Source organism: Silene latifolia, chromosome X (assembly GCF_048544455.1).
Source record: "Silene latifolia isolate original U9 population chromosome X, ASM4854445v1, whole genome shotgun sequence".
NCBI classification, from domain to species: Eukaryota; Viridiplantae; Streptophyta; class Magnoliopsida; order Caryophyllales; family Caryophyllaceae; genus Silene; species Silene latifolia.
Genome location: NC_133537.1, coordinates 2,568,916 through 2,641,004, shown reverse-complemented (window position 1 = coordinate 2,641,004; position 72,089 = coordinate 2,568,916).

Here is a 72,089-nt window from a genome sequence, read left to right as displayed (position 1 = left end):
GTGATTGAAAAACAGGGTGATCCAGTACGACCTTCCGAACGGCTGAAATTGAAGTGTATAATACACGGTTTTTCGGGATTTCGGAGTCCCAGAACAAAATTCTCCGGAAATCACATAAAAAGTTCCTCGGGTCAGATAAAGCGGCCACGCAAAGTTTGAGCACTAACGGAAGACATTTGGGGGTGCCGGTGTGCAACAAACCAGCATTCGCCGAAACTCGGATTATCGTGAAAAATGTGTTGAAGCTCGTTATTTGAGGCTGAAATCGAACAGGTTGATTCCTGAAATGAGCTCGGAAGCGTGATTGATAAACAGAGAGAAAAAGAAACAGGGTCCAGTACGACCTTCCGAACAGTTGAAATTGAAGTGTATAATACACGGTTTTTCGGAATTCCGGAGTCCCGGAAAAAAAATCTCCGAAAATTTTATAGAAAGTTCCTCGGGTCAAATAAAGCGGCCACACAAAGTTTGAGCACCAACGGAAGATATTTAAAGTGCCGTGTGCCACAAACCAAAGATTCGCCGAAACCCTCGGATTATCGTGAAAAGTGTGTTAAAGCTCGTTATTTGAGGTCAAATCGAACAAAGGTTGATTCCTGAAATGAGCTCGACGCGTGATTGAAAAAGAGGGAGAAAAATAAACGGGTCCTGATTTACCCTTCAAACGGGTTGAAATTGAAGTGTATAATACACGGTTTTTCGGGATTTCGGGGTCCCTGAACAAAATTCTCCGGAAATCACAAAGAAAGTTTCTCGGGTCAGATAAAGCGGCCACGCAAAGTTTTAGCACTAACGGAAGATATTTGGGGGTGCCGGTGTGCCACAAACCAGCATTCGCCGAAACTCGGATTATCGTGAAAAATGTGTTAAAGCTCGTTATTTAAGGCTGAAATCGAACGGGTTGATTCCTGAAATCGAACGGGTTGATTCCGAAATGAGCTCGGGCGTGATTGAAAAACGGGAGAAAAAGAAAGCAGGTCCGGCACGACCTTCCGAACTACTGAAATTAAAGTGATTAATACACGGTTTTTCGGGATTTCGGTGACCGGAACAAAAATCTTCGAAATCACATAAAAAGTTCTTCCGGTCGATAAAGCGGCCATGCGAGTTTGAGCACCAACGGAAGACATTTGGGGTGCCGGTGTGTGGCAAACGCATTCGCCAAACTCGGATTATCGTGAAAAATGTGTTAAAGATCGTTATTTGTGGCTGAAATCGAACAGTTGATTCCCGAAATCGAACGGGTTGATTCCTAAAATGAGCTCGACGATGATTGAAAAACAGGAGAAAAAGAAACAGAGGTACGACCTTCGAACTATCAAATTGAAGTGTATAATACACGGTTTTTCGGGATTCCGGGGTCCCGGAACAAAATTCTCCGAAATCACATAGAAAGTTCCTCGGGTCAGATAAAGCGGCCACGCAAAGTTTGAGCACTAACGGAAGACATTTGGGGTGCTTGGTGTGCCAAAACCAAAGATTCGCCAAACTCGGATTATCGTGAAAAATGTGTTAAAGCTCGTTATTTGAGGCTGAAATCGAACGTGTTGATTCCTGAAATGAGCTCGAGACGCGTGATTGAAAAACAGGAGAAAAATAATCGTGGTCCTGTTTACCTTCCGAACGGGAAATTGAAGTGTATAATACACGGTTTTTGGGATTTGAGTCCCTAACAAAATTCTCCGGAAATCACATAGAAAGTTCCTCGGGTCAGATAAAGCGCCACGCAAAGTTTGAGCACTAACGGAAGACATTTGGGGGTGCCGTGTGCCTGACAAAACCAAAGATTCGCCGAAACTCGGATTATCGTGAAAAGTGTGTTAAAGCTCGTTATTTGAGGCTGAAATCGAACAGTTGATTCTGAAATGAGCTCGGTACGCGTGATTGAAAAATAAGGAGAAAAATAAACGGTCCTAGACGACCTTCCGAACGGCCGAAATTGAAGTTTATAATACACGGTTTTTCTAGGGATTTGAGTCCCTAACAAAATTCTCCGGAAATCACATAGAAAGTTCCTCGGTCAGATAAAGCGGCCACGCAAAGTTTGAGCACTAACGGAAGACATTTGGGGTGCGGTGTGCAACAAACCAAGAATCGCCGAAACTCGATTATCGTGAAAAATGTGTTAAAGCTCGTTATTTGAGGTCAAAATCGAACAGGTTGATTCCTGAAATCGAACGGGTTGAATCCTGAAATGAGCTCGGAAGCGTGATTGAAAAACAGGAGAAAAAGAAACAGGGTCCTGACGACCTTCCGAACTACAAATTGAAGTGTATAATACACGGTTTTTCGGATTTCGAGGTCCCTAACAAAATTCTCCGAAATCACATAGAAAGTTCATTGGGTCGGAGTAAAGCGGCCACGCAAAGTTTGAGAACTAACGGAGGACATTTGGGGGTGCCGGTGTGCCACAAACCAAAGATTCGCCGAAACTCTGATTATCGTGAAAAGTGTGTTAAAGCTCGTTATTTGAGGTCAAATCGAACAGTTGATTCCCGAAATGAGCTCGGACGCGTGATTGAAAAACAAGGAGAAAAATAAACAGGGTCCGATACGACCTTCCGAACGGGCCGAAATTGAAGTTTATAATACACGGTTTTTCGGATTTGAGTCCCTAACAAAATTCTCCTGGAAATCACATAAAAAGTTCCTCGGGTCGAGATAAGCGGCCACGCAAAGTTTGAGCACTAACGGAAGACATTTGGGGGTGCCGGTGTGCAACAAACCAAAGATTCGCCAAACTCGGATTATCGTGAAAAATGTGTTAAAGCTCGTTATTTGATACTGAAATCGAACAGGTTGATTCCTGAAATCGAACAGTTGATTCCTGAAATGAGCTCAAACGGATGATTGAAAAACAGGAGAAAAAGAAACAGGTCCGTATTTACCTTCCGAACTACAAATTGAAGTGTATATAATACACGGTTTTTCTGATTTCGGGGTCTCGAACAAAATTCTTCGAAATCACATAGAAAGTTTCTCGGTCGATAAAGCGGCCACGCAAAGTTTGAGCACCAACGGAAGACATTTGGGGGTCTTTGGTGTGCCACAAACCAAAGATTCGCCGAAACTCGGATTATCGTGAAAAATGTGTTAAAGCTCGTTATTTGAGGCTGAAATCGAATGGGTTGACTCCTGAAATGAGCTCGAAAGCGTGATTGATAAACAGGGAGAAAAAGAAACAGGGTCCGGTACGACCTTCCGAACGGCTGAAATTGAAGTGTATAATACACGGTTTTTCGGGATTCCGAGGTGCCGGAAAAAAATTCTCCGGAAATTTCATAGAAAGTTCCTCGGGTCAAATAAAGCGGCCACACAAAGTTTGAGCACCAACGGAAGACATTTGGGGGTGCCGGTATGCCTAAACCAAAGATTCGCCAAAACTCGGATTATCGTGAAAAGTGTGTTAAAGCTCGTTATTTGAGGTCGAAATCGAACAAGTTGATTCCTGAAATGAGCTCGGACGCGTGATCGAAAAACAGGAGAAAAATAAACAGGGTCCGGTCACGACATTCCGAACGGGCAAATTGAATTGTATAATACACGGTTTTTCGGGATTTCGGGTCCCTAACAAAATTCTCCGTAAATCACATTGAAAGTTCCTCGGTCGAGATAAAGCGGCCACGCAAAGTTTGAGCACTAACGGAAGACATTTGGGGTTCCGTGTGCCACAAACCAAAGATTCGCCAAACTCGATTATCGTGAAAATGTGTTAAAGCTCGTTATTTAAGGCTGAAATCGAACGAGTTGATTCCTAAAATCGAACGGGTTGATTCGTGAAATGAGCTCGGAGCGTGATTGAAAAACAGGAGAAAAATAAACAGGTCCTGATTTACCTTCCGAACGGCAATAAATTAAAGTGTATAATACACGGTTTTTCGGGATTCCGGTCCCTAAACAAATTCTCCGAAATTACAAAGAAAGTTCCTCGGTCAGATAAAGCGGCGACGCAAAGTTTGAGCACCAACGGAAGACATTTGGGGTGCTTGTGTACTAAAACCAAAGATTCACTAAACTCGGATTATCGTGAAAAATGTGTTAAAGCTCGTTATTTAAGGCTGAAATCGAACAGGTTGATTCCTGAAATGAGCTCGGAAGCGTGATTGATAAACAGGGAGAAAAAGAAACAGGGTCCGGTACGACCTTCCGAACGGCTGAAATTGAAGTGTATAATACACGGTTTTTCGGGATTCCGGAGTCCCGGAAAAAAAATCTCCGAAAATTTCATAGAAAGTTCCTCGGGTCAAATAAAGCGGCCACACAAAGTTTGAGCACCAACGGAAGACATTTGGAAGTGCCGGTGTGCCACAAACAAGCATTCGCCGAAACTCGGATTATCGTGAAAAATGTGTTAAAGCTCGTTATTTGAGGCTGAAATCGAACAGGTTGACTCCTGAAATCGAACGGGTTGATTCCTGAAATGAGCTCGGATGCGTGATTGAGAAACAGGGAGTAAAAGAAACAGGGTCCGGTACAACCTTCCGAACGGCTGAAATTGAAGTGTATAATACACGGTTTTTCGGGATTCCGGTCCCTAACAAAATTCTCCTAAAATCATATAGAAAGTTCCTCGGGTCGATAAAGCGGCCACGCAAAGTTTGAGCACCAACGGAAGACATTTGGGGGTGCCGGTGTGCCACAAACCAAAGATTCGCCTAAACTCGATTATCGTGAAAAATGTGTTAAAGCTCGTTATTTGAGGCTGAAATCGAACAGGTTGATTCCTGAAATAAAACGGGTTGATTCCTGAAATGAGCTCGGATGCATGATTGAAAAACAGGGAGAAAAAGAAACAGGGTCCGGTACGACCTTCCTAACGGCTGAAATTGAAGTGTATAATACACGGTTTTTCAGGATTCCGGAGTCCCGGAAAAATTTTTTCCGGAAATTACAAAGAAAGTTCCTCGGGTCAGATAAAGCGGCCATGCAAAGTGTGAGCACCAACGGAAGACATTTGGGGGTGCCAGTGTGCAACAAAAACCAAAGATTCGCCGAAACTCGGATTATCGTGAAAATGTCTTAAAGCTCGTTATTTGAGGTCAAATCGAACGAAAGTTGATTCCTGAAATCGAACAGGTTGATTCCTGAAATGAGCTGAGACGGATGATTGAAAAACAGGGAGAAAAAGAAACAGGGGCCGGTACGACCTTCCGAACGGCTGAAATTGAAGTGTATATAATACACGGTTTTTCGGATTTCGGGTCCCTTTAACAAAATTCTTCGAAATCACATAGAAAGTTCCTCGGTCGAGATAAAGCGGCCAAGCAAAGTTTGAGCACTAACGGAAGACATTTGGGGGTGCGGTGTGCCACAATTACAAACCAAAGATTCGCCGAAACTCGGATTATCGTGAAAATGTGTTAAACCTCGTTATTTAAAAATAAATCGAACAGTTGAATCCTGAAATCGAACGGGTTGATTCCTGAAATGAGCTCGAAAGCGTGATTGAAAAACAGGGTGATCCAAAGATTTACCTTCCGAACGGCCAAATTGAAGTGTATAATACACGGTTTTTCGGATTTCGAGTCCCAACAAAATTCTCCTAAATCACATAAAAGTTCCTCGGGTCGATAAAGCGCCACGCAAAGTTTGAGCACTAACGGAAGACATTTGGGGGTGCCGGTGTGCAACAAACCAGCATTCGCCGAAACTCGGATTATCGTGAAAAATGTGTTGAAGCTCGTTATTTGAGGTCAAATCGAACAAAGTTGATTCCTGAAATGAGCTCGGAAGCGTGATTGATAAACAGAGAGAAAAAGAAACAGGTCCAAAGATTTACCTTCCGAATGGTTGAAATTGAAGTGTATAATACACGGTTTTTTCGAATTCCGAGTCCCGAAAAAAATCTCAAAAATTTTATAGAAAGTTCCTCGGGTCAAATAAAGCGGCCACACAAAGTTTGAGCACCAACGGAAGACATTTGGGGGTGCCGGTGTGCCACAAACCAGCATTCGCCGAAATTCGGATTATCGTGAAAAGTGTGTTAAAGCTCGTTATTTGAGGCTGAAATCGAACAGGTTGATTCCTGAAATGAGCTCAGACGCGTGATTGAAAAAGAGGAGAAAATAAACAGGTCCTAAGTTTACCTTCAAACGGCTGAAATTGCAGTGTATAATACACGGTTTTTCGGGATTTCGGGGTCCCTGAACAAAATTCTCCGGAAATCACAAAGAAAGTTTCTCGGGTCAGATAAAGCGGCCACGCAAAGTTTTAGCACTAACGGAAGATATTTGGGGGTGCCGGTGTGCCACAAACCAGCATTCGCCGAAACTCGGATTATCGTGAAAAATGTGTTAAAGCTCGTTATTTAAGGCTGAAATCGAACGGGTTGATTCCTGAAATCGAACGGGTTGATTCCTGAAATGAGCTCGGAAGCGTGATTGAAAAACGGGAGAAAAAGAAACAGGTCCTAAGACGACCTTCCGAACGGGCAAATTAAAGTGATTAATACACGGTTTTTCGGATTTCGGTGACCCGGAACAAAAATCTTCGAAATCACATAAAAAGTTCTTCCGGTCGATAAAGCGGCCATGCAAAGTTTGAGCACCAACGGAAGACATTTGGGGTGCCGGTGTGCAAAAACGATTCGCCGAAACTCGATTATCGTGAAAATGTGTTAAAGATCGTTATTTGAGGCTGAAATCGAACAGGTTGATTCCTGAAATCGAACAGGTTGATTCCTAAAATGAGCTCAGACGGATGATTGAAAAACAAGGAAAAAAAGAAACAGAGGTACGACCTTTCGAACTACTTGAAATTGAAGTGTATAATACACGGTTTTTCGGGATTCCGTGGTCCCTAACAAAATTCTCCGAAAATCACATAGAAAGTTCCTCGGGTCGATAAAGCGGCCACGCAAAGTTTGAGCACCAACGGAAGACATTTGGGGGTGCCGGTGTGCCACAAACGAGCATTAGCCGAAACTCGGATTATCGTGAAAATGTGTTAAAACTCGTTATTTGAGGTGAAATCGAACAAAGTTGATTCCCGAAATCGAACGGGTTGATTCCTGAAATGAGCTCGGAAGCGTGATTGAAAAACAGGAGAAAAAGAAACAGGGTCCTGACGACCTTCCGAACTAAATTGAAATTGAAGTGTATAATACAAGGTTTTTCGGATTTCGGGGTCCCTAACAAAATTCTCCGTAAATCACATAGAAAGTTCCTCGGGTCAGATAAAGCGGCCACGCAAAGTTTGAGCACTAACGAAAGACATTTGGGGGTGCCGGTGTGCCCTGACAAACCAAAGATTCGCCGAAACTCTGATTATCGTGAAAAGTGTGTTAAAGCTCGTTATTTGAGGTCAAAATCGAACAAAGTTGATTCCTGAAATGAGCTCGACGCGTGATTGAAAAACAGGGAAAAAATAATCGGGTCCTGCATTTACGACCTTCCGAACGGCCGAAATTGAAGTGTATAATACACGGTTTTTCCGGGATTTCGAGTCCCTAACAAAATTCTCCTGAAATCACATAGAAAGTTCCTCGGGTGAGATAAAGCGGCCACGCAAAGTTTGAGCACTAACGGAAGACATTTGGGGGTGCCAGTGCCTACAAACCAAAGATTCGCAAACTCGGATTATCGTGAAAAATGTGTTAAAGCTCGTTATTTAAGGCAGAAATCGAACGGGTTGATTCCTGAAATCGAACAGGTTGATTCCTGAAATGAGCTCGAAGCGTGATTGAAAAACGGGGAGAAAAAGAAACAGGTCCGACGACCTTCCGAACTACCAAATTGAAGTGTATAATATACGGTTTTTCGGGATTTCGGGGTCCCTGAACAAAATTCTCCGGAAATCACATAGAAAGTTCTTCGGGTCAGATAAAGCGGCCATGCAAAGTTTGAGCACCAACGGAAGACATTTGGGGGTGCCGGTGTGCCACAAACCGGCATTCGCCGTGATGGGGCATATTCTGCACCCGCTGACCAAGTCAACATATTGAACGAGGTCAAAGATATCCACAGCAATTCAATGACTTAGACATCCCAGCCGATGCATCCCTTCGGCCTGCCAGCCTGGGTATCGGCATGGCTACCTACCAGCCGGGGCACATACCCGCGTACTCATATCCAAGAACCCTCGGCATGGAGTCAACCAGGCTCGCCGGCCTGCCATAGGTCCCTCGGCCGAGGGTAGATCAGTCATTCCACCTGCTACGCCACTTGGCCCACTTGGCCACTACGTGACAAAAGGTGAAAGTCTATAAATACTCCTCAATCCTCATTGAGGAAGGGATCCAGAATCTAACCTAAGAACCACTTAAATTGGTATTATCTCTCTCATCTCTCTACAATACACATAATCAAGCTACATACTACTTAATCACAGTAAGTTCACTGACTAGAGCGTCGGAGTGAGTACGCTTGGCACAAAGCCAAGCCCTCAGTTTGCTCATTGTTGCAGGAGAGGCCGAGGAGAGCAGTCAAGGCTAGAAGAGGCATTATTCAACAAAGCTAGCGTGGTAAACAAACCTGCTTCGGAATTCATACCCGGAACAATTGGCGCCGTCTGTGGGAAAAGATACTAGAAGCTAGTCATTCCCAAACAAAAAAAAAAAAAAAAGAAAACCCACCCAGAAAAGCCAAGAAGATGTCAAAAGAACAAGAGGTGTTCAGAATCAAGAGCCCCTCCACCCAGGTGATACCGTCCACAATTCTGAGTTGTGCAGCCCTCCACCACCGGATAATTCAACAGAGTTCGGGATGCCAATAATGCCGAGATACGCCGCTGCCCGCCGACCAGTCACCGTCATGGGGCGTGTGGTTGATGCACCAGTCCGAAGCAGCTTTCGACCTGATTGTCGCCGCCGGCTCACACTGTCACACCGATAAGAGCGGCGGAAACCGTCCAAGAAGCTAGGGCCCAGAAGGTGACTCCGAGAAACCTGAACGAAGCACTAAGAGAGGCTGAGACTACCAAGACGCCGGGGGAGCCCAGAGTGTCAGTGGTAGAACTAAGCCCTTCCCGCACTCGCGGAAGGACGATGTCACCGCGACACCCACGAGGCATGCCCCGACGAGCGAAAGGAGTTCGACTCACCGTAGTCGGAGAAGGAGTCCGACTCACCAGAGTCGAAGAAGGAGTCCGACTCACCCGAGTCGGAGAAGAAGCCCTTCCCGCCACGGGGAGAGGGGCCGACTAGGGATGCGAGGAGCGATCGCCGCGTGTCATTAGACACGTGGTCGACACCCCTCAGTGCCTATGTCCTAGAAACCCAGGTGCCGCCAAAGCTAAAGCTACCGTCCATATCATACAAAGGAGAAGGCGACCCAACCGATCATGCCGAGGCTTTCGAGTCTCACATGTCGGTGTGGGAGCAACCTGACGAGGTCTGGTGCCGAGTTTTCCCAACGACCTTGGTTGGAATGGCGCAAAGCCGGTACAAGGGATCGCCCGATGGGTCGGTATACTCCTATTCCGACCTAAGAGACGCGTTCTTGGCCCAAGATTTACCAATAAAAGGAGAGCCGTTGAGACATCGGATCTCCCGACCATCGGCGAGAGGGAGGCGAGTCACTCCGAAGCTATGTGAAGAGGTTCGATGCCGTGGTTCAAAGAGATTAGGGAGCCGAACAAATAACTAGCGGCCTTCGCACCGATGAAAGGCCTCCCGCAGGGGGACTTAAAAAACGAGCTCATCAAGTGCGGTGGCCTGAGCCTTGAGTCCGCCAGAAATTGGCCGACTGTGCCATTAAGGTCGAAGACTATCACAAAATATGGGTAGGCCACGGCGAGGCCGGCACTCGTAAAGAAAGAGCCACCGGGAGGACAAGCCGGATGAAGGGCGCCGTGACAATAATAGGTCGCGGACCGACAGACCCGCCGAAAGCGAGAACCCGCCGGACGCCGGGGAGTTCAGTCCGTACTACCATAAGAAGTACAAAGATCACACCCCCGGTCGTATCGGGCCGCCGAGGTCTTCTCCCCGAGCGAAACGAGGGCGAGAAGTGGGAAAGGCCCCAAACCTAGGGGGGACGGTGACACGAGCCTTATCATTGTGAGTACCACGGCCACACCGGGTCACTTAACCAACGACCGCGCATTTGAAGAATGCCATTGAGGAGCTGATCCGAAAAGGGAGCCTCGGCAAATACGTCGCCGGAGGCCAAAAGACTAACACCGGTGGCTCAGATAAAAATCCGTCTTTCAACGGATAGAACAATTCATGTTGTCATCGGGGGAAACGAGAACGGCGGATCCGCTAACGGGCACAAGCGGCACCTGAACGAGCTGTATCAGGCCGTCAACTTCGTGCCCACTACAGCGGCCCGCGCTTCCAATATCCCGAACATAACTATTGGGAAGAAGGACTACGAAGGAATCATCGCCCCGCATAGCGACCCACTCGTAGTCCACTTGGACATAGCCAACCACCTGGTAATGAGATGCCTGATTGACACGGGTGCTTACACGAACATCATGTTCAGGGAGTGCTTTCTGGGGCTCGGCCTGAAAATTGCGGACCTTAGCCCGTGCACCAACCCCTTGTACAGCTTCTCCGGGGCAGGCTTGGTCCCCCTGGGGTCTATCAAGTTGCCCGGTGATGTTCGGCCAAACCGACGCGGCCAAGAATGTGATGTCCGAGTTTGTGGTCATCGACGGCTCATCCGCATACAACGTTCTCATCGGTCGTGTCACCCTGAGTGAGGTCGATGCTGTAATGTCCATCCGGGCCCTGACACTGATGTATGTCTCGAACCGCGGGGAGGTTCATAAACTCGTCTCAAAGAACGAAAAAGACGAGGTGGTCAACGTCCAAATATCGGCCAGAGGATGCAACATGCAATCCTTCAAAGTGGCAAAGAAAGAGGAAAAAGGGAAGAACCCATCCTTAAGACAGGAGGACGAACCGATGAGCACCAACCACGTCGCCATGGTCGAAGGGGCTGAGACCGAACAGATAGAGATTGATCCAGACGCACCGCGTGGCGCGGTGTCGGCCGGAACCAAAATCAGGGCCGATCTCCTAGACCTGCCGAGAAGGAACAAAGATGTCTTTGCGTACTCACCGCCGAAATGCCAGTGTAAGCCGAGAAGTCATCGTTCACAAGTGAACGTACTACCCAGCCTTCCGCCTTGAAGCGAGAGGGAGAAACTCCTCGGCCGAAAAGGAAGATGCCATCAAGGCCGAGGTTGATAAGTTGTTAGATGCAGGCTTTATCATCCCTTGCACGTACCCTGAATGGCTAGCTAATGTTGTAATGGTTAAAAAGTCATCAGGGGGGTGGAGGATGTGTGTTGATTTTACGCAACTTAATAAAGCATGCCCGAAAGATTGCTACCCCTTGCCTCGGATAGATAGCTTAATAGACGCAACGGCAAAGGCTACACAATGCCGAGCCCGCTCGACGCCTTTTCCGGATACCATCAGGTATTCATGGCAGAGGAAGACATGCCTAAATGCGCATTCATCACCATACACGGCACCTACATGTACAAAATGATGCCGTTTGGTTTGAAAAATGCCGGCGCGACTTACACAAGACTGGTGGACAAAATATTCCAAAATCAAAAAGGGCGAAACATTGAGGCCTACGTCGACGATGCTATTGTCAAGAGCAAGTCTGACGGCGAGCACTTAGCCGATTTACACGAGACGTTTTGTTCACTAAGGAAATACAAGATGAAGCTTAACCCGACAAAGTGCAACTTTGGTGTCCGGGCCTAAGCAAATTCCTCGGCGTGCTTGTTAGCGCCGGGGAATTGATGCCAATCCGAGAAAGTCCAAGCAATTCTCGACTGCGGAGCCGAGGAACCGCAAAGAGGTTATGATATCGACCGGAAGGATGGCGGCCCTTGCCGTTTATCTCTCGGTCAGCCGACAAGAGCACCCCTTTCTTCAAAGTGTTGAAGGGGAATAAAGAAGACTTTTCTGGGGGGAACAAAGCACGGCTTTCAAACAACCGAAAGCCCATCTCGCAAACTCTCCCGACCCCGTCCCGCACCGACGCTGGGAAACGCTATATCTATACTTAGCAAGAACCTCGGCCACGGTCGATCTTTGATCGTCGAGAGAAGAGGACAAGCAAAGAAGACTCAATCTACTTTATCACCATACACCATTCCCGCCGAGCGAAACTACCCGCTGATTGAAAAAGCAGCCTTTGCCGTGGTTGTTGCCGCAAGGAAGTTGAAACCCTACTTCGACGCACATCCCATGACGGTCTTAACCGACCAGCCGTTGGAGAAAACACTGAAAAATTCGAACAATCAAAGCAGACTTATCAAATGGGCAAATGGAGCTATCTCGCTTCGCATTCAATACAAACCAAGGCCTTCGATAAAGGCGGGGGCCGCGTGACTTCTTGGCCGAGTGCACATATCGGAAGAATCGTGCCTGTGCATGTGGGAGGTATATACCGATGGATCCTCCACAGCGAACGGCTCGGAGAGTCGGCATCCTTATCATCACCCAAACGGGGGACGAGTTCGAGTACGCTTTGAAGTTTACCTTCTCGACCTCAAACAACGAATCCGAATATGAGGCGGTGATAACCGGAGTTGAGTTAGCCGAGCCGCACGGCGTAACACATCATTTTGAAAACAGACTCTCTCTTGGTGACTAACCAATACGAAGGAGAGTACGAAGCTCGGGACGATGGGATGGTAAGATACCTGGAAAAGGTAAGAGCCGAGACCTCAAAATTGAAGTCATTCAAAATGCGACACATCCCCAGGTCTGAGAACAACCGGGCCGACGCTCTCTCGAAGCCGGCGCGTTCAACCATAAAGAATATCACCGGACCGTCTTTGGTGGACATCGAGAACGCTAAAAGCATTGACGAAACCATCGGCATGGTGTGCAACGTGGAAGCCGAGACGACATGGATGACTCCGATAAAGAGGTATAAACTGACACATGAGCTACCGGAAGACCGCAATCTCTCACAAAAGATAAAGAGGATCGCAAAGAAGGTACTTGGTGTTTGAAGGAGAGTTATACAGAGGTCCGTGACAAGGCCACTCTGAAGTGTGTCGGTCCACCGATGCGAGCTAATACGACGAAATACACGAAGGCATCTGTGGTCATCACATGGGGGCAAGAACACTAGCCCACAAAGCTCTCCGAGCCGGCTACTTCGCCCACCATGCTTGAAGATTCCAAACAAAACCAGAAAATGCAACAACTGCCGATGCACGCTCCGTGATACACGCACCTTCCCGAGACCTCGCAACCGGTGCTTAATCCCCTTCCCTTTGCGCAGTGGGGAATGGATCTACTAGGGCCATTTCCAACGGCATCCGGAGGAAGAAAGTTCCTAATCGTCGCCGTCGACTATTTCACCAAATGGGTCGAGGCCGTGGCGGTCACTGCAAAAAACGCTGCGGCGGCGTAAGAAAGGTGATCTGGGAAAATGTCATAACTCGTTTTGGGTTACCCCAAGTCATGGTGTTCGACCATGGCCGAGAATTTTGGAGTGACACAATAATGAGCTGGTTGGAAGAACTCGGCATCAAATTTGCATACTCCTCCGTCCGCCACCCCTGAGCAACGGACAAAGTGGAGGCGGACTAATAAAACGATCCTCAACGGCTTGAAGAAGACAGTTGAAGACCTCAAGGGAAGATGGGCCGATGAGCTACCCGGCGTTCTATGGTCCCTCCGGACCACGGAGAAAGAAGCAACGGGTACGCATCCTTTTCACCTAGTCTACGGGTCCGAAGCGGTCCTGCCGATTGAAGCAACGGTGCCAACATTCAGAACGGCCACTTTTAACCCGGATGAAAACGAGGAAGGCCTAAGAACCTCCCTGGACCTGGTCGAAGAAAGCCGAGATGCGGCACGCCTCAACTTAGCGATTTATCGAGCCGAATGAAAAGGGCCTACAACCGAAGAGTCCACAAAGGGACTTAAAAGTAGGAGATCCGGTCCTAAGGAAGTCACCGCCACCAACAAAGGAAGCATCCATGGCAAGTTGACGGCCAACTCGGGAGGGTCCCTACAAGGTAGTTGAAGAAATGAGGCTAGGTACATACCGGGTGACGGACATGGGAGATGTACCTCGATGAGCCATTGGAACACCGACAATCTCGTAAAATACTTTGTATAACAAAGAGTTACCCAAAACAATTGTTGGCACCCCAATGCATATTCATATCTAATGAGGAATCGTCCAAGTTTTTCAATCAAAGTGTTAATCCACCCCAATCGAAGGCATACTAACATATGTACACAAAGAGACAGAGCCAAAACCTCGGTCATCCCGGCCTTTAACGGGGGTGACGGGGGGACGAGCCGATATGCTAACATATGTTCAACGGCGGTCAAAACGTAAACTCCGTTGCCCCGGTAATTGGCCGGGAAGAGACGAGTGAAACGCGACTGCCCTCGGCAAATTAAGACCGAGTTTAAAGACGTTAAACACAGTTGAGATACGCATTCTAACTGCCTCGGCCAAGCCGAAGGTAAAACGAAAAGCGCTCAATTAATTAACGCAATCGCCTCGGCAAATTAAGACCGAGTTTAAAGACGTTAAACACAAATGAGATACGCATTCTAACCGCGCCTCGGCCAAGCCGAAGGTAAAAACGAAAAAGCGCTCAATTAATTAACGCAAGAAGACAAGTGAAGGAATAAATCAAAAGGCCTCGGCCAAGCCAGAGGCAAAGCAAGCAAAATCTCATTAAGGAAAAGGTAACGAGTTACAAGAAGGAGAAACACAGACGACGGCCGTCCCCTTTGGGATAAGCCAAGACTCTACCTACCAAGGTTTTACAAAATACAAGGAAAAGTAAAGCAAAAGGTTACGGACTGGTTCTTTGAAGCGCCAAAAGGATGGCGAGGAGAAAAGGCTTAATAGTTGGCCCCGAATAGCTGAAGCTATCCGAGACGCCGGTGAGCCTCGGTGACGACCGCCCGTCTCCCTATGCCTCTTCTTTGCCCCGCCCGCCATCGCAGCGTTACCCTCGGTGAGCGACTTAGATGCGCTACAGGGCGCCTTAGCATCCTCGGCTTTCTTAGCGGCCTTAGCATCCTCGGTGCCTTGATCCCAGCGACTCCTCCTCGGCCGCCCTCGTCTTCTCTGCAAGGGCCGCCTTTGCAGCGGTCGCCTCCTCCTCCTTCTTGGCCCTCGCATCCTCGGCAGCCTTATCCGCCGCAGCCTTCTCCTTAGCTTCGAGCCTATCATCGAACAGCTCGTCAAATTTTGTCCACCGAAAGGAGCCATCCGGATAGACCTCATCTACCACCTCCCTGAAAGCTTCTTCGGTCAGGTCCCTATACTGAGCACACATACGTGGGAGAAGCTTGTTTTGAAGTGTCTCAATATCCTTCTCCCTTTGGGCAAGGATAGCACTAGTCTCCCTATGCGACTCTGCTTGGAGCCGATACGCCCTTTTCGACTCCTCCCTTTGGGCGACAACAACGTCGTAGCCGCCCTTGTACTGTCCCGTTCCTCCTTCACCTTGGCGGCGCGAATCGCAGCCTCTACCTTGGCCTTCTCGGCCGACGGCGAACTCAATTTCCTCGACTCGCGCTTGTGCGGCAAGGAGGTCATGCTTAGCCTTTCCGGCCACCCCCTTTGCGGCAACAACATCGAGCCTCAGCTGCTCTATCAACGGTCCCGTATCGGCCAAGGCCTTTTCTTGCTCCCTAATACGAGAGCCGACCAGATCGGACCAAATCCCAACCTTCTTGCTCAGCTTTGTACCCTCCGCTATGAGCCGGTCGTTGGATATCGACGCGAGTACGGAGTCGACATTTTTTCCCGCCGTCTGCATAGGCCTCTTCTCAACTCGCCGCTCAGTAACTGGGACAGACTGCGCCGGTTGATCTACAAAAAATTCAACCAAAGAGTCCACGTCAACGTTCATGGACATACCAGAGAGCCGGTCATCAGGTATATCTAATGAGCCGGCTAAATCTGAGCCGCAAGTTAGACCTGTACCGGAGGGCTTGCTCTTCTTGGCCAGTTGATCCGTTTCCTCGGCGCTGGCATTAACATGAGCGACGGAAGCAGAAGCATCGGTGTCATGAGTAGATCTTTTCCTCTTACGCCTAAGCGGAGATCCCTCAGCATCGGAATCCTCTCCATCGACAATGTCAACAACCTCCACCTCGGTGGAGGCGAACGAGGTTGACACCGTCGCCGCCGTAGACTTGGCTTTCGGACCGGCGAGGAATGGCGGCGGCTACCTTGGCCTGGGCCGCCGTATCGTCCAAGCCCTTCAGAGGTCGGTGGCGACGGACGGCGGTCATGCACATCGACCTTCGGATTCTTCTCCTTAACGTTTCCGTCTTTGTCCAGCCCCATCTTCTCGAGGAGTTGCTCGAGGCGTTCGGGACCAAAGTGCTCGTAAAAAGAAACAAAGCAAAACTTAGACAAAGGGACATGTCAAGAAACAAACAACGAAAAACATTAAAGCAGAAATGGGCCTCACACCGACCCCACTCACCCTGTGCTAGGGCCGGTATGAGGCCGACGTGGCAAAGCGGCTCATCCATCTGGATGACTTGCGTCGGGGGCAACCAAACCTTCGGCGCCCCATCATCATCGACCTCGAAAAACTTCGATGCTCTTCGTCCTCATTAAGATAGACATTCCCGGCGTCCATCTTATTCTTGCCCTTGGGGATCATCTTCTCACGCTCCCCTTTGCTCTCGCACCGCAAGTTAACATGGTGCTCAAAAGACCGAGGCAACGGATAATCATCCGGGACCTCGACATACACCCACCGTTCCTTCCATCCCTTGCAAGAGGTGAGCTTAGGCACGGTGAGATAGCCCGGCTCGGTCTGGGCGCTATACCACCCCGCCACCTTGAACATTCATTCAAGAAAATGAATTCGGCGGAATAAGTTTACCGTTGGATCACCCCCCTGGCGACACGGCCACACGAAGCCGACTATAGTCCTAACGGCCAAAGGGTGAAGCTGCGCCGCCGCGTTCATCGCCCGAATTATGGAAGAGACGTACATATTGAGAGGAAACCGGAGACCATACTCCAGGTGCCTCATATATACGCCGATGTGACCCGGGGGAGGGCAACAGACGGCCTGACCCTCCCCAGGGATGACAATGTTGTACCCCTTGCCAAAAAAGAAGTGCTCTTCGAAAAATTCGGAGCCAGAGCAGCGGACCAACTTATCGATAAAACCACGATCGGCGCCGGTAGTACAGGCATCGTAATGATGCAAGACTGTCGCCTCTCCGCCCGGAAGGATTCCTTTCCTCATCATCATCACCGTCATCCACATCGTCATCATCCTCCCACTCCTCCAGAACTCTGCGGTCAACTTCCGGGGAAGGAGACCTAGGGCCCCTCGACCTTAACGGAATTGCGGCTACCACCTCCTCCTCATCAAGACGCGACGGGGAACCCCCCGGCGCACGAGTACTGGGACCGGCATCAGTAGAAGACATGGTTCACAACAATTACTTAAACAAAACAAAAAGTTGAAAAGGTTTTTCGGTTTACCTTGAAGAAAAGTGCTACGCCGACGTAAAAATTCTGAAGATCGGAAGAGAGGGAAAAACTTGGAATTTTGGAAAGAAGAAAATTTTTAGAATGAATGAAATTGCTAACCAATTTCACTTCAAAAGTCTGGTATTTATAGGCAAAAGCCCATAAAGGAGGACCAATCAAAACGCAGCCCATAAAGCGTCAGCCAATCAACGAAGAGACACATGTCAGGCATGCGTACACGGAATGTCAATCGACGCAACAAATGAATGTCAATCAATGCAACAAGAACCAAGCGTCTTCAACACGCCCTTTATATCCCTTTGACTATTCATCTTCCCGAGCAAAATCCTAAAGTATCCGTTCTCCGCCGCAGTATGACTAACCAAGCTAGGTAGCACCGCCCGGGCAATCAAAAGTACACCCCAAGACTCTCAACCTTGAGTCCGCCGGCCAAGAACATCTTTTCTTCCACATTTGATGTCCATTACCCATCCATGTGGAGGGGGGATATGGTACGGCCTGCACGAAAGTAAGCCGAGGGAGAAGAAGCGGGGCGAAAAATTTTCACTTGCGCAGAATATACGCTCAACATACATCGGAGCCCATACCACGGCATAGACTACGCTGGGGGCAAATTGATGGGGCATATTCTGCACCCGCTGACCAAGTCAACATATTGAACGAGGTCAAAGATATCCACAGCAATTCAATGACTTAGACATCCCAGCCGATGCATCCCTTCGGCCTGCCAGCCTGGGTATCGGCATGGCTACCTACCAGCCGGGGCACATACCCGCGTACTCATATCCAAGAACCCTCGGCATGGAGTCAACCAGGCTCGCCGGCCTGCCATAGGTCCCTCGGCCGAGGGTAGATCAGTCATTCCACCTGCTACGCCACTTGGCCCACTTGGCCACTACGTGACAAAAGGTGAAAGTCTATAAATACTCCTCAATCCTCATTGAGGAAGGGATCCAGAATCTAACCTAAGAACCACTTAAATTGGTATTATCTCTCTCATCTCTCTACAATACACATAATCAAGCTACATACAACTTAATCACAGTAAGTTCACTGACTAGAGCGTCGGAGTGAGTACGCTTGGCACAAAGCCAAGCCCTCAGTTTGCTCATTGTTGCAGGAGAGGCCGAGGAGAGCAGTCAAGGCTAGAAGAGGCATTATTCAACAAAGCTAGCGTGGTAAACAAACCTGCTTCGGAATTCATACCCGGAACACGCCGAAACTCGGATTATCGTGAAAAATGTGTTAAAGCTCGTTATTTAAGGCTGAAATCGAACGGGTTGATTCCTGAAATCGAACGGGTTGATTCCTGAAATGAGCTCGGAAGCGTGATTGAATAACGGGGAGAAAAAGAAACAGGGTCCGGCACGACCTTCCGAACGGCTGAAATTGAAGTGTATAATATACGGTTTTTCGGGATTTCGGGGTCCCTGAACAAAATTCTCCTGAAATCACATAGAAAGTTCCTCGGGTCAGATAAAGCGGTCACGCAAAGTTTGAGCACTAACGGAAGACATTTGGGGGTGCCGGTGTGCCACAAACCAGCATTCGCCGAAACTCGGATTATCGTGAAAAATGTGTTAAAACTCGTTATTTAAGGCTGAAATCGAACGGGTTGATTCCTGAAATCGAACGGGTTGATTCCTGAAATGAGCTCGGAAGCGTGATTGAAAAACGGGGAGAAAAATAAACAGGGTCCGGCACGACCTTCCGAACGGCTGAAATTAAAGTGATTAATACACGGTTTTTCGGGATTTCGGTTACCCGGAACAAAAATCTTCGGAAATCACATAGAAAGTTCTTCGGGTCAGATAAAGCGGCCATGCAAAGTTTGAGCACCAACGGAAGACATTTGGGGGTGCCGGTGTGCCTGGCAAGATTCGCCGAAACTCGGATTATCGTGAAAAATGTGTTAAAGCTCGTTATTTGAGGCTGAAATCGAACAGGTTGATTCCTGAAATCGAACGGATTGATTCCTGAAATGAGCTCAGACGGATGATTGAAAAACAGGGAGAAAAAGAAACAGAGGTACGACCTTCCGAACGGCTGAAATTGAAGTGTATAATACACGGTTTTTCGGGATTCCGGGGTCCCGGAACAAAATTCTCCGGAAATCACATAGAAAGTTCCTCGGGTCAGATAAAGCGGCCACGCAAAGTTTGAGAACCAACGGAAGACATTTGGGGGTGCCGGTGTGCCAAAAACCAGCATTAGCCGAAACTCGGATTATCGTGAAAAATGTGTTAAAGCTCGTTATTTGAGGCTGAAATCGAACAGGTTGATTCCTGAAATCGAACGGGTTGATTCCTGAAATGAGCTCGGAAGCGTGATTGAAAAACAGGGAGAAAAAGAAACAGGGTCCGGTACGACCTTCCGAACGGCTGAAATTGAAGTGTATAATACACGGTTTTTCGGGATTTCGGGGTCCCGGAACAAAATTCTCCAGAAATCACATAGAAAGTTCCTCGGTTCAGATAAAGCGGTCACGAAAAGTTTGAGCACTAACGGAAGACATTTGGGGGTGCCGGTGTGCCACAAACCAGCATTCGTCGAAACTCGGATTATCGTGAAAAATGTGTTAAAGCTCGTTATTTGAGGCTGAAATCGAACAGGTTGATTCCTGAAATGAGCTCAGACGCGTGATTGAAAAACAGGGAGAAAAATAAACAGGGTCCGGTACGACCTTCCGAACGGCTGAAATTGAAGTGTATAATACACGGTTTTTCGGGATTTCGGAGTCCCGGAACAAAATTCTCCGGAAATCACATAGAAAGTTCCTCGGGTCAGATAAAGCGGCCACGCAAAGTTTGAGCACTAACGGAAGACATTTGGGGGTGCCGGTGTGCCACAAACCAGCATTCGCCGAAACTCGGATTATCGTGAAAAATGTGTTAAAGCTCGTTATTTAAGGCTGAAATCGAACGGGTTGATTCCTGAAATCGAACGGGTTGATTCCTGAAATGAGCTCGGAAGCGTGATTGAAAAACGGGGAGAAAAAGAAACAGGGTCCGGCACGACCTTCCGAACGGCTGAAATTGAAGTGTATAATATACGGTTTTTCGGGATTTCGGGGTCCCTGAACAAAATTCTCCGGAAATCACATAGAAAGTTCCTCGGGTCAGATAAAGCGGTCACGCAAAGTTTGAGCACTAACGGAAGACATTTGGGGGTGCCGGTGTGCCACAAACCAAAGATTCGCCAAACTCGGATTATCGTGAAAAATGTGTTAAAGCTCGTTATTTAAGGTTGAAATCGAACGGGTTGATTCCTGAAATCGAACGGGTTGATTCCTGAAATGAGCTCGGACGCGTGATTGAAAAACGGGAGAAAAAGAAACAGGGTCCGGCACGACCTTCCTAACATTTGAAATTAAAGTGATTAATACACGGTTTTTTTGATTTCGGTGACCCTAACAAAATCTTCGGAAATCACATAGAAAGTTCTTCGGTCGAGATAAAGCGGCCATGCAAAGTTTGAGCACCAACGGAAGACATTTGGGGGTGCGGGTGTGCCCTGCAAATTCGTTCGCAAACTCGGATTATCGTGAAAAATGTGTTAAAGCTCGTTATTTAAAATCGAAATCGAACGGGTTTATTCCTGAAATCGAACGGGTTGATTCTGAAATGATCTCGGAAGCGTGATTGAAAACGGGAGAAAAAAACAGGTCCGGCACGACCTTCCGAACGGCTGAAATTGAAGTGTATAATATACGGTTTTTCGGGATTTCGGGGTCCCTGAACAAAATTCTCCGGAAATCACATAGAAAGTTCCTCGGGTCAGATAAAGCGGTCACGCAAAGTTTGAGCACTAACGGAAGACATTTGGGGGTGCCAGTGTGCCACAAACCAGCATTCGCCGAAACTCGGATTATCGTGAAAAATGTGTTAAAGCTCGTTATTAAAGGCTGAAATCGAACGGGTTGATTCCTGAAATGAGCTCGGAAGCGTGATTGAAAACCGGGGAGAAAAAGAAACAGGGTCCGCACGACCTTCCGAACGGCCAAATTAAAGTGATTAATACACGGTTTTTCGGGATTTCGGTGACCCGGAACAAAAATCTTCGGAAATCACATAGAAAGTTCTTCGGGTCAGATAAAGCGGCCATGCAAAGTTTGAGCACCAACGGAAGACATTTGGGGGTGCCGGTGTGCCACAAACCGGCATTCGCCGAAACTAGGATTATCGTGAAAAATGTGTTAAAGCTCGTTATTTGAGGCTGAAATCGAACAGGTTGATTCCTGAAATCGAACGGATTGATTCTTGAAATGATCTCAGACGGATGATTGAAAAACAGGGAGAAAAAGAAACAGAGGTACGACCTTTCGAACGGCTGAAATTGAAGTGTATAATACACGGTTTTTCGGGATTCCGGGGTCCCGGAACAAAATTCTCCGGAAATCATATAGAAAGTTCCTCGGGTCAGATAAAGCGGCCACGCAAAGTTTGAGCACCAACGGAAGACATTTGGGGGTGCCGGTGTGCCACAAACCAGCATTAGCCGAAACTCGGATTATCGTGAAAAATGTGTTAAAGCTCGTTATTTGAGGCTGAAATCGAACAGGTTGATTCCTGAAATCGAACGGGTTGATTCCTGAAATGAGCTCGGAAGCGTGATTGAAAAACAGGGAGAAAAAGAAACAGGGTCCGGTACGACCTTCCGAACGGCTGAAATTGAAGTGTATAATACACGGTTTTTCGGGATTTCGGGGTCCCGGAACAAAATTCTCCAGAAATCACATAGAAAGTTCCTCGGGTCAGATAAAGCGGTCACGAAAAGTTTGAGCACTAACGGAAGACATTCGGGGGTGCCGGTGTGCCACAAACCAGCATTCGTCGAAACTCGGATTATCGTGAAAAATGTGTTAAAGCTCGTTATTTGAGGCTGAAATCGAACAGGTTGATTCCTGAAATCGAACGGATTGATTCCTGAAATGATCTCAGACGGATGATTGAAAAACAGGGAGAAAAAGAAACAGAGGTACGACCTTTCGAACGGCTGAAATTGAAGTGTATAATACACGGTTTTTCGGGATTCCAGGGTCCCGGAACAAAATTCTCCGGAAATCATATAGAAAGTTCCTCGGGTCAGATAAAGCGGCCACGCAAAGTTTGAGCACCAACGGAAGACATTTGGGGGTGCCGGTGCCACAAACCAAAGATTAGCAAACTCGGATTATCGTGAAAAATGTGTTAAAGCTCGTTATTTAAGGTTGAAATCGAACGGGTTGATTCCCAAATCGAACGGGTTGATTCCTGAAATGAGCTCGGAAGCGTGATTGAAAACGGGAGAAAAAGAAATGGGTCCGGCACGACCTTCCGAACGGCTGAAATTAAAGTGATTAATACACGGTTTTTCGGGATTTCGGTGACCCGGAACAAAAATCTTCGGAAATCACATAGAAAGATCTTTGGGTCAGATAAAGCGGCCATGCAAAGTTTGAGCACCAACGGAAGACATTTGGGGGTGCCGGTGTGCCACAAACCGGCATTCGCCGAAACTCGAATTATCGTGAAAAATGTGTTAAAGCTCGTTATTTAAGGCTGAAATCGAACGGGTTGATTCCTGAAATCGAACGGGTTGATTTCTGAAATGAGCTCGGAAGCGTGATTGAAAAACAGGGAGAAAAAGAAACAGGGTCCGGTACGACCTTCCGAACGGCTGAAATTGAAGTGTATAATATACGGTTTTTCGGGATTTAGGGCTCCCTGAACAAAATTCTCCGGAAATCACATAGAAAGTTCCTCGGGTCAGATAAAGCGGTCACGAAAAGTTTGAGCACTAACGGAAGACATTTGGGGTGCCGGTGTGCCCAAACCAAAGATTCACAAAACTCGATTATCGTGAAAAATGTGTTAAAGCTCGTTATTTGAGGCTGAAATCGAACAGGTTTATTCCCGAAATGAGCTCGGACGCGTGATTGAAAAAACAGGAGAAAAATAAACAGGGTCCTAATTTACCTTCCGAACGGCTGAAATTGAAGTGTATAATACACGGTTTTTCGGAGTCACGGAACAAAATTCTCCGGAAATCACATAGAAAGTTCCTCGGGTCAGATAAAGCGGCCACGCAAAGTTTGAGCACTAACGGAAGACATTTGGGGGTGCCGGTGTGCCACAAACCAAAGATTCGCCAAACTCGGATTATCGTGAAAAATGTGTTAAAGCTCGTTATTTAAGGCTGAAATCGAACGGGTTGATTCCCGAAATCGAACGGGTTGATTCCTGAAATGAGCTCGGAAGCGTGATTGAAAAACGGGGAGAAAAAGAAACAGGGTCCGGCACGACCTTCCGAACGGCTGAAATTAAAGTGTAGAATATACGGTTTTTCGGGATTTCGGGGTCCCTGAACAAAATTCTCCGGAAATCACATAGAAAGTTCCTCGGGTCAGATAAAGCGGTCACGCAAAGTTTGAGCACTAACGGAAGACATTTGGGGGTGCCGGTGTGCCACAAACCAGCATTCGCCGAAACTCGGATTATCGTGAAAAATGTGTTAAAGCTCGTTATTTAAGGCTGAAATCGAACGGGTTGATTCCTGAAATCGAACCGGTTGATTCCTGAATTGAGCTCGGAAGCGTGATTGAAAAACGGGAGAAAAAGAAACAGGTCCGCACGACCTTCCGAACGGTTTGAAATTAAAGTGATTAATACACGATTTTTTTCGGGATTTCGTGACCGGAACAAAAATCTTCGGAAATCACATAGAAAGTTCTTCGGGTCAGATAAAGCGGCCATGCAAAGTTTGAGCACCAACGGAAGACATTTGGGGTGCCGGTGTGTTACCTGGCAAGCATTCGCCGAAACTCTGATTATCGTGAAAAATGTGTTAATGCTCGTTATTTGAGGTCTGAAATCGAACAGTTGATTCCTGAAATCGAACGGGTTGATTCCTGAAATGAGCTCGGACGGATGATTGAAAAACAGGAGAAAAAGAAACAGAGGTACGACCTTTCGAACGGTGAAATTGAAGTGTATAATACACGGTTTTTCGGGATTCCGTGGTCCGAACAAAATTCTCCTGGAAATCATATAGAAAGTTCCTCGGGTCGATAAAGCGGCCACGCAAAGTTTGAGCACCAACGGAAGACATTTGGGGGTGCCGGTGTGCCACAAACCAAAGATTAGCCGAAACTCGGATTATCGTGAAAAATGTGTTAAAGCTCGTTATTTGAGGCAGAAATCGAACAGGTTGATTCCTGAAATCGAACGGGTTGATTCCTGAAATGAGCTCGAAGCGTGATTGAAAAACAGGAGAAAAAGACACATGAGTCCGGTACGACCTTCCGAACAAAAATTGAAGTGTATAATACACGGTTTTTCGGATTTCGGGTCCCGAACAAAATTCTCCAAAAATCACATAGAAAGTTCCTCGGGTTAGATAAAGCGGTCACGAAAAGTTTGAGCACTAACGGAAGACATTTGGGGGTGCCGGTGTGCCACAAACCAGCATTCGCCGAAACTCGGATTATCGTGAAAAGTGTGTTAAAGCTCGTTATTTGAGGTCAAATCGAACAAAGTTGATTCCCTGAAATGAGCTCGAGACGCGTGATTGAAAAACAGGAGAAAAATAAACAGGGTCCGGTTTACCTTCCGAACGGCCGAAATTGAAGTGTATAATACACGGTTTTTCGGGATTTCGAGTCCCTAACAAAATTCTCCGGAATCACATAGAAAGTTCCTCGGGTCGAAAAAAGCGGCCACGCAAAGTTTGAGCACTAACGGAAGACATTTGGGGGTGCCGGTGTGCCACAAACCAGCATTCGCCGAAACTCGGATTATCGTGAAAAATGTGTTAAAGCTCGTTATTTAAGGCTGAAATCGAACGGGTTGATTCCTGAAATCGAACGGGTTGATTCCTGAAATGAGCACGGAAACGTGATTGAAAAACGGGGAGAAAAAGAAATAGGGTCCGGCACGACTTTCCGAACGGCTGAAATTGAAGTGTATAATATACGGTTTTTCGGGATTTCGGGGTCCCTGAACAAAATTCTCCGGAAATCACATAGAAAGTTCCTCAGGTCAGATAAAGCGGTCAAGCAAAGTTTGAGCACTAACGGAAGACATTTGGGGGTGCCGGTGTGCCACAAACCAGCATTCGCCGAAACTCGGATTATCGTGAAAAATGTGTTAAAGCTCGTTATTTAAGGCTGAAATCGAACGGGTTGATTCCTGAAATCGAACGGGTTGATTCCTGAAATGAGCTCGGAAGCGTGATTGAAAAACGGGGAGAAAAAGAAACAGGGTCCGGCATGACCTTCCGAACGGCTGAAATTAAAGTGATTAATACACGGTTTCGGGATTTCGGTGACCCTAACAAAAAAATCTTCGGAAATCACATAGAAAGTTCTTCGGTCGATAAAGCGGCCATGCAAAGTTTGAGCACCAACGGAAGACATTTGGGGGTGCCGGTGTGCCACAAACCAGCATTCGGCGAAACTCGGATTATCGTGAAAAATGTGTTAAAGCTCGTTATTTGAGGCTGAAATCGAACAAGTTGATTCTTGAAATCGAACGGGTTGATTCCTGAAATGAGCTCAGACGGATGATTGAAAAACAGGGAGAAAAAGAAACAGAGATACGACCTTTCGTGCGGTGAAATTGAAGTGTATAATACACGGTTTTGGGATTCCGTGGTCCCGAACAAAATTCTCCGGAAATCTTATAGAAAGTTCCTCGGGTCAGATAAAGCGGCCACGCAAAGTTTGAGCACCAACGGAAGATATTTGGGGGTGCCGTGTGCCACAAACCAAAGATTAGCAAACTCGATTATCGTGAAAAATGTGTTAAAGCTCGTTATTTGAGGCGTAAATCGAACAGTTGATTCCTGAAATCGAACGGGTTGATTCCTGAAATGAGCTCGGAAGCGTGATTGAAAAACAAGGAGAAAAAGAAACCGGGTCCTGTACGACCTCCCGAACGGCCGAAATTGAAGTGTATAATACAAGGTTTTTCGGGATTTCGGGTCCCGAACAAAATTCTCCGTAAATCACATAGAAAGTTCCTCGGGTCAGATAAAGCGGCCACGCAAAGTTTGAGCACTAACGGAAGACATTTGGGGTGCCGGTGTGCCTGAACCAAAGATTCGCCGAAACTCGGATTATCGTGAAAAATGTGTTAAAGCTCGTTATTTAAGGCTGAAATCGAACGGGTTGATTCCCGAAATCGAACGGGTTGATTCCTCGAAATGAGCTCGGAAGCGTGATTGAAAAACGGGAGAAAAAGAAACAGTGGTCCGGCACGACCTTCCGAACGGCCAAATTAAAGTGATTAATACACGGTTTTTCGGGATTTCGGTGACCCGGAACAAAAATCTTCGGAAATCACATTGAAAGTTCTTCGGGTCAGATAAAGCGGCCATGCAAAGTTTGAGCACCAACGGAAGACATTTGGGGGTGCCGGTGTGCCACAAACCAGCATTCGGCGAAACTCGGATTATCGTGAAAAATGTGTTAAAGCTCGTTATTTGAGGCTGAAATCGAACAGGTTGATTCTTGAAATCGAACGGGTTGATTCCTGAAATGAGCTCAGACGGATGATTGAAAAACAGGGAGAAAAAGAAACAGAGGTACGACCTTTCGAACGGCTGAAATTGAAGTGTATAATACACGGTTTTTCGGGATTCCAGGGTCCCGGAACAAAATTCTCCGGAAATCATATAGAAAGGTCCTCGGGTCAGATAAAGCGGCCACGCAAAGTTTGAGCACCAACGGAAGACATTTGGGGGTGCCGGTGTGCCACAAACCAGCATTAGCCGAAACTCGGATTATCGTGAAAAATGTGTTAAAGCTCGTTATTTGAGGCAGAAATCGAACAGGTTGATTCCTGAAATCGAACGGGTTGAATCCTGAAATGAGCTCCGAAGCGTGATTGAAAAACAGGGAGAAAAAGAAACAGGGTCCGGTACGACCTTCCGAACGGCTGAAATTGAAATGTATAATACACGGTTTTTCGGGATTTCGGGGTCCCGGAACAAAATTCTCCAGAAATCACATAGAAAGTTCCTTGGGTCAGATAAAGCGGTCACGAAAAGTTTGAGCACTAACGGAAGACATTTGGGGGTGCCGGTGTGCCACAAACCAGCATTCGCCGAAACTCGGATTATCGTGAAAAGTGTGTTAAAGCTCGTTATTTGAGGTCAAATCGAACAGTTGATTCCTGAAATGAGCTCGAACGCGTGATTGAAAAACAGGGAGAAAAATAAACAGGTCCTGACGACCTTCCGAACGGCTGAAATTGAAGTGTATAATACACGGTTTTTCGGGATTTCGGAGTCCCGGAACAAAATTCTCCGGAAATCACATAGAAAGTTCCTCGGGTCAGATAAAGCGGCCACGCAAAGTTTGAGCATTAACGGAAGACATTTGGGGGTGCCGGTGTGCCACAAACCAGCATTCGCCGAAACTCGGATTATCGTGAAAAATGTGTTAAAGCTCGTTATTTAAGGCTGAAATCGAACGGGTTGATTCCTGAAATCGAACGGGTTGATTCCTGAAATGAGCTCGGAAGCGTGATTGAAAAACGGGGAGAAAAAGAAACAGGGTCCGGCACGACCTTCCGAACGGCTGAAATTGAAGTGTATAATATACGGTTTTTCGGGATTTCGGGGTCCCTGAACAAAATTCTCCTGAAATAACATAGAAAGTTCCTCGGGTCAGATAAAGCGGTCACGCAAAGTTTGAGCACTAACGGAAGACATTTGGGGGTGCCGGTGTGCCACAAACCAAAGATTCACGGAACTCGGATTATCGTGAAAAATGTGTTAAAGCTCGTTATTTAAGGCTGAAATCGAACGGGTTGATTCCTGAAATCGAACCGGTTGATTCCTGAAATGAGCTCGGAAGCGTGATTGAAAAACGGGGAGAAAAAGAAACAGGGTCCGGCACGACCTTCCGAACGGCTGAAATTAAAGTGATTAATACACGATTTTTCGGGATTTCGGTGACCCGGAACAAAAATCTTCGGAAATCACATAGAAAGTTCTTCGGGTCAGATAAAGCGGCCATGCAAAGTTTGAGCACCAACGGAAGACATTTGGGGGTGCCGGTGTGCCACAAACCGGCATTCGCCGAAACTCGGATTATCGTGAAAAATGTGTTAATGCTCGTTATTTGAGGCTGAAATCGAACAGGTTGATTCCTGAAATCGAACGGGCTGATTCCTGAAATGAGCTCAGACGGATGATTGAAAAACAGGGAGAAAAAGAAACAGAGGTACGACCTTTCGAACGGCTGAAATTGAAGTGTATAATACACGGTTTTTCGGGATTCCAGGGTCCCGGAACAAAATTCTCCGGAAATCATATAGAAAGTTCCTCGGGTCAGATAAAGCGGCCACGCAAAGTTTGAGCACCAACGGAAGACATTTGGGGGTGCCGGTGTGCCACAAACCAGCATTAGCCGAAACTCGGATTATCGTGAAAAATGTGTTAAAGCTCGTTATTTGAGGCAGAAATCGAACAGGTTGATTCCTGAAATCGAACGGGTTGATTCCTGAAATGAGCTCTGAAGCGTGATTGAAAAACAGGGAGAAAAAGACACAGAGTCTGGTACGACCTTCCGAACGGCTGAAATTGAAGTGTATAATACACGGTTTTTCGGGATTTCGGGGTCCCGGAACAAAATTCTCCAAAAATCACATAGAAAGTTCCTCGGGTTAGATAAAGCGGTCACGAAAAGTTTGAGCACTAACGGAAGACATTTGGGGGTGCCGGTGTGCCACAAACCAGCATTCGCCGAAACTCGGATTATCGTGAAAAGTGTGTTAAAGCTCGTTATTTGAGGCTGAAATCGAACAGGTTGATTCCTGAAATGAGCTCAGACGCGTGATTGAAAAACAGGGAGAAAAATAAACAGGGTCCGGTACGACCTTCCGAACGGCTGAAATTGAAGTGTATAATACACGGTTTTTCGGGATTTCGGAGTCCCGGAACAAAATTCTCCGGAAATCACATAGAAAGTTCCTCGGGTCAGATAAAGCGGCCACGCAAAGTATGAGCACTAACGGAAGACATTTGGGGGTGCCGGTGTGCCACAAACCAGCATTCGCCGAAACTCGGATTATCGTGAAAAATGTGTTAAAGCTCGTTATTTAAGGCTGAAATCGAACGGGTTGATTCCTGAAATCGAACGGGTTGATTCCTGAAATGAGCACGGAAACGTGATTGAAAAACGGGGAGAAAAAGAAATAGGGTCCGGCACGACCTTCCGAACGGCTGAAATTGAAGTGTATAATATACGGTTTTTCGATTTCGGGGTCCCTGAACAAAATTCTCCGGAAATCACATAGAAAGTTCCTCGGGTCAGATAAAGCGGTCACGCAAAGTTTGAGCACTAACGGAAGACATTTGGGGGTGCCGGTGTGCCACAAACCAGCATTCGCCGAAACTCGGATTATCGTGAAAAATGTGTTAAAGCTCGTTATTTAAGGCTGAAATCGAAGGGTTGATTCCTGAAATCGAACGGGTTGATTCCTGAAATGAGCTCGGAAGCGTGATTGAAAAACGGGGAGAAAAAGAAACAGGTCCGGCATGACCTTCCGAACGGCCAAATTAAAGTGATTAATACACGGTTTTTCGGGATTTCGTGACCCTAACAAAAATCTTCGAAATCACATAGAAAGTTCTTCGGGTCAGATAAAGCGGCCATGCAAAGTTTGAGCACCAACGGAAGACATTTGGGGGTGCCGGTGAGCCACAAACCAGCATTCGGCGAAACTCGGATTATCGTGAAAAATGTGTTAAAGCTCGTTATTTGAGGCTGAAATCGAACAGGTTGATTCTTGAAATCGAACGGGTTGATTCCTGAAATGAGCTCAGACGGATGATTGAAAAACAGGGAGAAAAAGAAACAGAGATACGACCTTTCGTACGGCTGAAATTGAAGTGTATAATACACGGTTTTGGGATTCCGTGGTCCCTAACAAAAATCTCCGGAAATCTTATAGAAAGTTCCTCGGGTCGATAAAGCGGCACGCAAAGTTTGAGCACCAACGGAAGATATTTGGGGGTGCCGGTGTGCCACAAACCAAAGATTAGCGAAACTCGGATTATCGTGAAAAATGTGTTAAAGCTCGTTATTTGAGGCGAAATCGAACAGGTTGATTCCTGAAATCGAACAGGTTGATTCCCGAAATGAGCTCGGAAGCGTGATTGAAAAACAGGAGAAAAAGAAACAGGGTCCGTTTACTTCCGAACGGCTGAAATTGAAGTGTATAATACAAGGTTTTTCGGGATTTCGGGTCCCTAACAAAATTCTCCGTAAATCACATAGAAAGTTCCTCGGGTCTGATAAAGCGGCCACGCAAAGTTTGAGCACTAACGGAAGACATTTGGGGGTGCCGGTGTGCCACAAACCAAAGATTCGCCAAACTCGGATTATCGTGAAAAATGTGTTAAAGCTCGTTATTTAAGGTTGAAATCGAACGGGTTGATTCCTGAAATCGAACGGGTTGATTCCTGAAATGAGCTCGGAAGCGTGATTGAAAAACGGGGAGAAAAAGAAACAGGGTCCGGCACGACCTTCCGAACGGCTGAAATTAAAGTGATTAATACACGGTTTTTCGGGATTTCGGTGACCCGGAACAAAAATCTTCGGAAATCACATTGAAAGTTCTTCGGGTCAGATAAAGCGGCCATGCAAAGTTTGAGCACCAACGGAAGACATTTGGGGGTGCCGGTGTGCCACAAACCAAAGATTCTAAAACTCGGATTATCGTGAAAATGTGTTAAAGCTCGTTATTTGAGGCTGAAATCGAACAGTTGATTCTTGAAATCGAACGGGTTGATTCCCGAAATGAGCTCAGACGGATGATTGAAAAACAGGAGAAAAAGAAACAGAGGTACGACCTTTCGAACGGGTACAAATTGAAGTGTATAATACACGGTTTTTCTGGGATTCCGGGTCCCTAACAAAATTCTCCGGAAATCATATAGAAAGGTCCTCGGGTCGATAAAGCGGCCACGCAAAGTTTGAGCACCAACGGAAGACATTTGGGGGTGCCGGTGTGCCACAAACCAAAGATTAGCAAACTCGGATTATCGTGAAAAATGTGTTAAAGCTCGTTATTTGAGGCGTAAATCGAACAGGTTGATTCCTGAAATCGAACGGGTTGAATCCTGAAATGAGCTCCGCGTGATTGAAAAACAGGAGAAAAAGAAACAGGTCCGATTTACCTTCCGAACTATAAATTGAAATGTATAATACACGGTTTTTCGGGATTTCGGGGTCCCAGAACAAAATTCTCCGTAAATCACATAGAAAGTTCCTTGGGTCGATAAAAGCGGTCACGAAAAGTTTGAGCACTAACGGAAGACATTTGGGGGTGCCGGTGTGCCTGACAAACCAAAGATTCGCCAAACTCGGATTATCGTGAAAAGTGTGTTAAAGCTCGTTATTTGAGGTCAAATCGAACAAAGGTTGATTCCTGAAATGAGCTCGGACGCGTGATTGAAAAACAGGGAAAAAAATAAACAGGGTCCGGTACGACCTTCCGAACGGCTGAAATTGAAGTGTATAATACACGGTTTTTCGGGATTTCGAGTCCCTAACAAAATTCTCCGAAATCACATAGAAAGTTCCTCGGGTCAGATAAAGCGGCCACGCAAAGTTTGAGCATTAACGGAAGACATTTGGGGGTGCCGGTGTGCCACAAACCAAAGATTCGCCAAACTCGGATTATCGTGAAAAATGTGTTAAAGCTCGTTATTTAAGGCTGAAATCGAACGGGTTGATTCCTGAAATCGAACGGGTTGATTCCTGAAATGAGCTCGGAAGCGTGATTGAAAAACGGGGAGAAAAAGAAACAGGGTCCGGTACGACCTTCCGAACGGCTGAAATTGAAGTGTATAATACACGGTTTTTCGGGATTTCGGGGTCCCGGAACAAAATTCTCCTGAAATAACATAGAAAGTTCCTCGGGTCAGATAAAGCGGTCACGCAAAGTTTGAGCACTAACGGAAGACATTTGGGGGTGCCGGTGTGCCAAAACCAAGATTCGCGGAACTCGGATTATCGTGAAAAATGTGTTAAAGCTCGTTATTTAAGGCTGAAATCGAACGGGTTGATTCCTGAAATCGAACCGGTTGATTCCTGAAATGAGCTCGGAAGCGTGATTGAAAAACGGGGAGAAAAAGAAACAGGGTCCGGCCCGACCTTCCGAACAATTTGAAATTAAAGTGATTAATACACGATTTTTCGGGATTTCGGTGACCCGGAACAAAAATCTTCGGAAATCACATAGAAAGTTCTTCGGGTCAGATAAAGCGGCCATGCAAAGTTTGAGCACCAACGGAAGACATTTGGGGGTGCCGGTGTGCCACAAACCGGCTTTCGCCGAAACTCGGATTATCGCGAAAAATGTATTAAAGCTCGTTATTTGAGGCTGAAATCGAACAGGTTGATTCCTGAATCGAACGGGCTGATTCCTGAAATGAGCTCAGACGGATGATTGAAAAACAGGGAGAAAAAGAAACAGAGGTACGACCTTTCGAACGGCTGAAATTGAAGTGTATAATACACGGTTTTTCGGGATTCCAGGGTCCCGGAACAAAATTCTCCGGAAATCATATAGAAAGTTCCTCGGGTCAGATAAAGCGGCCACGCAAAGTTTGAGAACCAACGGAAGACATTTGGGGGTGCCGGTGTGCCACAAACCAGCATTAGCCGAAACTCGGATTATCGTGAAAAATGTGTTAAAGCTCGTTATTTGAGGCTGAAATCGAACAGGTTGATTCCTGAAATCGAACGGGTTGATTCCTGAAATGAGCTCGGAAGCGTGATTGAAAAACAGGGAGAAAAAGAAACAGTCCCAGTCGACCTTCCGAACTACTTTGAAATTGAAGTGTATAATACACGGTTTTTCGGGATTTCGGGGTCCCGGAACAAAATTCTCCAAAAATCACATAGAAAGTTCCTCGGGTTAGATAAAGCGGTCACGAAAAGTTTGAGCACTAACGGAAGACATTTGGGGTGCTTGGTGTGCCACAAACCAAAGATTCGCCGAAACTCGGATTATCGTGAAAAGTGTGTTAAAGCTCGTTATTTGAGGTCAAATCGAACAGTTGATTCCTGAAATAAGCTCGGACGCGTGATTGAAAAACGAGGAGAAAAATAAACGAGTTCCGATTTACGACCTTCCGAACGGCCGAAATTGAAGTGTATAATACACGGTTTTTCGGGATTTCGAGTCCCTAACAAAATTCTCCGTAAATCACATAGAAAGTTCCTCGGGTCTGATAAAGCGGCCACGCAAAGTTTGAGCACTAACGGAAGACATTTGGGGGTGCCGGTGTGCCACAAACCAAAGATTCGCGAAACTCGGATTATCGTGAAAATGTGTTAAAGCTCGTTATTTAAGGTCAAATCGAACGGGTTGATTCCTGAAATCGAACGGGTTGATTCTGAAATGAGCTCGGAAGCGTGATTGAAAAACGGGAGAAAAGAAACAGGTCCGGCACGACTTTCCGAACGGCTGAAATTGAAGTGTATAATATACGGTTTTTCGGGATTTCGGGGTCCCTGAACAAAATTCTCCGGAAATCACATAGAAAGTTCCTCGGGTCAGATAAAGCGGTCAAGCAAAGTTTGAGCACTAACGGAAGACATTTGGGGGTGCCGGTGTGCCACAAACCAGCATTCGCCGAAACTCGGATTATCGTGAAAAATGTGTTAAAGCTCGTTATTTAAGGCTGAAATCGAACGGGTTGATTCCTGAAATGAGCTCGGAAGCGTGATTGAAAAACGGGGAGAAAAAGAAACAGGGTCCGGCATGACCTTCCGAACGGCTGAAATTAAAGTGATTAATACACGGTTTTTCGGGATTTCGGTGACCCGGAACAAAAATCTTCGGAAATCACATAGAAAGTTCTTCGGGTCAGATAATGCGGCCATGCAAAGTTTGAGCACCAACGGAAGACATTTGGGGGTGCCGGTGTGCCACAAACCAGCATTCGGCGAAACTCGGATTATCGTGAAAAATGTGTTAAAGCTCGTTATTTGAGGCTGAAATCGAACAGGTTGATTCTTGAAATCGAACGGGTTGATTCCTGAAATGAGCTCAGACGGATGATTGAAAAACAGGGAGAAAAAGAAACAGAGGTACGACCTTTCGAACGGCTGAAATTGAAGTGTATAATACACGGTTTTTCGGGATTCCAGGGTCCCGGAACAAAATTCTCCGGAAATCTTATAGAAAGTTCCTCGGGTCAGATAAAGCGGCCACGCAAAGTTTGAGCACCAACGGAAGATATTTGGGGGTGCCGGTGTGCCACAAACCAGCATTAGCCGAAACTCGGATTATCGTGAAAAGTGTGTTAAAGCTCGTTATTTGAGGCTGAAATCGAACAGGTTGATTCCTGAAATGAGCTCAGACGCGTGATTGAAAAACAGGAGAAAAATAAACAGGGTCCGTTTACCTTCCGAACGGCGAAAATTGAAGTGTATAATACTCGGTTTTCGGGATTTGAGTCCCGAAACAAAATTCTCCATAAATCACATAGAAAGTTCCTCGGGTCAGATAAAGCGGCCACGCAAAGTTTGAGCACTAACGGAAGACATTTGGGGGCGCCGGTGTGCAACAAACCGAGATTCGCCGAAACTCGGATTATCGTGAAAAATGTGTTAAAGCTCGTTATTTGATGCTTTGAAATCGAACAGTTGATTCCTGAAATCGAACAGTTGATTCCCCGAAATGAGCTCGACGGATGATTGAAAAACAGGAGAAAAAAAAACAGGTCCTGATTTACCTTCAAAACGGCCGAAATTGAAGTGTATATAATACACGGTTTTTCGGGATTTCGGGGTCCCTAACAAAATTCTTCGAAATCACATAGAAAGTTCCTCCAGTCGATAAACCGCCACGCAAAGTTTGAGCACCAACGGAAGACATTTGGGGGTGCCGGTGTGCAACAAACCAAAATTCGCCGAAACTCGGATTATCGTGAAAAATGTGTTAAACCTCGTTATTTAAGGCTGAAATCAAACAAAGTTGATTCCCGAAATCGAACGGGTTAATTCCTGAAATGAGCTCGGAAGCGTGATTGAAAAACAGGGTGATCCGGTGCGACCTTTCGAACGGTTGAAATTGAAGTGTATAATACACGGTTTTTCTGGATTTCGGGTTCCTAAAAAATTCTCCGAAATCATATAGAAAGTTCCTCGGGTCGATAAAGCGGCCACGCAAAGTTTGAGCACCAACGGAAGACATTTGGGGTGCTTGGTGTGCAAACCAAAGATTCACTAAAACTCGGATTATCGTGAAAAATGTGTTAAAGCTCGTTATTTGAGGTCGAAATCGAACAAAGTTGATTCCCGAAATGAGCTCGGAAGTGTGATTGATAAACAGGAGAAAAAGAAACAGGTCCTAGATTTACGACCTTCCGAACGGCTGAAATTGAAGTGTATAATACAAGGTTTTTCGGGATTTCGGGGTCCCGGAACAAAATTCTCCAGAAATCACATAGAAAGTTCCTCGGGTCAGATAAAGCGGACACGCAAAGTTTGAGCACTAACGGAAGACATTTGGGGGTGCCGGTGTGCCACAAACCAAAGATTCGCCGAAACTCTGATTATCGTGAAAAGTGTGTTAAAGCTCGTTATTTGAGGTCAAATCGAACAAAGTTGATTCCCGAAATGAGCTCGACGCGTGATTGAAAAACAGGGAGAAAAATAAACAGGGTCCGGTACGACCTTCCGAACGGCTGAAATTGAAGTGTATAATACACGGTTTTTCGGGATTTCGGGGTCCCGGAACAAAATTCTCCGTAAATCACATAGAAAGTTCCTCGGGTCAGATAAAGCGGCCACGCAAAGTTTGAGCACTAACGGAAGACATTTGGGGGTGCCGGTGTGCCACAAACCAGCATTCGCCGAAACTCGGATTATCGTGAAAAGTGTGTTAAAGCTCATTATTTGAGGTCAAATCGAACAGTTGATTCCTGAAATGAGCTCGACGCGTGATTGAAAAAAAAACAGGAGAAAAATAAACAGGGTCCGTTACGACCTTCCGAACGGCCGAAATTGAAGTGTATAATACACGGTTTTTCGGGATTTCGAGTCCCTAACAAAATTCTCCGGAAATCACATAGAAAGTTCCTCGGGTCAGATAAAGCGGCCACGCAAAGTTTGAGCACTAACGGAAGACATTTGGGGTGCCGGTGTGCAACAAACCAAAGATTCGCCGAAACTCGGATTATCGTGAAAAATGTGTTAAAGCTCGTTATTTGATGTCTTTGAAATCGAACAGTTGATTCCTAAATGAGCTCGGACGCGTGATTGAAAAACAAGGAGAAAAAGAAACAGGGTCCGGTACGACCTTCCGAACGGCTGAAATTGAAATGTATATAATACACGGTTTTTCGGGATTTCGGGGTCCCGGAACAAAATTCTTCGGAAATCACATAGAAAGTTCCTCTGGACAGATAAACCGGCCACGCAAAGTTTGAGCACTAACGGAAGACATTTGGGGGTGCCGGTGTGCCAAAACCAAAGATTCGCGAAACTCGGATTATCGTGAAAAATGTGTTAAACCTCGTTATTTAAGGCTGAAATCAAACAGGTTGATTCCTGAAATCGAACGGGTTAATTCCTGAAATGAGCTCGGAAGCGTGATTGAAAAACAGGGTGATCCGGTACGACCTTTCGAACGGCTGAAATTGAAGTGTATAATACACGGTTTTTCGGGATTTCGGGGTTCCGGAAAAAAATTCTCCGGAAATCATATAGAAAGTTCCTCGGGTCAGATAAAGCGGCCACGCAAAGTTTGAGCACCAACGGAAGACATTTGGGGGTGCCGGTGTGCCACAAACCAGCATTCACTAAAACTCGGATTATCGTGAAAAATGTGTTAAAGCTCGTTATTTGAGGTCAAATCGAAATCGAAAGTTGATTCCTGAAATGAGCTCGGAAGCGTGATTGATAAACAGGGAGAAAAAGAAACAGGGTCCGGTACGACCTTCCGAACGGCTGAAATTGAAGTGTATAATACACGGTTTTTCGGGATTTCGGGGTCCCGGAACAAAATTCTCCGGAAATCACATAGAAAGTTCCTCGGATCAGATAAAGCGGCCACGCAAAGTTTGAGCACTAACGGAAGACATTTGGGGGTGCCGGTGTGCCACAAACCAAAGATTCGCCAGAAACTGATTATCGTGAAAAGTGTGTTAAAGCTCGTTATTTGAGGTTGAAATCGAACAGGTTGATTCCTGAAATGAGCTCGGACGCGTGATTGAAAAACAGGAGAAAAATAAACGGGGTCCTGTTTACGACCTTCCGAACGGCTGAAATTGAAGTGTATAATACACGGTTTTTTCGGGATTTCGAGTCCCTAACAAAATTCTCCGGAAATCACATAGAAAGTTCCTCGGGTCAGATAAAGCGGCCACGCAAAGTTTGAGCACTAACGGAAGACATTTGGGGGTGCCGGTGTGCCACAAACCAGCATTCGCCGAAACTCGGATTATCGTGAAAAATGTGTTAAAGCTCGTTATTTAAGGCTGAAATCGAACAGGTTGATTCCTGAAATCGAACGGGTTAATTCCTGAAATGAGCTCGGAAGCGTGATTGAAAAACAGGGTGATCCGGTACGACCTTTCGAACGGCTGAAATTGAAGTGTATAATACACGGTTTTTCGGGATTCCGGGGTTCCGGAAAAAAATTCTCCGGAAATCACATAGAAAGTTCCTCGGGTCAGATAAAGCGGCCACGCAAAGTTTGAGCACCAACGGAAGACATTTGGGGGTGCCGGTGTGCCACAAACCAAAGATTCACCAAACTCGGATTATCGTAAAAATGTGTTAAAGCTCGTTATTTGAGGTCAAAAATCGAACAAAGTTGATTCCTGAAATGAGCTCGGAAGCGTGATTGATAAACAGGGAGAAAAAGAAACAGGGTCCGGTACGACCTTCCGAACGGCTGAAATTGAAGTGTATAATACAAGGTTTTTCGGGATTTCGGGGTCCCGGAACAAAATTCTCCAGAAATCACATAGAAAGTTCCTCGGGTCAGATAAAGCGGCCACGCAAAGTTTGAGCACTAACGGAAGACATTTGGGGTGCTTGGTGTGCCACAAACCAAAGATTCGCCGAAACTCGGATTATCGTGAAAAGTGTGTTAAAGCTTCTTATTTGAGGTCAAATCGAACAGGTTGATTCCGAAATGAGCTCGGACGCGTGATTGAAAAACAGGGAGAAAAAAAAACGGTCCGACGACCTTCCGAACGGCTGAAATTGAAGTGTATAATACACGGTTTTTCGGGATTTCGGAGTCCCGGAACAAAATTCTCCGGAAATCACATAGAAAGTTCCTCGGGTCAGATAAAGCGGCCACGCAAAGTTTGAGCACTAACGGAAGACATTTGGGGGTGCTTGGTGTGCCACAAACCAAAGATTCGCCTAAACTCCTGATTATCGTGAAAAGTGTGTTAAAGCTCATTATTTGAGGTGAAATCGAACAAAGTTGATTCCCGAAATGAGCTCGACGCGTGATTGAAAAACAGGTCCTACATTTACGACCTTCCGAACGGCTGAAATTGAAGTGTATAATACACGGTTTTTCGGGATTTCGAGTCCCTAACAAAATTCTCCGGAAATCACATAGAAAGTTCCTCGGGTCAGATAAAGCGGCCACGCAAAGTTTGAGCACTAACGGAAGACATTTGGGGGTGCCGGTGTGCAACAAACCAGCATTCGCCGAAACTCGGATTATCGTGAAAAATGTGTTAAAGCTCGTTATTTGATGCTGAAATCGAACAGGTTGATTCCTGAAATGAGCTCAGACGGATGATTGAAAAACAAGGAGAAAAAGAAACAGGGTCCGGTACGACCTTCCGAAGGGCTGAAATTGAAATGTATATAATACACGGTTTTTCGGGATTTCGGTCCCTAAAAAAATTCTTCGAAATCACACGAAAGTTCCTCCGTCGATAAACCGCCACGCAAAGTTTGAGCACTAACGGAAGACATTTGGGGGTGCCGGTGTGCCACAAACCAAGATTCGCCGAAACTCGGATTATCGTGAAAAATGTGTTAAACCTCGTTATTTAAGGTGAAATCAAACAAAGGTTGATTCCCGAAATCGAACGGGTTAATTCCGAAATGAGCTCGGAAGCGTGATTGAAAAACAGGTGATCCTATTTACCTTTCGAACGGCCGAAATTGAAGTGTATAATACACGGTTTTTCGGGATTTCGGGGTTCGGAAAAAATTCTCCGGAAATCATATAGAAAGTTCCTCGGGTCGATAAAGCGGCCACGCAAAGTTTGAGCACCAACGGAAGACATTTGGGGGTGCCGGTGTGCCACAAACCAAAGATTCACTAAAACTCGGATTATCGTGAAAATGTGTTAAAGCTCGTTATTTGAGGTCAAATCGAACAAAGTTGATTCCTGAAATGAGCTCGGAAGCGTGATTGATAAACAGGAGAAAAAGAAACAGGTCCTGCATTTACGACCTTCCGAACGGTGAAATTGAAGTGTATAATACACGGTTTTTCGGGATTTCGGAGTCCCGGAACAAAATTCTCCGGAAATCACATAGAAAGTTCCTCGGGTCAGATAAAGCGGCCACGCAAAGTTTGAGCACTAACGGAAGACATTTGGGGGTGCCGGTGTGCCACAAACCAGCATTCGCCGAAACTCGGATTATCGTGAAAAGTGTGTTAAAGCTCGTTATTTGAGGTCAAATCGAACAGTTGATTCCTGAAATGAGCTCGACGCGTGATTGAAAAACAGGAGAAAAATAAACAGGGGTCCCGTACGACCTTCCGAACGGCGAGAAATTGAAGTGTATAATACACGGTTTTTCGGGATTTCGAGTCCCTAACAAAATTCTCCTAAATCACATAGAAAGTTCCTCGGGTCAGATAAAGCGGCCACGCAAAGTTTGAGCACTAACGGAAGACATTTGGGGTGCCGGTGTGCAACAAACCAAAGATTCGCCGAAACTCGGATTATCGTGAAAAATGTGTTAAAGCTCGTTATTTGATGTTGAAATCGAACAGGTTGATTCCTGAAATCGAACAGGTTGATTCCTGAAATGAGCTCAGACGGATTATTGAAAAACAGGGAGAAAAAGAAACAGGGTCCGGTACGACCTTCCGAACGGCTGAAATTGAAGTGTATATAATACACGGTTTTTCGGGATTTCGGGGTCCCGGAACAAAATTCTTCGGAAATCACATAGAAAGTTCCTCTGGTCAGATAAACCGGCCACGCAAAGTTTGAGCACTAACGGAAGACATTTGGGGGTGCCGGTGTGCCACAAACCAGCATTCGCCGAAACTCGGATTATCGTGAAAAATGTGTTAAACCTCGTTATTTAAGGCTGAAATCAAACAGGTTGATTCCTGAAATCGAACGGGTTAATTCCTGAAATGAGCTCGGAAGCGTGATTGAAAAACAGGGTGATCCGGTACGACCTTTCGAACGGCTGAAATTGAAGTGTATAATACACGGTTTTTCGGGATTTCGGGGTTCCGAAAAAAAATTCTCCGGAAATCATATAGAAAGTTCCTCGGGTCAGATAAAGCGGCCACGCAAAGTTTGAGCACCAACGGAAGACATTTGGGGGTGCCGGTGTGCCACAAACCAGCATTCACTAAACTCGGATTATCGTGAAAAATGTGTTAAAGCTCGTTATTTGAGGCTGAAATCGAACAGGTTGATTCCTGAAATGAGCTCGGAAGCGTGATTGATAAACAGGGAGAAAAAGAAACAGGTCCTGATTTACCTTCCGAACGGTTGAAATTGAAGTGTATAATACACGGTTTTTCGGGATTTCGGGGTCCCGGAACAAAATTCTCCGGAAATCACATAGAAAGTTCCTCGGGTCAGATAAAGCGGCCACGCAAAGTTTGAGCACTAACGGAAGACATTTGGGGGTGCCGGTGTGCCACAAACCAGCATTCGCCGAAACACGAATTATCGTGAAAAGTGTGTTAAAGCTTCTTATTTGAGGCTGAAATCGAACAGGTTGATTCCTGAAATGAGCTCGGACGCGTGATTGAAAAAGAGAAAAAAAAAGAAACAGGGTCCGGTACGACCTTCCGAACGGCTGAAATTGAAGTGTATAATACACGGTTTTTCGGGATTTCGAGTCCCTAACAAAATTCTCCGAAATCACATAGAAAGTTCCTCGGGTCTGATAAAGCGGCCACGCAAAGTTTGAGCACTAACGGAAGACATTTGGGGGTGCCGGTGTGCAACAAACCAAAGATTCGCCAAACTCGGATTATCGTGAAAAATGTGTTAAAGCTCGTTATTTGAGGCTGAAATCGAACAGGTTGATTCCCGAAATGAGCTCGGAAGCGTGATTGATAAACAGGAGAAAAAGAAACAGGTCCTGTTTACGACCTTCCGAACGGCTGAAATTGAAGTGTATAATACACGGTTTTTCGGGATTTCGGGGTCCCGGAACAAAATTCTCCAGAAATCACATAGAAAGTTCCTCGGGTCAGATAAAGCGTCCACGCAAAGTTTGAGCACTAACGGAAGACATTTGGGGGTGCCGGTGTGCCACAAACCAGCATTCGCCGAAACTCGGATTATCGTGAAAAGTGTGTTAAAGCTTCTTATTTGAGGCTGAAATCGAACAGGTTGATTCCTGAAATGAGCTTAGACGCGTGATTGAAAAACAGGGAGAAAAAAAACAGGTCCTGTTTACCTTCCGAACGGCCGAAATTGAAGTGTATAATACACGGTTTTTCGGGATTTCGAGTCCCTAACAAAATTCTCCGGAAATCACATAGAAAATTCCTCGGGTCAGATAAAGCGGCCACGCAAAGTTTGAGCACTAACGGAAGACATTTGGGGGTGCCGGTGTGCAACAAACCAGCATTCGCCGAAACTCGGATTATCGTGAAAAATGTGTTAAAGCTCGTTATTTGATGCTGAAATCGAACAGGTTGATTCCTAAAATGAGCTCAGACAGATTATTGAAAAACAGGGAGAAAAAGAAACAGGGTCCGGTACGACCTTCCGAACGGCTGAAATTGAAGTGTATATAATACACGGTTTTTCGGATTTCGGTCCCTAACAAAATTCTTCGGAAATTACATAGAAAGTTCCTCTTGTCGATAAACCGCCACGCAAAGTTTGAGCACCAACGGAAGACATTTGGGGGTGCCGGTGTGCCAAAACCAAAGATTCGCCAAACTCGGATTATCGTGAAAAGTGTGTTAAACCTCGTTATTTGAGGCTGAAATCGAACAGGTTGATTCCTGAAATCGAACGGGTTAATTCCTGAAATGAGCTCGGAAGCGTGATTGAAAAACAGGGTGATCCGGTACGACCTTTCGAACGGCTGAAATTGAAGTGTATAATACACGGTTTTTCGGGATTCCGGGGTCCCGGAAAAAAATTCTCCGGAAATCATATAGAAAGTTCCTCGGGTCTGATAAAGCGGCCACGCAAAGTTTTAGCACCAACGGAAGACATTTGGGGGTGCTTGGTGTGCCTAAAACCAAAGATTCACTAAACTCGAATTATCGTGAAAAATGTGTTAAAGCTCGTTATTTGAGGCTGAAATCGAACAGGTTGATTCCTGAAATGAGCTCGGAAGCGTGATTGATAAACAGGGAGAAAAAGAAACAGTCCCTGACGACCTTCCGAACTACTGAAATTGAAGTGTATAATACACGGTTTTTCGGGATTCCGGGGTCCCTGAACAAAATTCTCCAGAAATCACATAGAAAGTTCCTCGGGTCAGATAAAGCGGCCACGCAAAGTTTGAGCACTAACGGAAGACATTTGGGGGTGCCGGTGTGCCACAAACCAGCATTCGCCGCAACTCGGATTATCGTGAAAAGTGTGTTAAAGCTTCTTATTTGAGGCTGAAATCGAACAGGTTGATTCCTGAAATGAGCTTAGTCGCGTGATTGAAAAACAGGGAGAAAAAAAAACAGGGTCCGGTACGACCTTCCGAACGGCAGAAATTGAAGTGTATAATACACGGTTTTTCGGGATTTCGGAGTCCCGGAACAAAATTCTCCGGAAATCACATAGAAAGTTCCTCGGGTCAGATAAAGCGGCCACGCAAAGTTTGAGCACTAACGGAAGACATTTGGGGGTGCCGGTGTGCAACAAACCAGCATTCGCCGAAACTCGGATTATCGTGAAAAATGTGTTAAAGCTCGTTATTTGATGCTGAAATCGAACAGGTTGATTCCTGAAATGAGCTCAGACGGATTATTGAAAAACAGGGAGAAAAAGAAACAGGGTCCGGTACGACCTTCCGAACGGCTGAAATTGAAGTGTATATAATACACGGTTTTTCGGGATTTCGGGGTCCCGGAACAAAATTCTTCGGAAATTACATAGAAAGTTCCTCCGTCGGATAAACCGCCACGCAAAGTTTGAGCACCAACGGAAGACATTTGGGGGTGCCGGTGTGCCACAAACCAAAATTCGCCGAAACTCGGATTATCGTGAAAAGTGTGTTAAAGCTCGTTATTTGAGGTGAAATCGAACAAAGGTTGATTCCTGAAATGAGCTCGGACGGATTATTGAAAAACAGGAGAAAAAGAAACAGGGTCCTGTATTTACCTTCCGAACGGCCGAAATTGAAGTGTATATAATACACGGTTTTTCGGGATTTCGGGGTCCCTAACAAAATTCTTCGGCAATTACATAGAAAGTTCCTCCTGGTCGATAAACCGCCACGCAAAGTTTGAGCACCAACGGAAGACATTTGGGGTGCTGCCGTGTGCCAAAACCAAAGATTCGCCGAAACTCGGATTATCGTGAAAAGTGTGTTAAAGCTTCTTATTTGAGGTCAAATCGAACAAAGTTGATTCCCGAAATGAGCTTAGACGCGTGATTGAAAAACAGGAGAAAAAAAAAACGGGTCCTAGACGACCTTCCGAACGGCGGAAATTGAAGTGTATAATACACGGTTTTTCGGGATTTCGAGTCCCTAACAAAATTCTCCGAAATCACATAGAAAGTTCCTCGGGTCAGATAAAGCGGCCACGCAAAGTTTGAGCACTAACGGAAGACATTTGGGGGTGCCGGTGTGCAACAAACCAGCATTCGCCGAAACTCGGATTATCGTGAAAATGTGTTAAAGCTCGTTATTTGATGCTGAAATCGAACAGGTTGATTCCTGAAATGAGCTCAGACAGATTATTGAAAAACAGGGAGAAAAAGAAACAGGGTCCGGTACGACCTTCCGAACGGCTGAAATTGAAGTGTATATAATACACGGTTTTTCGGGATTTCGGGGTCCCGGAACAAAATTCTTCGGAAATTACATAGAAAGTTCCTCTTGTCAGATAAACCGGCCACGCAAAGTTTGAGCACCAACGGAAGACATTTGGGGGTGCCGGTGTGCCACAAACCAGCATTCGCCGAAACTCGGATTATCGTGAAAAGTGTGTTAAACCTCGTTATTTGAGGCTGAAATCGAACAGGTTGATTCCTGAAATCGAACGGGTTAATTCCTGAAATGAGCTCGGAAGCGTGATTGAAAAACAGGGTGATCCGGTACGACCTTTCGAACGGCTGAAATTGAAGTGTATAATACACGGTTTTTCGGGATTCCGGGGTCCCGGAAAAAAATTCTCCGGAAATCATATAGAAAGTTCCTCGGGTCAGATAAAGCGGCCACGCAAAGTTTTAGCACCAACGGAAGACATTTGGGGGTGCCGGTGTGCCACAAACCAAAGATTCATTAAACTCGAATTATCGTGAAAAATGTGTTAAAGCTCGTTATTTGAGGTCAAATCGAACAAAGTTGATTCCCAAATGAGCTCGGAAGCGTGATTGATAAACAGGAGAAAAAGAAACAGGGTCCTGGTTTACCTTCCGAACGGCCGAAAATTGAAGTGTATAATACACGGTTTTTCGGGATTTCGGGGTCCCGGAACAAAATTCTCCAGAAATCACATAGAAAGTTCCTCGGGTCAGATAAAGCGGCCACGCAAAGTTTGAGCACTAACGGAAGACATTTGGGGGTGCCGGTGTGCCACAAACCAGCATTCGCCGCAACTCGGATTATCGTGAAAAGTGTGTTAAAGCTTCTTATTTGAGGTCAAATCGAACAAAGTTGATTCTGAAATGAGCTTAGTCGCGTGATTGAAAAACAGGAGAAAAAAAAACGAGGGTCCGGTTTACCTTCCGAACGGCGAAATTGAAGTGTATAATACACGGTTTTTCGGATTTCGAGTCCCTAACAAAATTCTCCGAAATCACATAGAAAGTTCCTCGGGTCTGATAAAGCGGCCACGCAAAGTTTGAGCACTAACGGAAGACATTTGGGGGTGCCGGTGTGCAACAAACCAAAGATTCGCCGAAACTCGGATTATCGTGAAAAATGTGTTAAAGCTCGTTATTTGATGTCAAATCGAACAAAGTTGATTCCTGAAATGAGCTCGAGACGGATTATTGAAAAACAGGAGAAAAAGAAACAGGTCCTGCATTTACCTTCCGAACGGTGAAATTGAAGTGTATATAATACACGGTTTTTCGGGATTTCGGGGTCCCTAACAAAATTCTTCGGAAATTACATAGAAAGTTCCTCCTGTCGATAAACCGCCACGCAAAGTTTGAGCACCAACGGAAGACATTTGGGGGTGCCGGTGTGCCACAAACCAAAGATTCGCCAAACTCGGATTATCGTGAAAAGTGTGTTAAAGCTCGTTATTTGAGGTCAAATCGAACAAAGTTGATTCCTGAAATGAGCTCAGACGGATTATTGAAAAACAGGGAGAAAAAGAAACAGGGTCCTAGATTTGACCTTCCGAACGGCTCAAATTGAAGTGTATATAATACACGGTTTTTCGGGATTTCGGGGTCCCTAACAAAATTCTTCGGCAATTACATAGAAAGTTCCTCCAGTCGATAAACCGCCACGCAAAGTTTGAGCACCAACGGAAGACATTTGGGGGTGCTGGTGTGCCACAAACCAAAGATTCGCCGAAACTCGGATTATCGTGAAAAGTGTGTTAAAGCTCGTTATTTGAGGTCGAAATCGAACAAAGTTGATTCCCGAAATGAGCTCGAGACGCGTGATTGAAAAACAGGGAGAAAAATAATCGGGGTCCTAGATTTACCTTCCGAACGGCGAAATTGAAGTGTATAATACACGGTTTTCGGGATTTCGAGTCCCGAACAAAATTCTCCGGAAATCACATAGAAAATTCCTCGGGTGAGATAAAGCGGCCACGCAAAGTTTGAGCACTAACGGAAGACATTTGGGGGTGCCGGTGTGCAACAAACCAAAGATTCGCCAAACTCGGATTATTGTGAAAATGTGTTAAAGCTCGTTATTTGATGTCAAAATCGAACAGTTGATTCCCGAATGAGCTCGGACGGATTATTGAAAAACAGGAGAAAAAGAAACAGGTCCTAAGATTTACGACCTTCCGAACGGTTAAATTGAAGTGTATATAATACACGGTTTTCGGGATTTCGGGGTCCCTAACAAAATTCTTCGGAAATTACATAGAAAGTTCCTCCGGTCGATAAACCGCCACGCAAAGTTTGAGCACCAACGGAAGACATTTGGGGGTGCCGGTGTGCCACAAACCAAAGATTCGCCAAAACTCGGATTATCGTGAAAAATGTGTTAAAGCTCGTTATTTGAGGTTGAAATCGAACAAGTTGATTCCTGAAATGAGCTCGGACGCGTGATTGAAAAACAGGAGAAAAATAATCGGGGTCCGTTTACCTTCCGAATGCAATGAGAAATTGAAGTGTATAATACACGGTTTTTCGGGATTTCGAGTCCCGAACAAAATTCTCCTGAAATCACATAGAAAGTTCCTCGGGTCAGATAAAGCGGCCACGCAAAGTTTGAGCACTAACGGAAGACATTTGGGGTGCCGGTGTGCAACAAACCAAAGATTCGCGAAACTCCTGATTATCGTGAAAATGTGTTAAAGCTCGTTATTTGATGCTGAAATCGAACAGGTTGATTCCTGAAATGAGCTCGAGACGGATTATTGAAAAACAGGAGAAAAAGAAACAGGTCCGCATTTACGACCTTCCGAACGGCCGAAATTGAAGTGTATATAATACACGGTTTTTCGGGATTTCGGGGTCCCTAACAAAATTCTTCGAAATTACATAGAAAGTTCCTCTGGTCGATAAACCGCCACGCAAAGTTTGAGCACCAACGGAAGACATTTGGGGGTGCCGGTGTGCCACAAACCAAAATTCGCCGAAACTCGGATTATCGTGAAAAGTGTGTTAAACCTCGTTATTTGAGGTCAAATCGAACAGGTTGATTCCCGAATCGAACGGGTTAATTCCCGAAATGAGCTCGGAAGCGTGATTGAAAAACAGGTGATCCGGTGACGACCTTTCGAACGGTTTGAAATTGAAGTGTATAATACACGGTTTTTCGGGATTCCGGTCCCTAAAAATTCTCCGGAAATCATATAGAAAGTTCCTCGGGTCAGATAAAGCGGCCACGCAAAGTTTTAGCACCAACGGAAGACATTTGGGGGTGCCGGTGTGCAAAACCAAAGATTCACTAAAACTCGAATTATCGTGAAAAATGTGTTAAAGCTCGTTATTTGAGGCTGAAATCGAACAGGTTGATTCCTGAAATGAGCTCGGAAGCGTGATTGATAAACAGAGAGAAAAAGAAACAGGGTCCGGTACGACCTTCCGAACGGCTGAAATTGAAGTGTATAATACACGGTTTTTCGGGATTCCTAGGTCCCGGAAAAAAAATCTCCGAAAATTTCATAGAAAGTTCCTCGGGTCAAATAAAGCGGCCACATAAAGTTTGAGCACCAACGGAAGACATTTGGGGGTGTCGGTGTGCCACAAACCAGCATTAACCGAAACTCGGATTATCGTGAAAAGTGTGTTAAAGCTCGTTATTTGAGGCTGAAATCGAACAGGTTGATTCCTGAAAAGAGCTCAGACGCGTGATTGAAAAACAGGGAGAAAATAAACAGGGTCCGGTACGACTTTCCAACGGCTGAAATTGAAGTGTATAATATACGGTTTTTCGGGATTTCGGGGTCCCTGAACAAAACTCTCCGGAAATCACATAGGAAGTTCCTCGGGTAAAATAAAGCGGCCACGCAAAGTTTGAGCACTAACGGAAGACATTTGGGGGTGCCGGTGTGCCACAAACCAGCATTCGCCGAAACTCGGATTATCGTGAAAAATGTGTTAAAGCACGTTATTTAAGGCTGAAATCGAACGGGTTGATTCCTGAAATCGAACGGGTTGATTTTTGAAATGAGCTCGGAAGCGTGATTGAAAAGCGGGGAGAAAAAGAAACAGGGTCCGGCACGACCTTCCGAACGGCTGAAATTAAAGTGATTAATACACGGTTTTTCGGGATTTCGGTGTCCCGGAACAAAAATCTTCGGAAATCACATAGAAAGTTCTTCGGGTCAGATAAAGCGGCCATGCAAAGTTTGAGCACCAACGGAAGACATTAGGGGGTGCCGGTGTGCCACAAACCGGCATTCGCCGAAACTCGGATTATCGTGAAAAATGTGTTAAAGCTCGTTATTTGAGGCTGAAATCGAACAGGTTGATTCCTGAAATCGAACGGGTTGATTCCTGAAATGAGCTCAGACGGATGATTGGAAAAAAGGGAGAAAAAGAAACAGAGGTACGACCTTCCGAACGGCTGAAATTGAAGTGTATAATACACGGTTTTTCGGGATTCCAGGGTCCCGGAACAAAATTCTCCGGAAATCATATAGAAAGTTCCTCGGGTCAGATAAAGCGGCCACGCAAAGTTTGAGCACCAACGGAAGAAATTTGGGGGTGCCGGTGTGCCACAAACCAGCATTAGCCGAAACTCGGATTATCGTGAAAAATGTGTTAAAACTCGTTATTTGAGGCTGAAATCGAACAGGTTGATTCCTGAAATCGAACGGGTTGATTCCTGAAAAGAGCTCGGAAGCGTGATTGAAAAACAGGGAGAAAAAGAAACGGAGTCCGGTACGACCTTCCGAACGGCTGAAATTGAAGTGTATAATACACGGTTTTTCGGGATTTCGGGGTCCCGGAACAAAATTCTCCAGAAATCACATAGAAAGATCCTCGGGTCAGATAAAGCGGCCACGCAAAGTTTGAGCACTAACGGAAGAAATTTGGGGGTGCCGGTGTGCCACAAACCAGTATTCGCCGAAACTCGGATTATCGTGAAAAGTGTGTTAAAGCTCGTTATTTGAGGTCAAATCGAACAAAGTTGATTCCCGAAATGAGCTCGACGCGTGATTGAAAAACAGGAGAAAAATAAACGAGGTCCTGATTTACCTTCCGAACGGCAAATTGAAGTGTATAATACACGGTTTTTCGATTCCGGTCCCTAACAAAATTACAGAGTAAGTTCCTCGGGTCAGATAAAGCGGCCACGCAAAGTTTGAGCACTAACGGAAGACATTTGGGGGTGCCGGTGTGCAACAAACCAAAGATTCGCCGAAACTCGATTATCGTGAAAATGTGTTAAAGCTCGTTATTTGATGTCGAAATCGAACGAGTTCATTCCCGAAATCGAATAGGTTGATTCCTGAAATGAGCTCAGACGGATGATTGAAAAACAGGGAGAAAAAGAAACAGGGTCCGGTACGACCTTCGGAACGGCTGAAATTGAAGTGTATATAATACACGGTTTTTCGGGATTTCGGGGTCCCGGAACAAAATTCTTCGGAAATCAAATAGAAAGTTCCTCGGGTCAGATAAAGCGGCCACGCAAAGTTTAAGCACTAACGGAAGACATTTGGGGGTGCCGGTGTGCCACAAACCAGCATTCGCCGAAACTCGGATTATCGTTAAAAATGTGTTAAACCTCGTTATTTAAGGCTGAAATCGAACTGGTTGATTCCTGAAATCGAACGGGTTAATTCCTGAAATGAGCTCGGAAGCGTGATTGAAAAACAGGGTGATCCGGTACGACTTTTCGAACGGCTGAAATTGAAGTGTATAATACATGGTTTTTCGGGATTCCGGGGTCCTAGAAAAAAATTCTCCGGAAATCATATAGAAAGTTCCTCGGGTCAGATAAAGCGGCCACGCAAAGTTTTAGCACCAACGGAAGACATTTGGTGGTGCCGGTGAGCCACAAACCAGCATTCGCTGAAACTCGAATTATCGTGAAAAATGTGTTAAAGCTCGTTATTTGAGGCTGAAATCGAACAGGTTGATTCCTGAAATGAGCTCGGAAGCGTGATTGATAAACAGGGAGAAAAAGAAACAGGGTCCGGTACGACCTTCCGAACGGCTGAAATTGAAGTGTATAATACACGGTTTTTCGGGATTCCGGAGTCCTGGAAAAAAAATCTCCGAAAATTTCATAGAAAGTTCCTCGGGTCAAATAAAGCGGCCACACAAAGTTTGAGCACCAACGTAAGACTTTTGGGGGTGCCGGTGTGCCACAAACCAGCATTCGCCGAAACTCGGATTATCGTGAAAAGTGTGTTAAAGCTTGTTATTTGAGGCTGAAATCGAACAGGTTGATTCCTGAAATGAGCTCAGACGCGTGATTGAAAAACAGGGAGAAAAAAAAACAGGGTCCTGATTTACTTTCCAACGGCTGAAATTGAATTGTATAATATACGGTTTTTCGGGATTTCGGGATCCCAGAACAAAATTCTCCGGAAATCACATAGAAAGTTCCTCGGGTCAGATAAAGCGGCCACGCAAAGTTTGAGCACTAACGGAAGACATTTGGGGGTGCCAGTGTGCCACAAACCAAAGATTCGCCAAACTCGATTATCGTGAAAAATGTGTTAAAGCTCGTTATTTTAGGTTGAAATCGAACGGGTTGATTTCTGAAATCGAACGGGTTGATTCCTGAAATGAGCTCGGAAGCGTGATTGAAAAACGGGGAGAAAAAGAAACAGGGTCCGGCACGACCTTCCGAACAGGCCAAATTAAAGTGATTAATACACGGTTTTTCGGGATTTCGGTGTCCCTAACAAAAATCTTCGAAATCACATAGAAAGTTCTTCGGTCGATAAAGCGGCCACGCAAAGTTTGAGCACCAACGGAAGACATTTGGGGTGCCGGTGTGCCAAAACCAAAGATTCGGCGAAACTCGGATTATCGTGAAAATGTGTTAAAGCTCGTTATTTGAGGTCAAATCGAACAAAGTTGATTCTTGAAATCAAACGGGTTGATTCCCGAAATGAGCTCGACGGATGATTGAAAAACAGGAGAAAAAAGAAACGTATACGACCTTTCGAACGGTGAAATTGAAGTGTATAATACACGGTTTTTCCGATTCCGTGGTCCCTAACAAAATTCTCCTGGAAATCTTATAGAAAGTTCCCCTGTCGATAAAGCGGCCACGCAAAGTTTGAGCACCAACGGAAGACATTTGGGGGTGCCGTGTGCCACAAACCAAAGATTAGCCGAAACTCGGATTATCGTGGAAAATGTGTTAAAGCTCGTTATTTGAGGCGAAATCGAACAGGTTGATTCCTGAAATCGAACGGGTTGATTCCCGAAATGAGCTCGGACGCGTGATTGAAAAACATGGAGAAAAAGAAACAGGGTCCTAGTTTACCTTCCGAACTACCGAAATTGAAGTGTATAATACAAGGTTTTTCGGGGTCCCGGAACAAAATTCTCCATAAATCACATAGAAAGTTCCTCGGGTCAGATAAATCGGCCACGCAAAGTTTGAGCACTAACGGAAGACATTTGGGGGTGCCGGTGTGCCTGAAAACCAAAGATTCGCCGAAACTCGGATTATCGTGAAAAGTGTGTTAAAGCTCGTTATTTGAGGTCAAAATCGAACAGTTGATTCCTGAAATGAGCTCAGACGCGTGATTGAAAAACAGGGAGAAAAATAAACAGGGTCCGGTACGACCTTCCGAACGGCAGAAATTGAAGTGTATAATACACGGTTTTTCGGGATTTCGGAGTCCCGGAACAAAATTCTCCGGAAATCACATAGAAAGTTACTCGGGTCAGATAAAGCGGCCACACAAAGTTTGAGCACTAACGGAAGACATTTGGGGGTGCCGGTGTGCAACAAACCAAAGATTCGCCGAAACTCCTGATTATCGTGAAAAATGTGTTAAAGCTCGTTATTTGATGCCGAAATCGAACAAAGTTGATTCCCGAAATCGAACAGTTGATCCCGAAATGAGCTCGAGACGGATGATTGAAAAACAGGAGAAAAAGAAACGAGTGGTCCGTACGACCTTCCGAACGGCTGAAATTGAAGTGTATATAATACACGGTTTTTCGGGATTTCGGGGTCCCTAACAAAATTCTTCGGAAATCACATAGAAAGTTCCTCCGTCGATAAACCGCCACGCAAAGTTTGAGCACTAACGGAAGACATTTGGGGGTGCCGGTGTGCCACAAACCAAAGATTCGCCAAACTCGGATTATCGTGAAAAATGTGTTAAACCTCGTTATTTAAGGCTGAAATCAAAAAGGTTGATTCCTGAAATCGAACGGGTTAATTCCTGAAATGAGTTCGGAAGCGTGATTGAAAAACAGGGTGATCCTAGTTTACCTTTCGAACGGTACAAATTGAAGTGTATAATACACGGTTTTTCGATTTTCGGGTTCCGAAAAAAATTCTCCGAAATCATATAGAAAGTTCCTCGGGTCGATAAAGCGGCCACGCAAAGTTTGAGCACCAACGGAAGACATTTGGGGGTGCCGGTGTGCCACAAACCAAAGATTCACCGAAACTCGGATTATCGTGAAAATGTGTTAAAGCTCGTTATTTGAGGTTGAAATCGAACAGGTTGATTCCTGAAATGAGCTCGGAAGCGTGATTGATAAACGGGAGAAAAAGAAACAGGTCCTACGACCTTCCGAACGGTGAAATTGAAGTGTATAATACACGGTTTTTCGGGATTCCGTGGTCCCTAACAAAATTCTCCTAAATCATATAGAAAGTTCCTCGGGTCGATAAAGCGGCCACGCAAAGTTTGAGCACCAACGGAAGACATTTGGGGGTGCCGGTGTGCCACAAACCAAAGATTAGCAAAACTCGGATTATCGTGAAAAATGTGTTAAAACTCGTTATTTGAGGTCAAATCGAACAGGTTGATTCTGAAATGAGCTCGACGCGTGATTAAAAAACAGGGAGAAAAATAAACAGGTCCGGTCGACCTTCCGAACGGCGAAATTGAAGTGTATAAATACACGGTTTTCGGGATTTCGAGTCCCTAACAAAATTCTCCGAAATCACATAGAAAGTTCCTCGGGTCTGATAAAGCGGCCACGCAAAGTTTGAGCACTAACGGAAGACATTTGGGGGTGCCGGTGTGCAACAAACCAAAGATTCGCAAACTCGGATTATCGTGAAAAATGTGTTAAAGCTCGTTATTTGATGTCAGAATCGAACAAAGTTGATTCCTCGAAATCGAACAAAGTTGATTCCTGAAATGAGCTCAGACGGATGATTGAAAAACAGGGAGAAAAAGAAACAGGGTCCGGTACGACCTTCCGAACGGCTGAAATTGAAGTGTATATAATACACGGTTTTTCGGGATTTCGGGGTCCCTAACAAAATTCTTCGAAATCACATAGAAACTTCCTCTGCGTCGATAAACCGCCACGCAAAGTTTGAGCACTAACGGAAGACATTTGGGGGTGCCGGTGTGTCACAAACCAAAGATTCGCGAAACTCGGATTATCGTGAAAATGTGTTAAACCTCGTTATTTAAGGTCAAATCAAACAGGTTGATTCCTGAAATCGAACGGGTTAATTCCTGAAATGAGCTCGGAAGCGTGATTGAAAAACAGGGTGATCCGGTACGACCTTCCGAACGGCTGAAATTGAAGTGTATAATACACGGTTTTTCGGGATTCCGGAGTCCCGGAAAAAAAATCTCCGAAAATTTCATAGAAAGTTCCTCGGGTCAAATAAAGCGGCCACATAAAGTTTGAGCACTAACGGAAGACATTTGGGGGTGCCGGTGTGCCAAAACCAAAGATTCGCCGAAACTCGGATTATCATGAAAAATGAGTTAAAGCTCGTTATTTGAGGTCGAAATCGAACAAGTTGATTCCTGAAATGAGCTCGACGCGTGATTGAAAAACAGGAGAAAAATAAACAGGTCCTAGACGACTTTCCAACGGGTTTGAAATTGAAGTGTATAATATACGGTTTTTCGGGATTTCGGGGTCCCTGAACAAAATTCTCCGGAAATCACATAGAAAGTCCTCGGGTCAGATAAAGCGGCCACGCAAAGTTTGAGCACTAACGGAAGACATTTGGGGGTGCCGGTGTGCCACAAACCAGCATTAGCCGAACCTCGGATTATCGTGAAAAATGTGTTAAAACTCGTTATTTGAGGCTGAAATCGAACAGGTTGATTCCTGAAATCGAACGGGTTGATTCCTGAAAAGAGCTCGGAAGCGTGATTGAAAAACAGGGAGAAAAAGAAACGGAGTCCGGTACGACCTTCCGAACGGCTGAAATTGAAGTGTATAATACACGGTTTTTCGGGATTTCGGGTCCCTAACAAAATTCTCCTGAAATCACATAGAAAGATCCTCGGGTCAGATAAAGCGGCCACGCAAAGTTTGAGCACTAACGGAAGAAATTTGGGGTGCTTGGTGTGCCACAAAAACCGCATTTCGCCAAACTCGATTATCGTGAAAAGTGTGTTAAAGCTCGTTATTTGAGGTCAAATCGAACAAAGTTGATTCCTGAAATGAGCTCGACGCGTGATTGAAAAACAGGAGAAAAATAAACAGGTCCTCCCAGACGACCTTCCGAACTATTTGAAATTGAAGTGTATAATACACGGTTTTTCGGGATTCGGTCCCTAACAAAATTACGAGAGTAAGTTCCTCGGGTCAGATAAAGCGGCCACGCAAAGTTTGAGCACTAACGGAAGACATTTGGGGTGCCGTGTGCAACAAACCAAAGATTCGCCGAAACTCGGATTATCGTGAAATGTGTTAAAGCTCGTTATTTGATGTCAAAATCGAACAGTTCATTCCCGAAATCGAATAGGTTGATTCCTGAAATGAGCTCGGACGGATGATTGAAAAACAGGGAGAAAAAGAAACAGGGTCCTAGATTTACCTTCTAACGATCAAATTGAAGTGTATATAATACACGGTTTTTCGGATTTCGTCCCTGAACAAAATTCTTCGAAATCAAATAGAAAGTTCCTCGGGTCAGATAAAGCGGCCACGCAAAGTTTAAGCACTAACGGAAGACATTTGGGGGTGCCGGTGTGCCTGACAAACCAAAGATTCGCCGAAACTCGGATTATCGTTAAAAATGTGTTAAACCTCGTTATTTAAGGTGAAATCGAATCGGTTGATTCCTGAAATCGAACGGGTTAATTCCTGAAATGAGCTCGGAAGCGTGATTGAAAAACAGGGTGATCCGTGACGACTTTTCGAACGCTTGAAATTGAAGTGTATAATACATGGTTTTTCGGGATTCCGGGTCCTAGAAAAAAATTCTCCGAAATCATATAGAAAGTTCCTCGGGTCAGATAAAGCGGCCACGCAAAGTTTTAGCACCAACGGAAGACATTTGGTGGTGCTTGGGTGAGCCTGAACCAAAGATTCGCCGAAACTCGAATTATCGTGAAAAATGTGTTAAAGCTCGTTATTTGAGGCTGAAATCGAACAAAGTTGATTCCCGAAATGAGCTCGAAGCGTGATTGATAAACAGGAGAAAAAGAAACAGTGGTCCGGTTTACCTTCCGAACGGCCGAAATTGAAGTGTATAATACACGGTTTTTCGGGATTCCGAGTCCTGAAAAAAATCTCCGAAAATTTCATAGAAAGTTCCTCGGGTCAAATAAAGCGGCCACACAAAGTTTGAGCACCAACGTAAGACTTTTGGGGTGCTTGGTGTGCCACAAACCAAAGATTCGCCGAAACTCGGATTATCGTGAAAAGTGTGTTAAAGCTTGTTATTTGAGGTGAAATCGAACAAAGTTGATTCTCAAATGAGCTCGACGCGTGATTGAAAAACAGGAGAAAAATAAACAGGGTCCTGACGACTTTCCAACGGTCAAATTGAATTGTATAATATACGGTTTTTCGATTTCGGGATCCCGAACAAAATTCTCCGAAATCACATAGAAAGTTCCTCGGGTCTGATAAAGCGGCCACGCAAAGTTTGAGCACTAACGGAAGACATTTGGGGGTGCCAGGTGTGCTACAAACCAAAGATTCGCGAAACTCGATTATCGTGAAAAATGTGTTAAAGCTCGTTATTTTAGGTTGAAATCGAACGGGTTGATTTCAAATCGAACGGTTGATTCCCCGAAATGAGCTCGGAAGCGTGATTGAAAAACGGGGAGAAAAAGAAACAGGTCCGGCACGACCTTCCGAACGGCAAATTAAAGTGATTAATACACGGTTTTTTCGGGATTTCGGTGTCCCTAACAAAATCTTCGGAAATCACATAGAAAGTTCTTCGGTCGATAAAGCGGCCATGCAAAGTTTGAGCACCAACGGAAGACATTTGGGGGTGCCGGTGTGCCACAAACCAAGATTCGGCGAAAACTCGGATTATCGTGAAAAATGTGTTAAAGCTCGTTATTTGAGGTCGAAATCGAACAAAGTTGATTCTTGAAATCAAACGGGTTGATTCCCGAAATGAGCTCGAGACGGATGATTGAAAAACAGGAGAAAAAGAAATGTAATACGACCTTTCGAACGGCTGAAATTGAAGTGTATAATACACGGTTTTTCGGGATTCCGGGTCCCTGAACAAAATTCTCCTAAATCTTATAGAAAGTTCCCGGGTCGATAAAGCGGCCACGCAAAGTTTGAGCACCAACGGAAGACATTTGGGGGTGCAGCTGTGCCACAAACCAAGATTAGCCAAAACTCGATTATCGTGAAAAATGTGTTAAAGCTCGTTATTTGAGGCTCAAATCGAACAGGTTGATTCCTGAAATCGAACGGGTTGATTCCTGAAATGAGCTCGGAAGCGTGATTGAAAAACATGGAGAAAAAGAAACAGGTCCTGTATTTACCTTCCGAACTACTGAAATTGAAGTGTATAATACAAGGTTTTTCGGGTCCCTAACAAAATTCTCCATAAATCACATAGAAAGTTCCTCGGGTCAGATAAATCGGCCACGCAAAGTTTGAGCACTAACGGAAGACATTTGGGGTGCTTGGTGTGCCTAAAACCAAAGATTCGCGAAACTCGGATTATCGTGAAAAGTGTGTTAAAGCTCGTTATTTGAGGTCAAATCGAACAAAGTTGATTCCTGAAATGAGCTCGGACGCGTGATTGAAAAACAGGAGAAAAATAAACAGGGTCCTAGATTTACCTTCCGAACGGCGGAAATTGAAGTGTATAATACACGGTTTTTCGGGATTTCGAGTCCCTAACAAAATTCTCCGGAAATCACATAGAAAGTTACTCGGGTCTGATAAAGCGGCCACGCAAAGTTTGAGCACTAACGGAAGACATTTGGGGTGCCGGTGTGCAACAAACCAAAGATTCGCCGAAACTCGGATTATCGTGAAAATGTGTTAAAGCTCGTTATTTGATGTCGAAATCGAACAGTTGATTCCTAAATCGAACAAAGTTGATCCCAAATGAGCTCGGACGGATGATTGAAAAACAGGAGAAAAAGAAACATGGTCCGGTACGACCTTCCGAACGGTGAAATTGAAGTGTATATAATACACGGTTTTTCGATTTCGGGGTCCCTAACAAAATTCTTCGGAAATCACATAGAAAGTTCCTCCGTCGATAAACCGCCACGCAAAGTTTGAGCACTAACGGAAGACATTTGGGGGTGCCGGTGTGCCACAAACCAAGATTCGCCGAAACTCGGATTATCGTGAAAAATGTGTTAAACCTCGTTATTTAAGGTGAAATCAAAAGGTTGATTCCTGAAATCGAACGGGTTAATTCCTGAAATGAGTTCGGAAGCGTGATTGAAAAACGGGGTGATCCTACGACCTTTCGAACGGTGAAATTGAAGTGTATAATACACGGTTTTTCGGGATTTCGGTTCGGAAAAAATTCTCCGAAATCATATAGAAAGTTCCTCGGGTCGATAAAGCGGCCACGCAAAGTTTGAGCACCAACGGAAGACATTTGGGGGTGCCGGTGTGCCACAAACCAAAGATTCACCAAACTCGGATTATCGTGAAAAATGTGTTAAAGCTCGTTATTTGAGGTCAAATCGAACAAAGTTGATTCCTGAAATGAGCTCGGAAGCGTGATTGATAAACAGGAGAAAAAGAAACAGGTCCTAGACGACCTTCCGAACGGCTCAAATTGAAGTGTATAATACACGGTTTTTCGGGATTCCGGGGTCCCTGAACAAAATTCTCCGGAAATCATATAGAAAGTTCCTCGGGTCAGATAAAGCGGCCACGCAAAGTTTGAGCACCAACGGAAGACATTTGGGGGTGCCGTGTGCCACAAACCAAAGATTAGCCAAACTCGGATTATCGTGAAAATGTGTTAAAACTCGTTATTTGAGGTGAAATCGAACAAAGGTTGATTCCCGAAATGAGCTCGACGCGTGATTAAAAACAGGAGAAAAAAATAAACGGTCCGGTACGACCTTCCGAACGGCGAGAATTGAAGTGTATAAATACACGGTTTTTCGGATTTCGAGTCCCTAACAAAATTCTCCTAAATCACATAGAAAGTTCCTCGGGTCAGATAAAGCGGCCACGCAAAGTTTGAGCACTAACGGAAGACATTTGGGGTGCCGGTGTGCAACAAACCAAAGATTCGCCAAACTCTGATTATCGTGAAAATGTGTTAAAGCTCGTTATTTGATGTCAATCGAACAAAGTTGATTCCTGAAATCGAACAGGTTGATTCCTGAAATGAGCTCAGACGGATGATTGAAAAACAGGTGAAAAAGAAACAGGGTCCGATTTTACCTTCCGAACGGAAATTGAAGTGTATATAATACACGGTTTTTTCGGGATTTCGGGGTCCCTAACAAAATTCTTCGGAAATCACATAGAAACTTCCTCCGGTCGATAAACCGCCACGCAAAGTTTGAGCACTAACGGAAGACATTTGGGGGTGCCGGTGTGTCACAAACCAAAGATTCGCCAAACTCGGATTATCGTGAAAAATGTGTTAAACCTCGTTATTTAAGGTCAAATCAAACAAAGTTGATTCCTGAAATCGAACAGGTTAATTCCCGAAATGAGCTCGGAAGCGTGATTGAAAAAGCAGGGTGATCCGCACGACCTTCCGAACGGCTGAAATTGAAGTGTATAATACACGGTTTTTTCGGGATTCCTGAGTCCCTAAAAAAAATCTCCGAAAATTTCATAGAAAGTTCCTCGGGTCAAATAAAGCGGCCACATAAAGTTTGAGCACTAACGGAAGACATTTGGGGGTGCTTGTGTACCACAAACCAAAGATTCGCCAAAACTCGGATTATCGTGAAAAGTGTGTTAAAGCTCGTTATTTGAGGCTCAAATCGAACAGTTGATTCCTGAAATGAGCTCGAGACGCGTGATTGAAAAACAGGAGAAAAATAAACAGGTCCTGATTTACGACTTTCCAACTACCAAATTGAAGTGTATAATACACGGTTTTTCGGGATTTCGGGGTCCCCGAACAAAATTCTCCTGGAATCACATAGAAAGTCCTCGGTCGATAAAGCGGCCACGCAAAGTTTGAGCACTAACGGAAGACATTTGGGGGTGCCGGTGTGCCACAAACCAGCATTAGCCGAACCTCGGATTATCGTGAAAAATGTGTTAAAGCTCGTTATTTTAGGCTGAAATCGAACGGGTTGATTCCTGAAATCGAACGGGTTGATTCCTGAAATGAGCTCAGACGGATGATTGAAAAAAAGGGAGAAAAAGAAACAGAGGTACGACCTTCCGAACGGCTGAAATTGAAGTGTATAATACACGGTTTTTCGGGATTCCAGGGTCCCGGAACAAAATTCTCCGGAAATCATATAGAAAGTTCCTCGGGTCAGATAAAGAGGCCACGCAAAGTTTGAGCACCAACGGAAGATATTTGAGGGTGCCGGGGTGCCACAAACCAGCATTAGCCGAAACTCGGATTATCGTGAAAAATGTGTTAAAACTCGTTATTTGAGGTCGAAATCGAACAAAGTTGATTCCCGAAATCGAACGGGTTGATTCTGAAAAGAGCTCGGAAGCGTGATTGAAAAACAGGAGAAAAAGAAACGAGTCCCATTTACCTTCCGAACTACGAAATTGAAGTGTATAATACACGGTTTTTCGGGATTTCGGGTCCCGGAACAAAATTCTCCAGAAATCATATAGAAAGTTCCTCGGGTCAGATAAAGCGGCCACGCAAAGTTTGAGCACTAACGGAAGACATTTGGGGGTGGCGGTGTGCCACAAACCAGTATTCGCCGAAACTCGGATTATCGTGAAAAGTGTGTTAAAGCTCGTTATTTGAGGCTGAAATCGAACAGGTTGATTCCTGAAATGAGCTTAGACGCGTGATTGAAAAACAGGGAGAAAAATAAACAGGGTCTGGTACGACCTTCCGAACGGCTGAAATTGAAGTGTATAATACACGGTTTTTCGGGATTCCGGGGTCCCGGAACAAAATTACATAGTAAGTTCCTCGGGTCAGATAAAGCGGCCACGCAAAGTTTGAGCACTAACGGAAGACATTTGGGGGTGCCGGTGTGCAACAAACCAGCATTCGCCGAACTCGGATTATCGTGAAAAATGTGTTAAAGCTCGTTATTTGATGCTGAAATCGAACAGGTTCATTCCTGAAATCGAATAGGTTGATTCCTGAAATGAGCTCAGACGGATGATTGAAAAACAGATGGAGAAAAAGAAACAGGGTCCGGTACGACCTTCGGAACGGCTGAAATTGAAGTGTATATAATACACGGTTTTTCGGGATTTCGGGGTCCCGGAACAAAATTCTTCGGAAATCAAATAGAAAGTTTTTCGGGTAAGATAAAGCGGCCACGCAAAGTTTAAGCACTAACGGAAGACATTTGGGGGTGCCGGTGTGCCACAAACCAGCATTCGCCGAAACTCGGATTATCGTTAAAAATGTGTTAAACCTCGTTATTTAAGGCTGAAATCGAACTGGTTGAATCCTGAAATCGAACGGGTTAATTCCTGAAATGAGCTCGGAAGCGTGATTGAAAAACAGGGTGATCCGGTACGACTTTTCGAACGGCTGAAATTGAAGTGTATAATACATGGTTTTTCGGGATTCCGGGGTCCTAGAAAAAAATTCTCCGGAAATCATATAGAAAGTTCCTCGGGTCAGATAAAGCGGCCACGCAAAGTTTTAGCACCAACGGAAGACATTTGGGGGTGCCGGTGAGCCACAAACCAGCATTCGCTCAAACTCGAATTATCGTGAAAAATGTGTTAAAACTCGTTATTTGAGGCTGAAATCGAACAGGTTGATTCCTGAAATGAGCTCGGAAGCGTGATTGATAAACAGGAGAAAAAGAAACAGGGTCCTGACGACCTTCCGAACGACTGAAATTGAAGTGTATAATACACGGTTTTTTCAGATTCCGAGTCCTGAAAAAATCTCCGAAAATTTCATAGAAAGTTCCTCGGGTCAAATAAAGCGGCCACACAAAGTTTGAGCACCAACGGAAGACATTTGGGGGTGCTTGGTGTGCCAAACCAAAGATTCGCCGAAACTCGGATTATCGTGAAAAGTGTGTTAAAGCTTGTTATTTGAGGCTGAAATCGAACAAGTTGATTCCTGAAATGAGCTCAGACGCGTGATTGAAAAACAGGGAGAAAAATAAACAGGGTCCGGTACGACTTTCCAACGGCCGAAATTGAAGTGTATAATACACGGTTTTTCGGGATTTCGGGGTCCTGAACAAAATTCTCCGGAAATCACATAGAAAGTTCCTCGGGTCTGATAAAGCGGCCACGCAAAGTTTGAGCACTAACGGAAGACATTTGGGGGTGCCGTGTGCCACAAACCAAAGATTCGCCGAAACTCGGATTATCGTGAAAATGTGTTAAAGCTCGTTATTTTAGGTCAAATCGAACGGGTTGATTCCTGAAATCGAACGGGTTGATTCTTGAAATGAGCTCGGAAGCGTGATTGAAAAACCGGGAGAAAAAGAAACAGGGTCCGGCACGACCTTCCGAACTACCGAAATTAAAGTGATTAATACACGGTTTTGCCAGATTTCGGTGTCCCTAACAAAAATCTTCGGAAATCACATAGAAAGTTCTTCGGTCGATAAAGCGGCCATGCAAAGTTTGAGCACCAACGGAAGACATTTAGGGGTGCCGGTGTGCCAAAAACCACGATTCGCCGAAACTCGGATTATCGTGAAAAATGTGTTAAAGCTCGTTATTTGAGGTCGAAATCGAACAGTTGATTCCTGAAATCGAACGGATTGATTCCCGAAATGAGCTCGACGGATGATTGAAAAAAAGGGAGAAAAAGAAACAGAGGTACGACCTTCCGAACGGCTGAAATTGAAGTGTATAATACACGTTTTCCGGATTCCGTGGTCCCTAACAAAATTCTCCGAAATCATATAGAAAGTTCCTCGGGTCAGATAAAGCGCCCACGCAAAGTTTGAGCACCAACGGAAGACATTTGGGGGTGCCGGTGTGCCACAAACCAGCATTAGCCGAAACTCGGATTATCGTGAAAATTGTGTTAAAACTCGTTATTTGAGGCTGAAATCGAACAGGTTGATTTCTGAAATCGAACGGGTTGAATCCTGAAAAGAGCTCGGAAGCGTGATTGAAAAACAGGAGAAAAAGAAACGGAGTCCCATTTACCTTCCGAACGGCCGAAATTGAAGTGTATAATACACGGTTTTTTCGGATTTCGTGGTCCCTAACAAAATTCTCCGTAAATCACATAGAAAGTTCCTCGGGTCTGATAAAGCGGCCACGCAAAGTTTGAGCACTAACGGAAGACATTTGGGGGCTGGTGTGCCACAAACCAAAAGATTCGCCGAAACTCGGATTATCGTGAAAAGTGTGTTAAAGTCGTTATTTGAGGTCAAATCGAACAGGTTGATTCCTCGAAATGAGCTCGACGCGTGATTGAAAAACAGGGTGAAAAATAAACAGGGTCCTGATTTACCTTCCGAACGGCCAAATTGAAGTGTATAATACACTGGTTTTTCTGGGATTCCGGGACCCGAACAAAATTACATAGTAAGTTCCTCGGGTCAGATAAAGCGGCCACGCAAAGTTTGAGTACTAACGGACGACATTTGGGGGTGCTGCGGTGTGCAACAAACCAAAGATTTGCAAAACTCTGATTATCGTGAAAAATGTGTTAAAGCTCGTTATTTGATGTCAAATCGAACAGTTCATTCCCTGAAATCGAACAGGTTGATTTCGAAATGAGCTCGACGGATGATTGAAAAACAGGAGAAAAAGAAACAGGGTCCGCACGACCTTCGAACGGGAAAATTGAAGTGTATATAATACACGGTTTTTCGGGATTTCGGTCCCTAACAAAATTCTTCGAAATCAAATAGAAAGTTCCTCTGTCGATAAAGCGCCACGCAAAGTTTAAGCACTAACGGAAGACATTTGGGGGTGCCGGTGTACAAACCAAAGATTCGCCAAACTCGATTATCGTGAAAAATGTGTTAAACCTCGTTATTTAAGGTCAAATCGAATCAAGTTGATTCCCGAAATCGAACGGGTTAATTCCCCGAAATGAGCTCGAAGCGTGATTGAAAAATGGGTGATCCTGCACGACCTTTCGAACGGAAATTGAAGTGTATAATACATGGTTTTTCGGATTCCGGTCCTAGAAAAAAATTCTCCTAAATCATATAGAAAGTTCGTTGGGTCAGATAAAGCGGCCACGCAAAGTTTTAGCACCAACGGAAGACATTTGGGGTGCTTGAGGTGAGCCACAAACCAAAGATTCACGAAACTCGAATTATCGTGAAAATGTGTTAAAGTCGTTATTTGAGGTCAAATCGAACAAAGTTGATTCCTGAAATGAGCTCGAAGCGTGATTGATAAACAGGAGAAAAAAAAGGGTCCTGATTTACCTTCCGAACGGCCGAAATTGAAGTGTATAATACACGATTTTTTCTGGGATTCCTGAGTCCCTAAAAAATCTCGAAAATTTCATAGAAAGTTCCTCGGGTCAAATAAAGCGGCCACACAAAGTTTGAGCACCAACGGAAGACATTTGGGGTGCCGGTGTGCCACAAACCAAAGATTCGCCGAAACTCTGATTATCGTGAAAAGTGTGTTAAAGCTCGTTATTTGAGGTCAAATCGAACAGTTGATTCTCGAAATGAGCTCGACGCGTGATTGAAAAACAGGAGAAAAATAAACAGGTCCTGATTTACGACTTTCCAACGGCCGAAATTGAAGTGTATAATACACGGTTTTTCGGGATTTCGTGGTCCCGGAACAAAATTCTCCGGAAATCACATAGAAAGTTCCTCGGGTCTGATAAAGCGGCCACGCAAAGTTTGAGCACTAACGGAAGACATTTGGGGGTGCCGTGTGCCACAAACCAAAGATTCGCCAAACTCCTGATTATCGTGAAAAATGTGTTAAAGCTCGTTATTTAAGGTTGAAATCGAACGGGTTGATTCCTGAAATCGAACGGGTTGATTCCTGAAATGAGCTCGGAAGCGTGATTGAAAAACGGGAGAAAAAGAAACAGGTCCGACACGACCTTCCGAACTACAAATTAAAGTGATTAATACACGGTTTTTCGGATTTCGGTGTTTCGAACAAAAATCTTCGAAATCACATAGAGAGTTCTTCGGTCGATAAAGCGGCCACGCAAATTTTGAGCACCAACGGAAGACATTTGGGGTGCCGGTGTGCCTAAAACCGATTCGCCAAACTCCTGATTATCGTGAAAAATGTGTTAAAGCTCGTTATTTGAGGTCAAAATCGAACAAAGTTGATTCCTGAAATCGAACGGGTTGATTCCCAAATGAGCTCAGACGGATGATTGAAAAAAAGGGAGAAAAAGAAACAGAGGTACGACCTTCCGAACTACCGAAATTGAAGTGTATAATACACGGTTTTTCGGGATTCCGTCCCTAACAAAATTCTCCTAAAATCATATAGAAAGTTCCTCGGGTCAGATAAAGAGGCCACGCAAAGTTTGAGCACCAACGGAAGACATTTGAGGGTGCCGGTGTGCCAAAACCAAGATTAGCCAAACTCGATTATCGTGAAAATGTGTTAAAACTCGTTATTTGAGGTCAAATCGAACAAAGTTGATTCCTGAAATCAAACGGGTTGATTCCGAAAAGAGCTCGAAGCGTGATTGAAAAACAGGAGAAAAAGAAACGAGTCCCAGACGACCTTCCGAACGGCTGAAATTGAAGTGTATAATACACGGTTTTTCGGGATTTCGGGGTCCCGGAACAAAATTCTCCAGAAATCATATAGAAAGTTCCTCGGGTCAGATAAAGCGGCCACGCAAAGTTTGAGCACTAACGGAAGACATTTGGGGGTGGCGGTGTGCCACAAACCAGTATTCGCCGAAACTCGGATTATCGTGAAAAGTGTGTTAAAGCTCGTTATTTGAGGCTGAAATCGAACAGGTTGATTCCTGAAATGAGCTCAGACGCGTGATTGAAAAACAGGGAGAAAAATAAACAGGGTCCGGTACGACCTTCCGAACGGCTGAATTGAAGTGTATAATACACGGTTTTTCGGGATTCCGGGGTCCCGGAACAAAATTACATAGTAAGTTCCTCGGGTCAGATAAAGCGGCCACGCAAAGTTTGAGCACTAACGGAAGACATTTGGGGGTGCCGGTGTGCAACAAACCAGCATTCGCCGAAACTCGGATTATCGTGAAAAATGTGTTATAGCTCGTTATTTGATGTCGAATCGAATGTTTCATTCCTGAAATCGAATAGGTTGATTCTTGAAATGAGCTCAGACGGATGATTGAAAAACAGATGGAGAAAAAGAAACAGGGTCCGGTACGACCTTCGGAACGGCTGAAATTGAAGTGTATATAATACACGGTTTTTCGGGATTTCGGGGTCCCGGAACAAAATTCTTCGGAAATCAAATAGAAAGTTCCTCGGGTCAGATAAAGCGGCCACGCAAAGTTTAAGCACTAACGGAAGACATTTGGGGGTGCCGGTGTGCCACAAACCAGCATTCGCCGAAACTCGGATTATCGTTAAAAATGTGTTAAACCTCGTTATTTAAGGCTGAAATCGAATCGGTTGAATCCTGAAATCGAACGGGTTAATTCCTGAAATGAGCTCGGCGTGATTGAAAAACAGGGTGATCCTATTTACGACTTTTCGAACTACAAATTGAAGTGTATAATACATGGTTTTTCGGGATTCCGGGGTCCTGGAACAAAATTCTCCTGAAATCATATAGAAAGTTCCTCGGGTCAGATAAAGCGGCCACGCAAAGTTTTAGCACCAACGGAAGACATTTGGGGTGCTTGGTGAGCCACAAACCAAAGATTCGCCAAACTCGAATTATCGTGAAAAATGTGTTAAAACTCGTTATTTGAGGCTGAAATCGAACAAAGTTGATTCCCGAAATGAGCTCGGAAGCGTGATTGATAAACAGGAGAAAAAGAAACAGGTCCTACATTTACCTTCCGAACGGCTCAAAATTGAAGTGTATAATACACGGTTTTTCGGGATTCCGGAGTCCTGGAAAAAAAATCTCCGAAAATTTCATAGAAAGTTCCTCGGGTCAAATAAAGCGGCCACACAAAGTTTGAGCACCAACGGAAGACATTTGGGGGTGCCGGTGTGCCACAAACCAGCATTCGCCGAAACTCGGATTATCGTGAAAAGTGTGTTAAAGCTTGTTATTTGAGGCTGAAATCGAACAGGTTGATTCCTGAAATGAGCTCAGACGCGTGATTGAAAAACAGGGAGAAAAATAAACAGGGTCCGGTACGACTTTCCAACGGCTGAAATTGAAGTGTATAATATACGGTTTTTCGGGATTTCGGGGTCCCTGAACAAAATTCTCCGGAAATCACATAGAAAGTTCCTCGGGTCAGATAAAGCGGCCACGCAAAGTTTGAGCACTAACGGAAGACATTTGGGGGTGCCGGTGTGCCAAATCCAAAGATTCGCAAACTCCTGGATTATCGTGAAAAATGTGTTAAAGCTCGTTATTTAAGGTGAATCGAACGGGTTGATTCCTGAAATCGAACGGGTTGATTCCTGAAATGAGCTCGGAAGCGTGATTGAAAAACGGGAGAAAAAGAAACAGTGGTCCGACACGACCTTCCGAACGGTCAAATTAAAGTGATTAATACACGGTTTTTCGATTTCGGTGTCCCTTTAACAAAATCTTCGGAAATCACATAGAGAGTTCTTCGGTCGATAAAGCGGCCATGCAAAGTTTGAGCACCAACGGAAGACATTTGGGGTGTCGGTGTACAAAACCGGATTCGCCGAAACTCGGATTATCGTGAAAAATGTATTAAAGCTCGTTATTTGAGGCCGAAATCGAACAAAGTTGATTCCTGAAATCGAACGGGTTGATTCCTGAAATGAGCTCGACGGATGATTGAAAAAAGGAGAAAAAGAAACAGAGGTACGACCTTCCGAACTAACAAATTGAAGTGTATAATACACGGTTTTTCGGATTCCGGGTCCCTAACAAAATTCTCCTAAATCATATAGAAAGTTCCTCGGGTCGATAAAGCGGCCACGCAAAGTTTGAGCACCAACGGAAGACATTTGGGGTGCCGGTGTGCCACAAACCAAAGATTAGCCAAACTCCTGATTATCGTGAAAATGTGTTAAAACTCGTTATTTGAGGTCAAAATCGAACAGGTTGATTCCCAAAATCGAACGGGTTGATTCTGAAAAGAGCTCGGAAGCGTGATTGAAAAACAGGAGAAAAAGAAACGAGTCCCGACGACCTTCCGAACGGCCAAAATTGAAGTGTATAATACACGGTTTTTCGGGATTTCGGGGTCCGGAACAAAATTCTCCTGAAATCACATAGAAAGTTCCTCCGGTCAGATAAAGCGGCCACGCAAAGTTTGAGCACTAACGGAAGACATTTGGGGGTGCTGGTGTGCCACAAACCAACATTCGCCGAAACTCGGATTATCGTGAAAAGTGTGTTAAAGCTCGTTATTTGAGGTCAAATCGAACAAAGTTGATTCCCGAAATGAGCTCGACGCGTGATTGAAAAACAGGTGAAAAATAAACAGGTCCGGTACGACCTTCCGAACGGTTCTGAAATTGAAGTGTATAATACACGGTTTTTCGGGATTCCGGGTCCCGGAACAAAATTACATAGTAAGTTCCTCGGGTCAGATAAAGCGGCCACGCAAAGTTTGAGTACTAACGGAAGACATTTGGGGGTGCCGGTGTGCAACAAACCAGCATTCGCCGAAACTCGGATTATCGTGAAAAATGTGTTAAAGCTCGTTATTTGATGCTGAAATCGAACAGGTTCATTCTTGAAATCGAACAGGTTGATTTCTGAAATGAGCTCAGACGGATGATTGAAAAACATGGAGAAAAAGAAACAGGGTCCGGTACGACCTTCGGAACGGCTGAAATTGAAGTGTATATAATACACGGTTTTTCGGGATTTCGGGGTCCCGGAACAAAATTCTTCGGAAATCAAATAGAAAGTTCCTCGGGTCAGATAAAGCGGCCACGCAAAGTTTAAGCACTAACGGAAGACATTTGGGGGTGCCGGTGTGCCACAAACCAGCATTCGCCGAAACTCGGATCATCGTGAAAAATGTGTTAAACCACGTTATTTAAGGCTGAAATCGAATTGGTTGATTCCTGAAATCGAACGGGTTAATTCCTGAAATGAGCTCGGAAGCGTGATTGAAAAACAGGGTGATCCGGTACGACCTTTCGAACGGCTGAAATTGAAGTGTATAAATACATGGTTTTTCGGGATTCCGGGGTCCTAGAAAAAAATTCTCCGGAAATCATATAGAAAGTTCCTCGGGTCAGATAAAGCGGCCACGCAAAGTTTTAGCACCAACGGAAGACATTTGGGGTGCTTAGGTGAGCCACAAACCAAAGATTCGAAAACTCGAATTATCGTGAAAATGTGTTAAAGCTCGTTATTTGAGGCTGAAATCGAACAGGTTGATTCCTGAAATGAGCCCTAAGCGTGATTGATAAACAGGAGAAAAAGAAACAGTTTCCGTACGACCTTCCGAACGGTCAAATTGAAGTGTATATAATACACTTTTTTTTGGATTTCGGGTCCCTAACAAAATTCTCCGTAAATAACATAGAAAGTTCCTCGGGTCAGATAAAGCGGCCACGCAAAGTTTGAGCACTAACGGAAGACATTTGGGGGTGCCGGTGTGCCACAAACCAGAATTCGCCGAAACTCGGATTATCGTGAAAAGTGTGTTAAAGCTCGTTATTTGAGGTCAAATCGAACAGGTTGATTCTGAAATGAGCTCGACGCGTGATTGAAAAACAGGAGAAAAATAAACGGGGTCCGTACGACTTTCCGAACGGTGAAATTGAAGTGTATAATACACGGTTTTTCGGGATTTCGAGTCCCTAACAAAATTCTCCGGAAATCACATGAATGTTCCTCGGGTCAGATAAAGCGGCCACGCAAAGTTTGAGCACTAACGTAAGACATTTGGGGGTGCCGGTGTGCCACAAACCAAAGATTCGCCGAAACTCTGATTATCGTGAAAAATGTGTTAAAGCTCGTTATTTAAGGTCAAATCGAACAAAGTTGATTCCCGAAATTGAACGGGTTGATTCTGAAATGAGCTCGGACGCGTGATTGAAAAACAGGGAGAAAAAGAAACAGGATCCTGTACGACCTTCCGAACGGTCAAATTGAAGTGTATAATACACGGTTTTTCGGGATTCCGGTCCCTAAAAAATTCTCCTTAAATCATATAGAAAGTTCCTTGGGTCGGATAAAGCGGCCACGCAAAGTTTGAGCACCAACGGAAGACATTTGGGGGTGCCGGTGTGCCACAAACCAAAGATTAGCCGAAACTCGGATTATCGTGAAAATGTGTTAAAACTCGTTATTTGAGGCCGATATCGAATCAAGTTGATTCTGAAATGAGCTCGGAAGCGTGATTGAAAAACAGGAGAAAAAGAAACAGGTCCTGTTTACCTTCCGAACGGCCGAAATTGAAGTGTATAATACACGGTTTTTCGGGATTTCGGGTCCCGAACAAAATTCTCCGTAAATCACATAGAAAGTTCCTCGGGTCAGATAAAGCGGCCACGCAAAGTTTGAGCACTAACGGAAGACATTTGGGGGTGCCGGTGTGCCACAAAACAGCATTCGCCGAAACTCGGATTATCGTGAAAAGTGTGTTAAAGCTCGTTATTTGAGGTCAAAATCGAACAAAGTTGATTCTGAAATGAGCTCAGACGCGTGATTGAAAAACAGGGAGAAAAATAAACAGGGTCCGGTACGACCTTCCAACGGCTGAAAGTGAAGTGTATAATATACGGTTTTTCGGGATTTCGGGGTCCCTGAACAAAATTTTCCGGAAATCACATAGAAAGTTCCTCGGGTCAGATAAAGCGGCCACGCAAAGTTTGAGCACTAACGGAAGACATTTGGGGGTGCCGTGTGCCACAAAACCAAAGATTCGCCGAAACTCGGATTATCGTGAAAAGTGTGTTAAAGCTCGTTATTTGAGACTGAAATCGAACAGGTTGATTCCTGAAATGAGCTCAGACGCGTGATTGAAAAACAGGGAGAAAAATAAACAGGGTACGGTACGACCTTCCGAACGGCTGAAATTGAAGTGTATAATACACGGTTTTTCGGGATTCCAGGGTCCCGGAACAAAATTCTCCGGAAATCATATAGAAAGTTCCTCGTGTCAGATAAAGCGGCCACGCAAAGTTTGAGCACCAACGGAAGACATTTGGGGTGCCGGTGTGCCACAAACCAAAGATTAGCCAAACTCGGATTATCGTGAAAAATGTGTTAAAACTCGTTATTTGAGGCTGAAATCGAACAGGTTGATTCCTGAAATCGAACGGGTTGATTCCTGAAATGAGCTCGGAAGCGTGATTGAAAAACAGGGAGAAAAAGAAACGGGGTCCAAAGACGACCTTCCGAACTACCAAAATTGAAGTGTATAATACACGGTTTTTCGGGATTTCAGGGTCCCGGAACAAAATTCTCCGTAAATCACATAGAAAGTTTCTCGGGTCAGATAAAGCGGCCACGCAAAGTTTGAGCACTAACGGAAGACATTTGGGGGTGCTTAGGTGTGCCACAAACCAAAGATTCAGAAACTCGGATTATCGTGAAAAGTGTGTTAAAGCTCGTTATTTGAGACCGAAATCGAACAGGTTGATTCCTGAAATGAGCTCGAGACGCGTGATTGAAAAACAGGAGAAAAATAAACAGTGGTACGTACGACCTTCCGAACGGTGAAATTGAAGTGTATAATACACGGTTTTTCGGGATTTCGGAGTCCCGGAACAAAATTCTCCGGAAATCACATAGAAAGTTCCTCGGGTCAGATAAAGCGGCCACGCAAAGTTTGAGCACTAACGTAAGACATTTGGGGGTGCCGGTGTGCCACAAACCAGCATTCGCCGAAACTCGGATTATCGTGAAAAATGTGTTAAAGCTCGTTATTTAAGGTCAAATCGAACAGTTGATTCCTGAAATTGAACGGGTTGATTCTGAAATGAGCTCGGGCGTGATTGAAAAACAAAGGAGAAAAAGAAACAGGATCCTGACGACCTTCCGAACTACCGAAATTGAAGTGTATAATACACGACTTTTCGGGATTCCGGGTCCCTAAAAAAATTCTCCTTAAATCATATAGAAAGTTCCTCGGGTCGATAAAGCGGCCACGCAAAGTTTGAGCACCAA